This window comes from Phragmites australis, chromosome 12 (genome assembly GCF_958298935.1).
Source record: "Phragmites australis chromosome 12, lpPhrAust1.1, whole genome shotgun sequence".
NCBI lineage: Eukaryota > Viridiplantae > Streptophyta > Magnoliopsida > Poales > Poaceae > Phragmites > Phragmites australis.
The window spans coordinates 25,777,254-25,848,461 of record NC_084932.1 but is presented as its reverse complement, the minus strand read 5'-3'; the positions used below and the strand labels follow the sequence as shown (position 1 = coordinate 25,848,461).

General features: G+C 41.8%; 5 protein-coding genes and 1 pseudogene across 7 annotated transcripts; 1 reads left to right on the top strand and 5 right to left on the bottom strand.

The window, feature by feature from the left end:
- Positions 1 to 7,760: 7,760 nt before the first annotated feature.
- LOC133887525 (receptor kinase-like protein Xa21) lies at positions 7,761 to 11,556 on the bottom strand. The gene is made up of 2 exons (XM_062327509.1): positions 8,781 to 11,556; positions 7,761 to 8,546 (listed from the first exon to the last, which is right to left on the bottom strand). Exons 1-2 carry the CDS (start codon positions 11,554 to 11,556, stop codon positions 8,167 to 8,169), a joined length of 3,156 nt encoding a protein of 1,051 aa, XP_062183493.1. The 3' UTR covers positions 7,761 to 8,166.
- A 3,392-nt stretch (positions 11,557 to 14,948) lies between these two features.
- LOC133886588 (uncharacterized) lies at positions 14,949 to 21,698 on the bottom strand. 3 transcript variants are annotated; one of them, XM_062326280.1, is made up of 11 exons: positions 21,542 to 21,698; positions 20,896 to 21,080; positions 20,427 to 20,548; positions 19,983 to 20,091; positions 19,868 to 19,907; positions 17,451 to 17,540; positions 17,251 to 17,350; positions 16,991 to 17,130; positions 16,328 to 16,430; positions 15,639 to 16,147; positions 14,949 to 15,538 (listed from the first exon to the last, which is right to left on the bottom strand). In XM_062326280.1, exons 2-11 carry the CDS (start codon positions 21,035 to 21,037, stop codon positions 15,268 to 15,270), a joined length of 1,626 nt encoding a protein of 541 aa, XP_062182264.1. In that variant the 5' UTR covers positions 21,038 to 21,080; positions 21,542 to 21,698; the 3' UTR covers positions 14,949 to 15,267. The 3 variants fall into 3 exon arrangements, with proteins under 3 accessions (XP_062182264.1, XP_062182265.1, XP_062182266.1); XM_062326281.1 differs by lacking the exon at positions 21,542 to 21,698 and adding an exon at positions 21,428 to 21,513; XM_062326282.1 differs by lacking the exon at positions 21,542 to 21,698 and adding an exon at positions 21,177 to 21,405.
- A 4,069-nt stretch (positions 21,699 to 25,767) lies between these two features.
- LOC133886907 (uncharacterized) lies at positions 25,768 to 31,453 on the bottom strand. The gene is made up of 6 exons (XM_062326820.1): positions 31,136 to 31,453; positions 30,067 to 30,498; positions 28,893 to 29,032; positions 28,639 to 28,759; positions 27,753 to 27,893; positions 25,768 to 26,173 (listed from the first exon to the last, which is right to left on the bottom strand). The coding sequence occupies exons 1-6, from the start codon at positions 31,331 to 31,333 to the stop codon at positions 26,066 to 26,068; spliced, it is 1,140 nt and encodes a 379-aa protein (XP_062182804.1). The 5' UTR covers positions 31,334 to 31,453; the 3' UTR covers positions 25,768 to 26,065.
- Positions 31,454 to 32,031: 578 nt separating this feature from the next.
- On the bottom strand, positions 32,032 to 34,831 carry LOC133886446 (uncharacterized; annotated as a pseudogene).
- Positions 34,832 to 39,757: 4,926 nt separating this feature from the next.
- LOC133887124 (prefoldin subunit 2-like) lies at positions 39,758 to 43,566 on the bottom strand. The gene is made up of 2 exons (XM_062327047.1): positions 43,312 to 43,566; positions 39,758 to 40,553 (listed from the first exon to the last, which is right to left on the bottom strand). Exon 2 carries the CDS (start codon positions 40,502 to 40,504, stop codon positions 40,064 to 40,066), a length of 441 nt encoding a protein of 146 aa, XP_062183031.1. The 5' UTR covers positions 40,505 to 40,553; positions 43,312 to 43,566; the 3' UTR covers positions 39,758 to 40,063.
- An 11,584-nt stretch (positions 43,567 to 55,150) lies between these two features.
- LOC133887463 (uncharacterized) lies at positions 55,151 to 59,318 on the top strand. Its single transcript, XM_062327426.1, has 5 exons — positions 55,151 to 55,623; positions 56,272 to 56,508; positions 57,200 to 57,283; positions 57,915 to 58,044; positions 58,360 to 59,318. Exons 1-5 carry the CDS (start codon positions 55,271 to 55,273, stop codon positions 58,765 to 58,767), a joined length of 1,212 nt encoding a protein of 403 aa, XP_062183410.1. The 5' UTR covers positions 55,151 to 55,270; the 3' UTR covers positions 58,768 to 59,318.
- Positions 59,319 to 71,208: the final 11,890 nt, after the last annotated feature.

Genomic DNA, 71,208 nt, shown 5'->3' with positions numbered 1-71,208 from the left:
TTTCGCCGAGCCGACCTGCCTCCCCAAAACCTCCTCTAAAGCCAGTGACGAAGAACACCTTCCCCGAATCAAACTCCTATCGGCGCCCATGTTCACAACACCTAAAATGTAGAAAGTGTGAATAAATAAATAAACCTCTGGTCTTGACTTAAAATGGTGCTAATCACAGCTAACTTGGTTGGTGTAGCGGCGAAGAATGAGACTAGTCTATAATTATGAGGACTGAACCTTCCACTTCGTGCTACCGGGAGTTGGCTCGATTAGCTCCGGCGTCATCACCAGCTGGATCACGATGCGTTAGCAGAGCAGAGCATCTCCGGGTGCACCGAAAACCAAAGGCTAATATCGCCCCCGTTGGGAACGCTGGATCACACGGCGATCGAACCGTCTCGTGTGACGTTCCTGTCTGGCGCAAAATGTTGGGTCACGTTTGTCATTTCCATGCGAATGATACGTAGTGTTCTCGCAGAATATAAATTTTGTCGTGACAGCAGGAAAAGTGATCATGAAAGACGATTCCGTCGGACTACATCGTATGCTAGGCTGGAAATAAAACACAAGACTAGTGAACCAACTTAAGCTCGATTAGACTCGGCTTGATTCCGTGGCTAAATGAGCTGAGCTCGAGTCACCTTTCTAGCTCGGTGGTCAAAGGGAGTCAAGTCTGAGCTAGCTCAAAAACGACTTGGTCACTGCACGCTGCCTCTCTGCCTATCGGCCTGTCGCCTCTCTGCCATCAGGTCCCGCCATCCGTCATCTCTCTAGCTCTCTGCCTATCGGCCTGTCGCCTCTCTGCCATCAGGTCCCGCCATCCGTCATCTCTCTAGCTCTCCACCCTCAAGCCTCAGATCTCGCGGTCCCGCCTCCTTTCCACTCATCGCCTCACCGCCTGTCGCCACCGTGAGTGTGCATAGACGTGCGAATTTTGATCAGATTTGATTTATTGATTTTCTGATTTGAATTGCTATGAGTATGATAAACATACGTCTGGTTAGTCAGTGTTGTATGGATGTTGAAAGTTAATTGACAATAACACTATTGAATGGTATGCTAAGCTATTTCAGTTTGTAGTAGTTTTGGTGCCAAATAATCATAACACATCTTCCGAGTTACCAGTAGTTTTGACTCTTGTCCTCTAAATTAAGTTTTCTTTACATTTTTACTTTTGTCAGGTATCAGATAAGTTTTAGGTATGTTTGGTTGGATTGAGGTTTTTTGATTTTTGGTTAAAAAGTTACTTTTTTTAGCTTTTGGCAGTTAGCTTTTTGTTATTGGTTTTTAAAATAATTTTTTAGCTTCTTAGCACACCAAAAACCAAAAAAGTTCATCTCAACTAATTTCTCAGCATTTAGTTTATTTCCTAAAAAAAATGAGTTTTTCAGCTTTTCAAAAACCAACTCAACAGCTGAGCTATTTAGTTCTGCTTCTAGCTTCTGAGAAGCTGAAGCCAGAATAAGTCAAACCAAGACACAGTCTTAGACTTTTACAGAAGTGATTCTTGTTCTGATTTGAAGACTTATGTTTCCTTTTCAAACAACAGAATGTAGCATTCAATATATTTTGTTGTGTCTGACTGATCGTATCATCTTACATTTATTTGGTTGTTTTCTCTACTTGTTGCCATCCTGACTAAGGATATTGTGCTTATTAGTATGTACTAACACAAGCTTTGTGCATTTTGAGAATGCAAGAAAGTTGTGCTGACTGTGTGATGGTAGTATCATATCTGAATTAGTCTAACATATCAGCATATTAACTTAAATGAGCAGCATATGAATAACACAAAGTAGAGGACTATTATTCATCAGGTTTGTTGGATAACCTATGGTCAAAGAACCTGGCTCGCGAGCCAAGTCGAACCGGCAATGAGCCCAAACCGAGCCAGTATTTCAGCTCAGAGACCTAACCAAACCTAGCCTGACTTGGCTCACCCACATGCAAGCTCGTTCTATCCTATGCCACGCGAATCGTTGCTTGCCGTGGTGTCTCCGTATCCTATCCTGGAGGTTGCAAGCCTGCAATGGCGGCGTCGGAGCGAGGTAAGACATATACCACCATCATGGGCCTCCTCTTCGCTCGTGCATGCTCCTAGCTCTCCTCCTGTATCATTCCACAGTATCAGCACCGGTATCGTTTCGCAGTATTACAAGATCTTCCATTAATGGTTTAAGATAGACACGATATCGTTGCTAGGTTGCCTCGACCCTGGTATCAGCACCGGCATCATAATGTACTTTCGCTTCATACACAACCAAGCAGAAATATTGTAGATATATAGAGTCACAGGCAAAGTGTTATGACTACTGCTCATGTTGCCAAATGGATTCATCCCATCTGTACTCAATACAAGTCTTATATTCCTCACATCTTCTGCAAAAGGCTTCTTATATTTACTATCGATGTTTCTCCACTGCGTAGAATCAGCGTGGTCTCTCAGCATTCCATTATCCTTGCGCTCATCGGCATGCCATCGCATCAGTTCGGCATGCCTTTTGTTCACGAATAAACGCTCCAAACGGTGGACTATAGAAAAATACTACATCACCTTCACAGGACGCATTTTATTCTTTCCTTCACCATCGATATCATCACTGTCACGCTTGTACCGTTCTGCACCACAGACGAGACACGTTTGCATGTTTGCATGCTCTCCACGATACAACATGCAATAGTTTGGGCATGTATGTATTTTCTGTATTTTCAACCCCAATAGGCATACAACCTGCTTGGCCTGTTACATGTTTTCCGGCAGCATATTTTCTTTTGAAAGCAATTTCTTCAAGAACAGTAACAACTCTGCGAAGTTTGTATCAGATCACCTATTACTTGCCTTCAATTGCAACAGTGAAAGCACCGTATGCAACTTTGTGTGCTCTTTTTTTAGCTCAGGAACAACGGTATTTTAAAGTCCTCTAATACGCTGGAACTTTTGAAACTCTCTTTCATTGTTGAATTTCTCCTCCCTATCGCGCAACATCTGCTCCAGATCATCGACGTCGGCGTCGGCTAACATCTCCTCTAGATCATCATCGGCCAACGTATCTCCGGCAGGCGGTATATTGGTGCACATGTCTTCGTCTTCTTGTTCAATGTATTGCCCTTCCTGTACGATCTCAGCTTTACCGTGCTCGGTCCAACGGGTATAGCCAGACATAAGGTCTCTTGGCATCAAGTGGGAATGTATCTGCTGGGTGGTGGAGAACTGCTTCTTGTTCTCGCAATTGACGTATGAACAACACATGTATTGAGACTGTGTATTTGACTTGTGTGTTACGGCTTGTACCAAGAAACAATCCACGTCGTTCTTGTACTCTGCGCTCACACGACTCGCATCATACATCTATCTTCTGTCTATCTACAATTTTATCATTATTGTAAATCCAAATTCATAACATCTAGAACATTTGCGATTAACAATAATTAAATTACCTTGTCATCTCCTACCGGTAATTGGTCTGGGTTGGAGGAGCCGCCTTTTGTATGCTTTCGCTTTCGCTTTCGATGAGTATTTGTTGGTGCCATCCCTAGAATTTTTTTTTATTATTGAACACCTCATCTATGACTCATTAAAGAAACATAAAAAATAAATATGCTCATACATAAATATAATTATATCTTGTACATACCTAAATATCATGGTGAAATTTTTTAATTCATTAAAAATCAAAATAAATACGCTCATACCTAAAGTTTCCATATTGGGAACATGCTAATTAATTAAAATAGAAAAAATATAATTGGAGCTTTCTACATACCTAAATAGCATAGCTAATTTTTCCAATTCACTAAAAATCAACCATAAATATGCTCATACCTAAAGTTTATATACTGGAGCTTGCTAATTAATTAAAATATAAAAATATAATCAGACTTTGTTATATACCTTAATATCATGGCTAAATTTTCTAATTCATTAAAAACCAATAATAAATATGCTCATATATATAGCTAATGTAAATCAATAATAAAAACATTTTTCACCATAATTGAAGCTTTCATATCATAAATGAGGTATAATTACATCTACATTGTCTCAAAGCATCATGGCCATAGGTTCATCTCCATTATTTTAAAATCTAGAGCAATTTAGTAAATAAAATTCAAATAGAAATGGATTGGAGATGAAGTTACACACCTTGGAAGACCTAGGGAATGAGGATTCCTCAAAATTTTGAAGCCACCAAGATCTTATTGAGCAAAAATGGTCGTCATCGAGCAAGAACAGAGCTCCTCTCTGTTGTGCTCGTGCTTGCGGAAAGGGAGGACGACTTTTATATAGCCAGAACATCATTGCTGGCCCATTTAACCAGCCGGCAGTGATGTTATGCTATCACTGCCGGTCGGTAGATTAAGCCAGTAGTGATGAGGAAGCAGAGCATCACTACCGACTCAATTCATCCATCGACAGTGATGACCCTTATCACTGTCGATTAATAAGTCATGATGGCTGATTCTTCCTGCGCGGTTTATGAACTAGCAGTGATGAGCCGCCATATAAAATCAGTTCTGCAGTAGTGATACCGTGCAGATCACGCCCTTGACCCATTCCACTCTTATTTTCATCCTAGGTGGTAGTGGTAATTCTAGCAACTAGTCTATGCCAAGCTATACGCTTGTTCCCTACAAAAGCTCTACCAAAGGAGACATTGAGAAGGAATTAAATTTAATACTTATAATATTGTAGTTTTTTTTTTGAACAATGTTATAAAGCACTGGATACTGCTCGCAAAGGAGGCAATTACCGATCCATTTAAGTTGAATTTTGAAGGATAACAAACTAAGAAATAGCCCTTTGTGCTAATGAAGCCAAACAAAAATGTGAATCGTGTGGCATCTTTTTCACTTGAGATATATTTTTTTTACTTCTTAGATACTTATTTCTAAGAAGATTTTTTCACACCCTCTCTTTGTTTATAAGCTTAAAAAATCATTTACTAAGGAGATTTCTAAGAAGATTTTTTCACACCCTCTCTTTGTTTATAAGCTTAAAAAACTATTTACTAAGAAGATATATATTACGAGGTTTTGAATACTCAAACCACCTTGATCTTTAGGCTAGCATAATATAATTACATTTAGTCTGTCTATACTTCTTTTTTTCAGACATCACTCTGCTCAAGTAATATGGGCCTTTAATAGTCTAGTTTTTTGAGGATTATCTCAACCAAACGAAGCCCAACTTGGCGGTGGCCGCTTGACCACACAACCATTTAATAAGGAGACATCTATTCTGAATATCAGGTTTTGAATACTAAAACCACATTGATCTTTGGGCCAACATAGTGTATGTTTCACTTAGCCAGTCTATACTTACTTTTTTAATATCACTCCGCTCAAATAATCTAGAGCTTTAATAGTCTAGTCTTTTTAGGATTCCCTCGACCAAACGATGCCTAACTTGGTGATGGTCACTTGGCCACACAACCTCAGCCGCTTGATCACGTCTCACCAGCGATCCATGCCTGTATCTTGGGCCTAGACTGAAGGCCGAGTAGCACATGGAATTGGCTGCTTGGTTTAAGCAAGGAGGCTAGCCAGCCTACCGGATACGGATGCAAGCGGATAGCCCACTAGCTCGTATAAGAGCTCGTATGCTTTTTCATTTTTTCACCTATTAGTACAAAAGTGGATGCAAAAATATAACACCAACCTCCCGATGAAGTTCACCTTGCCGACCGGCCTACATGTCATGGCCGCCTGGTAAAGTTTCATGGGCATATTCCGCACGCAAGATCAGGCCCTCCACGCGAGAAGGACAACCGGCCTAGGTGACTTGGCCTGTTTTAGTTAGATTATACCATCCGCTTTTTAAAATCTGACCCTCTTTTTTACCATAATCTACAATCTACCTCTAACTAGCTTTTTACAGATGATTTTAGAAAAAAATAAAAATACCCATCCAAACATCATGTAATTACCCACCAATACCATTATATTCCCCGAAACGTTTTCTTTCGGCCTTCTATTCTACCATCGCCTTCGGCTTTTTCTCGATCTCCCATCGCCAAACTCCACCCTCCGGAGCCACGCTGAATTTGTCATCAATTTTAATAGGTGTCACCTTTCTGTTATTTGTGGAAGTGTTAGATAGTATCAATCTACTTGTAGCATAAATTATCAAACCAAGAGATCCAGAGTTCAAGACAGTGCATTCTAGACTTGAAGATTTGTGTTTTTCGCCGCATTTCAATAATTACATAGGTGTAATAGATGGCACACATACACCTGTTATTGTGCCTTAGTCAAAACTGGTTGCCCATGTGGGATGCCATGGATATTTCACTCAAAATATGTTAGTGGTATGTGACTTTGATATGAGGTTTACCTTTGTTGTTGTCGGGTGGCCTGGCTCAGTTCATGACATGAGGGTGTTTAATGATGTACTACGGAAATATGGTAATAAGTTTCCACACCCTCAACAAGGTATAGTTGCACATTAGCTCATTATCATCTTATTTACCACATTATCGCAACTGTTGCTCATATGACATTTTTTTCTTCATAAAAATACTATCTTATTCGGATTATCCTAATTGAGTGGGTTTTCTAGCTCCATACAAAGAGGAGAAGTATCATTTACTGGAATTTCGACAGGGTTCACGTCCTAGTGGTACAAAAGAAATATTTAACCATCTACATCTATCGCTACGTAATGTAATCGAACGATCATTTGGTGTTTTGAAGATGAAATGGAGAATATTATTGGACTTGCCAAGTTATCCTATGGTTAAGCAAACAAAAATAATTATTACATGCATGGTTCTTCACAATTTCATTCGAGACAGTGATTTGAGGGATCAAGACTTTGAGATCTGTGATCAAGATGAAAACTACATTCCAAATGTTGACCAACAATCTTCTTCTTAAGGAGGTGAAAGCAATGTATTAGGAGGCGAAGATGGAGATATGAATGCATTTTGTAATAATATTGCTAATGCTTTGTTTTCTATGAGAGGGTAGATTGACCATTCGTGTTGTAATATTTGCTATTTTAGATGATTTTTATTACTTTTGTGTTTATTTATAAGCTCAAAAAGACTTCACCAACTACGCATGCATGTTGATTTATTTTAATCCAACCACATGCATGATGATTATTGCTGGTTGCTAGATGAAGGAGAACAATAATGCCAGTGCAAGGGCATGCATGATGCCTCAACGATACAATCTCAACGTGCATGCATGACCACTTCAATGTGAAATATCGCATAGCTAATTTAATTTCAATTCGTGTCTGATCTGCATTAAAAAAAATATATTGTGCTCAAAATATACAATGTAAAAAATATTAAATAGATATAAATATACACTCAGAAAAACTAAGAATATTATGGACATTACGTAATCAAAGCAAACATCCAACCCACCTCAGAATCTAGGATGCCAAACAACCCTCAGCTTTTGAACCTTAGCTTTTTACAATCCAATTTTTTAAAATCTACAATTTAAAATCTGCTTTTCAGAATTCAAAGTTAAAATAAACAGGCCCTAACTCAATGAGGTTGGGTGTGCGCACGCCGGCTGCCGCCCCGCCATCTCCTTCATGGCGCAGGCCCTTCAAGACGACTACACTTGCCAATTGTCCACAAAAACTACAGTAATAATAGATTGGCCATAGGTGAACATGTGCAAGCTTTGCTGCCTGCTCTGTTACATAATTATCAATAATCCGACACCAGAGCGAGCCTAATGACTATTAAGCTTCAGCTCATCAGCATGCAAAGAATATATAATGATCCTTTTCGAGAATACGAAGAACAGCCGCATATGTTTGTATCAAGTTAGAAAACCAGGTTCAAAGTACATATAAGGAGAAAAACAAAGTACAGCCTTGGCAAACAGATGCCCGACTTACAAAACACGAACGAAATTCTGTCGGAGCAATCTCCTGAAACAAAAGGACAACAAAAAGGGAACAATCATACCAGAGCACCCAACTAGTAAAATTAGGCACTCAGCAATATTCTTCTGCCAGAAACTTCTCCCAGTATAATCTTTCTGAGTTGGAGCAGTTGTAACTTGCAAAACATTCCAAAGAAACAATTTTGCAGGTCAAGATGTTCAGATCACGGATCGTTCTCACACACGCTTAAGAATTCTTCAGACACCGAAGATCACAGCCACTGCATGATACAATTGGATCGTGAAAGTTCAGTTCTTCCCTCTTCATGTCTTGTTCTCCCCACGACAGATATATTCTTTGATGGCTTGCAGTTCCCTGATGATATCGCCTGTTGGCATCCTACTCGATGGCATTTCTTCAGAGCAGGACATTCCGAGTCTGAGCAGCGAAACAAGGCAATCAATCTGTCTCCTGTATGAAGAATCATTCGTACTCTGGAGCCTGTTCTCGAGGTCTGAAGACAGCCGGATGTCAACAACGTCCATCACTCCGTTGAGTAGACCCAGCTCAACGTATTCACGAAGGTTCGATCCTTGCCTGAATCCACTATCGGTAGGCCTCTTCCCGGTTATTGTTTCCAGCACTAGAATCCCGTAACTGTAAATATCTCCATTTGTAGATACCGTGTTTCCAGCGCCATACTCTGTTACATTAAGCATTCGGAAAGAAATGACAGCTTTTTATGACATGAACAGATCTAAATTCGAAATTATCTAGAATATTATACAAAATAAAACAGAAGGTTGCATCATACAAAACTACTTTATTTGGCAACTCCTCTACGAGTTTCTCTAGCAGCAGCCATAATTTCATAAAAAAAATGGGGAATAATGAAAGCGAAAAGTAAGAAAACTTACATAAAACATATTAGACTTACCTGGGGCAGCATAACCGATTGTCCCTCTAAATCCCATCGAGCTCGTTGACTGATGAAAAGATGTGCTTCCCTCAACAAGAATCTTTGCAAGTCCAAAGTCTCCCACATGGGCTGCCATATCAGCATCCAAGAGCACATTGCTTGACTTGAGATCGCAATGTACAACAGGAGCGGGGCCATGGCAATGTAGGTAATCGAGAGCATTAACGACATCGAGCAGTATGGTAACTCTCTCAAGGAGATTTAAGTACTTCTGCTCTGTTTGGTCATTTGTGTCAGGATGCAACCAGCCTTCTAAACTTCCATTAGGCATGAACTCAAACACAATTGCCTTGAAGTCATTCCCTCTGCTATCAATGCTGCAGCAGGCTGTAATTATCTTCACGAGATTTCGGTGCCGTAGGTTTCGCAGTGCTTCGCATTCGGCAGTGAAACTTTTGAGAGCCCCAGGAGTTTGTAATTTCAGTACCTTAACAGCAATAAGACTTGTACTTTGACCATCTTGGGCCCCTATATTTCCTTTGAATACAGCCCCAAATGTCCCAGAACCCAACAAATTGCTGCTCGAGAAACCATCTGTTGCTCTCACTAACTGTGGATACGTGATCAATTGGTGGCCTTGCATGGATGTTGTTGAAGGAACTTTGGTTGTGCTTTTGCGCCAAGAAAGAAATATGCAGATCAATGAAAGGATGACTATTGTTGCAGTGAGAGAAACAGCAATAGGAATCAGTGGAAATTTGTGCTTTCTCTTTCCCAATTCTGAAGAACATGGGGTCAAATGTAGATCAGGTATGCCACCACAAAGTTTGTCATTGCCTTGGATCGATATTGCACTAGCATTTGCAAAAACACCAAAGCTGGGAATTTGACCGATAAAGTTATTGAATGAAAGGTTTAGATAATAGAGCGTGCTAATGTTCCCAAAGAACTTAGGAATCTGGCCTGACAAATTGTTGCTTGAGAGATCAAGATTTTCTAAACCTTTCAGTTGACTCAGCAGAGAGGGAATTCTACCGGTTAAAATATTGTTTTGAAGATACAGATTCTGGAGAAGTTGGCATTCGCCAAGGGTCCTAGGGATTTCACCTGATAACTTGTTGGAATCTGCACGGAACTCTACAAGATTTTTTAGATTTCCAATTTCTTGTGGTATTGAACCCTCCAAGTTATTATTGGATAGCTCTAGAATACCAGAGAGCGTGGGGATGTTGAATATTTCGATTGGAATTTGGCCTGTAAAGTTATTATTTGAAAGGCCTAGTGCCAACAAGTTTGTCATGTTTCCAAGTGTGTTTGGAATCCTACCACTGAAGGCATTTGTGTCAAAGTCCAAATAATTTAGTTTTGTAAGATTTCCTATGCTCAATGGGATCGAACCACTGATTTTGTTGCTATATACAGAGAAAGCTTGCAAATTCTTAAGCCTACTGAGGGATGAGGGAAGATTTCCTGTGAAATAATTATTACTAAGATCAAGAGACTGTAAGTTGATGATATTACCTATATCTTTAGGTATGCTGCCTGAAACTTCATTGACTGAAAAGGAGAGAAATGTTAGTGAATTGGAAAGATTGGAAACTGAATCAGGAAGAACTCCTCTAAACTTGTTAGCACCCAAGTCCAACATTTGCAATTGGGAGCAATTTGTCAACGCGGATATGAAGTCCCAATCTTTCGGCTCTTTGGCTTGAAGCAAATTGTTCGAGAGCTGTAGCCAGTTGATTTGTCTTAACATTTCAACCTCTGGAGGAACAATGCCGCTTAAAAAGTTATAATTGAGTTGAACAAAAGACAGATCGGAAGCATTAGCAAGTGAACTGGGGATATAGCCATGAAACTCATTGCCATTCATTGCAATTTTCTGAAGATGGTGGAGAGTACTGAATGCATTTGGCGGTATCGTTCCACTTAGCATATTTTGTTGGACAGCAAACACTGTTAGAGAGGAAATGTTCCAAAGAGAAGTGGGGATCAACCCACTTAGGTTGTTATAGCCTAAGTTGAACACAGATAGACTGGACAACCAGCCCAGAGATGAAGGGATAGCTCCTGACAGCATGTTGTCCGCAAGGTCAAGATGCCACAGGTTGGTGAGATTACCCAAAGCTAGTGGTATCTCACCAGACAATCTGTTGTTTCTCAAAGACAGGTATTCAATCGATAGCGAATCTGCCAGTGAAACAGGGATCACTCCTGACAAACCATTTTTGTGAAGCCTCAGATCAACAAGATTTTTCAAGGCGCCTACCTCAGTTGGTATCTCACCTCGGAGTTGGTTACTGCTTAGGTCAAGCATTGTGAGATTGGTGCACCCTCCCAAGGCCACAGGAATGCTTCCATGGAGAGTATTTGTGCTCAGGTTCAGCATCCGAAGCCTGCTGAGATGACCGAGCTCAGGAGGTATATGCCCAACAAATTGGTTGTCATGAAGGTCCAGCTTCTTGAGAAATGATAGGTTGCCCAGGAACGGCGATAGGCGCCCTGAAAGGTTGAAGGAGCCCATGAGCAGCGAGATCACCCTCTCTGGTTGCCGACGGCTGCAAACAACTCCGGGCCAGCTGCAGTAGTGGCTTGAAGTGTTCCATGATGCGAGCAAGCCATCGGATGGGCTTGACAGCATGGACTTGAAGGCCAGTAGCGAGAGCTCGTCGGTCGTGGCGTTGCTGCTCCCTGGAGATACCAGAGCATGGGAGCAGAAGAACAACAATGAGAGGCAGAACACTGTTATTGCTTCTGCCATGAGGAGGCTACAAGAGCACACTTGCCTTCTCATAATGTTAATGTTTCTGCAGGAAGGGAAGTTAGAGTGCATCTATATTAGGAAGCTGTCAGTAGTGGTCATCTAGCCGCCAGTCTGGTCAATGTTCCTTTCCTATGGGCTCCACCAAAACCATTATCTTATACTCCCTCTGATTGCAAATTTAGATCGTTTTAGCCTTCTCAACTATTCTCTAAATATAAGTTATTTTTGAACTTCTATATACTTTTTTCTCTCTTGTTCCAATTTTACTCTTGTTTAATAAATACTACTACTCTCGCAAATGAATGAGTTATCTTTTACAATACAGAATAAATGAAGAGCAACAAGGTCATATGATCTACTTTCTTAATCTTTGTATATAAATCTAAAACGACTTATATTTGCAATCGGAGGGAGTAATAGCTAGCTCTAGCACCTTTTATACGCATGTTGCCATCTGGCACTTGGGAGGATAGGAATTGCCCAGCAGCCAGCACCCAGTGGGAGGATAGGGATTGCCCAGCAGCCAACCACTTGCAAAGGATGCCCACTGGGTGCTGCAATCACCACTACAACTTTGAACAATGGGATTCATTTCTTTCTTTTACTAAAGTATTCGTTGTGTGTCATCAATGGTTGGCATTAATTCCAGCTTCTACCGTCCTTATTGTTAGATCGTCAATAGTCAGTCAACTTAAATATATGCCGAGAATCGATTATTGAGAAAATGATACAAATCGATTAGTCCATCCATGCTAACATAGTAGCTAATCTGCCATATGGGTTATCAACAAAGTCGATCTCAAGCAATCCTAGTGGCTAGTTAGGTTCAGCTTAACATGATATGATTACCCTGAATTCCATGCGACCTCAAAAGCTAGTTCAAGAACACTTTGGCTTGAGTAACATTCAGCAATCAGCACCCAACATTATGTTGCCCAAAAGTTTGAACAGTCAGAACTCTGATACTCAAAAAGAAACATTTTGTGAGTAAATTTAATATAAAGGTGCATAAATCGATCGTTCTCATGAACGCATCCAAGATTCTTCACGAGGTCCTTAAGAAGAAAAGACAGGAGTCAAGTGTGCTTACCCTCGTTGGCATTTTTTCCGTCGTACAGGGACGACTTGACATTTGGAGGGATAGGGACAGCCCACCAGCCACCCACTTGCAATTTGCAGAGGATTGTCACATTTGTTACTGCAAATTGCAGCGTCGGTTTTGGAATATGGCCTTATGGGATCCATTTCTTTAGTTACTAAGCACATGGCCCTTTTTATCATCGGTCGGCACTAATCTTACTTTCGATGGACAATCGTCAGACAGCTTACAAGATTGCCATAAATCCTACAGAAGTGTTGAGGCGCAAATACCATCTTACTGCAGTAATCTTCAGAACACAAAACAGATTCCTCGGAAACCACGATCTTGGCACCGCGGCAACGAGTAGTTTACGGCAAAGTAAAATGCGGTAAAAGATGGCGGCTCACAGTACGGGTTCTCACCAGGGTTCACGTTATTGACCGAAACTTGATAACCGAGCTGCGACGATAACAGAAAAACTGTAGTAACCGCGATAACCGCTCGAATTTTGAATAAATTTTAGACAAAATTCGTTTAAAAAATTTTAAATTTTGGGGAAAAAATTCGTGAATTTAACCTCTCGGTAACTGGTCGAATTGGACCGGTTACCGAGCGATTTTCTCGATTTATCGAGTGGTTTTCTCGAATTTTTCGTATTATCGGTAACTACTCGGTTTTGTCGGTAACCGCTCGGTTTTCTCGATTTATCGAGCGGTTTTCTCGATTTTCAGTGAAGTTCAATAAAAAACTCAAAAATTATCTCAATCTTGTAAAATCAATAACTAATTCATCTGAGCTTCAAATCAAGTGAAACAAATTTTGTTAGTTTCCTTGTAACATGATCTACATGATAAAAATATTTATACTCATAAAAAAGTTCAAAATTTTCTGTGAGAAAATGTATTTGTTCAACCAAGTTAAATGCATAATTTACTCTTTTTTAATCCAAAAATCATGAAACTAATTTTTTTAGTCTTCTTACATGATCCTATGTCTTTTAAAAATACATAAACTCATCAATTAGTTATTGTAACATGTAGGATTGTGTAAATGTGTTGCGACTAGATTAATTCATAACTGACCCATCACACCTCAAAAATTAGTGAAACCACTTTTATTAGTTTATTTATACTATAATTTATGTAGGAAAAATAATAGTAGACATGAAACAGTTAATTACAGTGTTGTTTCTTAACATATTCACTTTATGCTTGTGAACTTTGTAAAAATCATAAAGAAATTAATAAACTCTAAATAAAGTGAAATCAATTTTAAAGATCCTCTTAAGATACTTTTTACATAAGAAAAATATGTGTTTGCATGTTAAGCTTTTCCTTAACATAAGTTAATAACTGAGCCGCACGCTTCAACTTTTTTCATTTTTTTCAAACATCCTCCTATAGAATATGATGCAAACGACATTATTTTTAAATTACTTTTTCACATAAGGTCTTAGAATTGTGTCTAGTTTTTTTTAAGGATTTTTTTGAAATTTTTGAAATTTTTTGAATTCAAATTCGGTTACCGTTCGGTTTCTGAAACCGAGCCGGACCGAGATGCCCGGTTATCGCGAATTTTTGTCGGTTACCGATGAATTTTTGAACCATGGTTCTCACCATCGATGGCATCTCATCTTCGCCAAGAATTGCCAGATCCAATGGCCTGTGGCCTCCTCCCTGAAGGCTCCCCCATCAGCCGCTACGAGGCAGCCCGACGGAGCTCCCACCTGCAGCTGACGGTCCTTGCAGTGGAGACGGGAGGGTTTCTTGAGGCGAAGAGGATGGGGAGAGGAATAGAGAGGCAACTGATAAAAAATAATAATCAAGTGTAGTTTTGAAATGTGCGCGGTTAAAACTTTAAACTGGACGAACTTTGAATAACTGTACATTCGTGGATATTTAGATGAAACATCTAGAAAAATAGTTGATAAATATTGTACTTGTATTAATTTTACACTGTATTACAGTGTGCAAATTGATTGCCAAAGTTGTATTTTTAAATATCATGTCAATATTAAAACGAAAGAAAAACAAAAGAAATTCGTTAACCAGATGGAGTGCTAGTATTTTCTAGCAAAGTAGTTTATTTTCCTCCGAAAAGGTCGAGGTAATTTGACTACACTACCAATTGTTAAAAACTCAAAACTTAAGTGGACAGATACAGATGACAGATATTTAGAAGTACAGTTTCATCATGAACTTGTTTGGAGAATTGGAGGCTGTAAGTTCAAACCAATGATACCAAGCACAAATGCTTCTCAAGTAACCTTTCTAGGCCAACTTAAAATTATTGGTCTGTTACCATACAGACTATTGCCCAGAATAAATCTCACAAGGACGGCTGGAAACTTATAATGCTCAACTCGGAAAAGTTCACGGAATGTCATGGTATGTAAATAATATTTGTACTTAACTAGAACCCCAAAATTGAACCCTCATGAAAAATATTACATACTGTTACAACAATACTACAATACATTTACCAAATATATTATCTACTCGCTAATGAGTAATGACAGCAAGAAACTGCCTCCTGAGTTGTGCCATTTGATACCCATGTAATTGACGAACCACCAAATTTCTGTAATTTACTACTTTCTGTTCTGTTATACACCCAAAAATTAAGAATCAACTTCAAAGGGCTCCTAAAATGAGCTCTCATCATCCTATGGTGGTAGGGGTTAAGCAGCAAAGCCACCTCTTGGTCTTTCTTGCTTGCTTCGACTCTTTGTTGTTGCGGAAACCGTTCTGATGGAAGCCATTGGTGTTTAGGGTCTCTTCTCCGTGCACCCTCGTTGTGCTCCTCAATGTCATGGACGTAGTCTTTGTTACAGTAGAAGCTATCGAATTTTCAAGAGGATCGTTGTTGATAACGTGTTCCACCCTATCGCTAGCTTTCTCATTGGACAATGAATATGCTTGCAGGATCTCTCTGCATCGAGAAAAACATAAGTTAGACCGCATATTACAAATAGGCTATTAATTGAAATATATTTGTGCTACACAGGGAGTCAATATCCCTTTATGCTGACCTGGAGTCCTGTGGTGGTATAGTAGGATGTCCATTCGGAAGATTATCTGAATTGAGAATGTTAGTTTGTGAATTTTTCGAACCAACTGTACTGTCTTCCAAAGTTGCATCATAACTGAGCAAATTTTGTAGCGTGCTGATGTTTCCGGTCTTGTTGCCTCGGAGAATTGCAATAGCGGTGTCCAATATGCCCAATGCCTGCTCTACCTCAGGACTGATAAAAGATTTATTTTCAACCTGTTGCACTTGCTCAGTTTGAAGATTATCCACGTTGAAGAATGTGTTTTGTTCGCTCTCCTCCTCGACAATCTCACTGTTTGATGTACTATTTGTAACTGCCAGACGATTCTGTACAGTGGGATTATCAGGGGGCGCTTCGGTAGCATTTTCCTCGGTTGCAGTCACTTTTGCCTTGTCGTCAGAATGCTGGTATTCACGGATCCTAACATAGAGTGGTGCTCTCAAAGCTTTCTTGTAGTCCTCATCACAACTGGCCACAGTGCTAACGGCCTGCATGATAATCCGATAAATTGCTCAACAGTACATATTGCTGTTTTCAGAATTTCATTATTAACATAAACTATCGTGCAGTATCTCCCTGATGTACCCACTCCACAGTGTGGTGACTGTGGTCCAAAGAAATCCATGTACGAAAAATAGTTGAAATTGCAGATTGTCATCCCCACTAACCTTCTGATACAGCTTATGCCCGCTGCCAATTAGCTGTCTTGATATGAAGTTGATCAACCATGGTGGAACAAAGTCTAGCTTAATATCCATATTAGCTATTGCCCTGAATGAAGGATTGAATTTAAAAGAAATTAGTGGCAGTATATTTGTTAAAGCTGAGAAATTTAAAAATAGTATAAAAGGATTTGGTTAAAAAATAGAGTAGCAGTCTATTTCTTAAATCTGAAAAATTTGGTGAATAACAGCTTGTTGTCTAAATAGGAATCAAGACAAAATCAAGGATAATACTGTTCAAGCAACAATCAAGGTGAAAATCGCATTGCTGAGAAAAATAAGTTGATGAAATAAAAAAATATTGCATTTAGGTACTAATACTTCACTCAAACTACTGTAATGAACGGATTCTAAAACAAACCTTATCCGTACTACATGCATAAAGTAATAATGATAACATGAAAGTAACAAAGGACTCGATGGAACTCCCCTGTTCTCTAAAAGAAAATCATCCACAATAAAACTCTTTTGAAAGAGTCGCTGAATATTTTGATCCAAGAACCACTGATTGGCTACAAGAACGGTGGGCGCAATTTCAAAGGCCTAGGGCGTGGTCGAATATGAATCATGGTGCTCTATATCAATGCAAAATAGCATCAAATGCTTCACCTGAAAAAGCTTTTATCCTTTGTAATCCTTTGCAAGACAAAGCCTCCAAATACATCTATCCGAACCGTGTCACCAGCTTCAGGAATTCCATCCCTACTAAATCCATGTGTACGTATATTTATACTATCCAAATCTGATATCTGCAAACAAGAGTCAATAAGCAGAAAATAAACAAACTAGGACACATACTATCAAGGCTGTAGAGGGAGGTTCCCAACAAAGAATCTAAACTGGAAAATAAATAAAGTAAGCATACGCACAGTTTTCATGATTACAATGACGACATCTTCTTTAAGATACTCCAATTCAAAGTAGTGTAGAAGAGCCTCTCTCTCAGAAACCGGCCATGGAACCTTCACACTTTCTTCCAAATAGTGAATAAACAAATTAGCTACAACAACTATAAAAGGGAAAGTAGAACTAAAAACTATAAAAAAAAAAAAAAGAGTTCTCAGCCAACCTGACCAAAGAAATCTCTTCACCAATCCGAACCTTTTTCAAGCAGCCTGACTGATCAATTTTAAAAGTTGGAAAGTTGTATTGTGGAAACCTGGAAAACCCAATCTCGTCAGTATATGAAATTTATTCATTTTACTATGTTTTTTGTTTTCTTTGGTCCTGGTTGACATCAAATTTGAAGTATAGCACTGGCAGCAACATGTTTTCATTCATTTAAAAAAATGGAGATGCCCCAGCAATTAAGGAAGTAGTAGCTAATAAGCCATAGTATTAGCCCCAAGGTTTTTTCAAACTTCGTCCGTAGTAAGGATGGTAGTGGGCCGGGTCGAGTCAGGACCCCGCGGGTTTCAGACCCGGCGGGGCCGGGTTCGGGTGTAAAAACCGCCCCACGGGGCCATCGGGTTAGGGGCCCGACCCAAGTCGGGTTTGGGTCCGGGTTTATTTTTGCACCCACGGGTGCCCTGTGGGCCCCGAAATTTAGGCCCATTCCCATTATGGCCTTACTCCGCGTCTCCTGTCACACGGCCCACACGTCTCCCGTCACCCCTCACACTGTCACGCCACAGGCCACATCCCATTCGCTTGTACCTTCCGATTCCAGCGCCGCCGCTCGCGGACGGCCACAAAGTGGAGCTACTTCGCTTGTACCTCATCGTGCGCACGGTGGGTTCCCCGCCGTCACAACCATCGCATCCTAGGCGACCACGCGCGGCCTTGTGGTTCTGGACGGCAGGCCACGATGGCGTGCTACTGTTGCAGCTCGAGCTCGGCAAGGCGCGCCGATCCGCCTCCTAGCCGCGCGTCTCCTGGCCGTGCTGCTTCGCCTCCCGGTCGCGTCTCTTGGCCGCGCGCCTCTTGGTACGAGATGGTGCCCTCACATGGCGTGGAGGGCTCCTCCGATGAGTCCGTGCACTCGACATTCACCTCCAGCTACATCCACACCTCCCTCCTCAGGCACGTATCGCATCGTTTCTTGGTTGCCTTGTTACTCTTACCAATAGGATTGAGCACGCGGCACTTTGATTCTCTGGGGGCATTGGTTGTTTTGGTGACATCTTCCCTAATTTGATTTGGGTCAGGTTCTGTTTCGCTGTAGAGAGAGAGGGACGGGGCTGCTTCATCGTAGAGAGAGAGGGACGGGACTGACGTCGACGGGGATGGAGCTGCTTCGTCGGGGAGAGAGGAATGGGGCTGGCGGGGACGGGGACGGAGCTGCTTCGCCGGAGAGAGAGAGAGAGAGAGATGGGGTTGACTGCGACGGGGATGAGGACGGGGCTACTTCACGTGAGGTTGGGGTCTAGGGGAAGACGAGTTGCCGCTGGGGCCCAGGAGCTGCGCGAGGTCAGGGACAGATCTAGGCGGAGCAGGTTTCGGGTCTCCATCGGGGCCGGGACGGGGGTGGTTTTACACCCGGTAAGAATTTCGGGACCGGGTCTGGTTTGATGTCTCGGGTTTCGGGTCGGGTGCGTTCTCGCTCCACCCAGCCCCACCCAACCCGTTGCCACCCTTAGTCCATAGAGTGTTACTCCAATCCTTACTTGGTCGGTGAAAAATGTTAGGAATAGCAACTTGTATTACCTGGAGGCTCTAAGCCAGTATATATACATGTACATGCGACAATACACAAAGAACCCCTTATACTCTAAGGATATTACACAGGGTAATATATAACTATCTAACAAAAAAGAACTTTACGTTGTCTTTATCGGATTACTACAGAGGGACACTGCATAGGTGCAATGGTGCAACATCAGGTAGTTACTAAGGGTGGGTATTTGTAGGCCATGTGGCCGCTATAAGCAAAAGAGAGTAACATGTGAGTGCACTTCTCAATTAAGCACTACCATGCTTCGGCCCTGTTTATTTGGGCTTCTGTTGGCTTCTGAGAAAGCCCAAACAAACAACCTACTTTTGATGACTTCTAGTTGTAGTTTCTGAAAAGCAAAAGCAATATTTACTACTACATAAGCCTGAGAAGCTAGAAACAAGTCTAAACGTGCTTGTACTAGAAGCAAACTTTTGGAGAAACCACAGCTTGTAGAAACCCAAACAAACAAAACCTTATAATGATTCTCATGCCATAAATAACAAGTTGGCTATAACCAGGAACACACATCAGCAGTAAATAAGTTAAGAGCCCTTGAGATGACAAATCTATTTGTCCAGACTTACAACATATAAATGGTTTACTTCCTAAATGGCATAGTTATAAAGAAAACTATGTTGCCATGGTATCTCAATTAGATAAACACATTTGTGCCAATCCTACAAGTTGAAATTGAAGCTAGGCCAAGCAGGTTCTAATGCTATCCTCACAAATATTTGAGAATATCATGTGTAGTTTTCAAGAATGTGAAATTTGAACTAAAGAAGAACAACACTTGAAGTTGTCTTCAATGAAGAAAACATTTCACTCACCATTTTTTATATAGACCTGCTTCCCATGACACACATGTGCCTGTACAAAAACAGTGTGCATAAGTGAATATGTGAGGCTATAGTATTTTACTTGTTGATGGTTAGAATTACTTACAAACATCAATAGGTCCGTCAGCAAAGCCTTCAGCAAGAAGAGTGTGAAATGGGGTCCCCTCTGGGCCCTCACGATACATGACTCGTAATTGGCTTGTATCTTGCTTAACCTACAAAAAAGACAGTAGCTACAGATTATTGCAGCAATTTGCAAGAATTTACTTTGAAGCTTAAGAGAACAATTAATCCATCTCCAAAAGAGAAGGACTAGAGAACAACCATGTTTGAAGAACAATATTATCTAGCAGGCAGAAATTTAAAACAAAAGTGAAATGTTGCACTCTGGAAATCGGTGATAGCATAGCATACAAGAAGAAATCTGTGAGCCAGTCCCACTATAATGCAAAAAGAGGGATCCGTAACTTTCTATTCTACACTTCTAATCACAAAACGTGCAGAGCATTATCTTTTTTAAACACATTAACAACTTTGCTTCAATGCATACCTTCCACTCCTTCTGCGGCGTCCCGTGAACCTTCGAAGATCGTCCATCTCCCGAAGTAGTTAGCATTTCAAGAAATTCCGAGACTTCTTTGGTCCGTGCTTCAGCAATAAGGTCAATATCACCTAAAAATGGGCATTCAAAAGCATAAATCAAAAAGCACAGGACAGCATTTACATACATAGGCCAGCAAAAATGCCCCAATTAAGTCTTCAAGGTACCTCCTACAAAACCTTCTCTAGTATGATGACAGAAAAGCTCACAAGTTCAAAAAAGGATGGGCACATACAGATCATGAAACGACATAATCAAAGCGCCATCATAAGGTGAATATTTGCGACCAAAACCATAAAAGCTCACATTAAGCGCAGGTATTAAAACTAAGTACATTCATCACTAGCACATTAACAAGCAAATATTTACTCCAAAGATCGGATTGACCATAAGCAAAGAAAGTAAAATGAACCCAGACCTTCATCGGAGCCGGGCAGAGACGACGCCAGAATCTGCTTCTTCACCAGCGCCCTGAGCGAGGCCTCGTCCGCGAGGTCGGGCAGCGCCAGCGTCCGGTCCAGCCGGTCACGCAGCTCCAGAACCCTCTTCCTATTCTCCATGGCCGGCGGCCGCTGCCAAGAGCCTCCTCCACGCTCCACCCACCTAGCGCACCCGAAGCTACAAAGATGAGAATTTGTCCAAAGAAAGCCCCTAAATTATCCGAACAAAAATCGATCCAAAGATAGGAAGCACGCGAACCCAGCGATTCTTCCCCGCTTTCTCCCCACAAAAGAAAGATACCGAATTTTACGGTCCCGGATAAGAGAACCTAAGCTGCTTTATGCTTATGCTCCTCCGGATGAGAAAGGCGAGAAGAAAGGCTGCTGCAAAAGTGGCTCCAAGGCACTCGAATTTATCCCGCGAGAATCTACCCCCTTTTGCTCCATGGGAGATGGGACGGACGCCAGAGGAAACCAAGGAAAATCCAATCCATCCAAGCAGAAACAAACCAGGGGCGCAGTGCAGACGCGGAACAGAACAGCGGAACGCCCACCAAGAACGGGAATTCCGGCAGAAAAGATGGCACGAACACTGCGAGAACCAATCGGGACGTCGGGGCTCACCGCTCGTGCTGGAGGTGGCGGAGCCGGGGAAGGGGCGAGGAATCTGGCGGCAGCGACCGTCGACGAGGCGGAGGAGGAAGGGATGGGAAGCAGAGACGGAGAAGGAGAAGTAGACGACGGAGGAAGAGGAGGACCAGGTGGACTGCTAGTTTGTTGATGGTGCTCACGCGGGGCCTACATGCTACCGTGAGAAAGTCTTAATTTGCTTCTATTCTACGGAAATACTCTTACTAGATTTTATTCATACCATCTATTTTATAATCTAATAATTAAATTAAAAATAAGAATAAGAATGAATTTGTATCATAAAAGAATTGGATCTTATAGAATTTACTCCTGTAGAACTGATAAGACCCCATACATATCATCAATTCGGTGATTCAATAGTTATAAAAAAAAGAGAGAAAATAGATACCTGTCTTTAAAAAAATCTTTTGTAAGATTAAATCTTACAAAATTTGCTTTACTGTTCTACTAGCAAACTGCAGAAGATGACCGAGACCGAAAGTAAAGCGTGGCAGGGCAGACCGGCAGACGATCGGAAGGAGATATCGGGAGGTGGCCGTTGGCACTGAGTTAACTCTCAGTGGACCCAGAGGTTAGCAACAATATCATCTTATGCAATTAAGTTGGAGAAATTATAGTTACGTTAGAGAAATCGTTTTCATCTAGGTAGCAGGTAGGTTGGTGCCATACTGCTATACCTACCGAGAATAATAAGTGGTGTGACACCAGACAGCTGAGCTTCACCGGATTTTAGACACGCGGCGTGTTAACGGAGAAAAACATGCTTGACTAGGTGTCCTAAGTGGACTTGGATCGTCTGTAGTGAGGTGGCAACTACATAGAGTGAGCAGCTCTCTTCAGTAATACCAAATCTGGACCGTTCGATTTAGACAGTAACCATCAAGACGAACTGCGACAGTAAAGTGCTGCAGTATATACACACAACGTAGCACCAGCGATTACTGTATCAAACAGTGTTATGTCAAAGATATGTAGCGAGAGGCACAGATTATTGTTCGCTCGCTTTAGTTGGCTCCGTCACTGTAATTGACCTAGATTCGTACTAAGGATCTATTTGATAGAGTTTTTAGAGCAGTTTTCTGACTGAAACAGTAGAGCTTTGTTAAACAGTAGCTTTTAGTTCTCTGAGTAGAATCCGTGGGATTGATTTTCTGAAATGAACTAGAAGTTGATGAGCTGAAAAAAATAGTTTTTTCTGATCCACTTCCCGTACAAAATCACTTCTTCCGTATAGTTTATTTAAAAACCACTTTCAGCCACAAAATCACTTTTCCAGAGAATCACTTTTAAAAAAACTGAATTAGAGAGAACTCTACCCAATAAACTCTAAGTAGCCTATCTTAGTGGCATAGGTGAGATCGGGTTCGGGCGTGTTGTACTGCTTTAGCGAGTTTAGGATCACGCTCTAGGCGACATATCTTCACGGTGTAAACAGATCGGTTATAAATAAGATCATCTCCAACAAAAACTCTAAAAATCCACACCCTATAACACTATTACATTATTCTCTAATACTATTACAATATCCCCTATTTTTTTTATTTCTAACAGACATCATATTTTCTACCTTTTATTACTCTTCTCCTCCCCCGGACCCACATACATACTCAGTGCACAGTGATGAGGCATGCTATAGTAGGTAGCAATTTTGTCGGCTACTCCATCCCGACGGTAGTACTGTAGCAGCAGAAAAGTTGATTTAGAACGGAATACGGTGTGAAGGGAGAAGCATTTTACTATAGCAGGAAGAAAAAGTAAAGATACTATCTATGTATGCTATCTATGTTAGACTATCATTAACCATATTCCCTTCATTTCGTTCCCTTTTCTATTCACTTCTCCGTTCCCATTCCCTTTATTTTCTCTCATCTCCAACAGCTTCCCTTCGAGAGGAATCGCGAAAGGAACGGAGAGAGAATCCCGTCCTGAAGGGAATGACCCTGGGAATCCTGTCGTGAAGAAAACCGTAAAGGGAAACCGTTGGGAGCGCTGAAGGGAACGAAAATCCCTTCACAACAGGAATCTGCTCATGAAGAGATTTCCTTGGGCTTGGTCTTAGAGTTGGTCTAAGGGAGAAAAAAAGGTGCCATCCGTTTAGGTGATGAATTTTATCGGTATAGCAACAACCATGTTTTACCTTGTTGTCATACTTCGCCGGACCATCTCATCAGAAAAATGAGATGGCCACCATTAGTGTATGGTACTTTTGCCTCAGCTTGTCTGCGATGCGACGAGCAGGCACGCAAGTTGTGGAAGATTGTTCAGAATGGAAAATGCTACTGCTGACAGATAGATAGAGATAGTACTCCATTGGTTATGGGTGCGATTGGTTCAAATTACCCGTATAAACTGTATATATAGGTTGAGCGGATATAAGAGTATTTATTTGGTTGTATTTGTCTGAATATGTTGAGTTAAATTTTTATTTAGTTGACTGAATCTGAGATCGTATGAATGGATGTAAAAGCTGAGACTATGATTAGTTGTTAACATAGAAATAATTTTATGACACTGATAAATAGATTCGTCTATATAAATGGTACAGACTGTTGCATCCATCCGACCAAACTATGGAGGAAAGCTCGAATTAAACTTCTCTCCTGAGCTAGACTGTAGGTGTATAATTACACCTACTCATACAGACTAGAATGATATATAACAAGGTCTATTGATATAGACAACCAATCATATTCTATATAAACTACTTGTTTATATACTCCATGCCAGGTCCTTCTCAAGTAGTAGTACCCATGTTTGGAATCAAGGAAGCTGTGAACCGACCCATGTTTCTCATTCCTTGTAAATTCTCATACTCCATGCCAGGTCCTTCTCAAGTAGTAGTACCCATTTTTGGAATCGAGGAAGGAAGCTGTGAACCGACCCGTGCTCGCTTCACCCTGCAGCTTCTCCGGCCGGGCACGCTGGATCTGGCCGGCCTGACGTGACAGCGACGCAGGCCAGGGACGGGCTGCTCCGGCCGGGACCAGCACCGCACGCGCACGGCGTTCAATTCCCCCACCGAATCGGTCGATGCTGCTCTGATGTGTGCCATTCTGTGTGCCCCACACGGCCACACGTGAGCTGAGAGCATAAGGAAAAGTTGCAGAGCTTGTTGGTCTATCCGAGGAGTAGCTTAAGGGCCGAAAGAATGCGTCCTCGGTATGTATAAAATTTAAGTTGTTCATGCTATTTAGAGGTTGTTTAAGAGTTTAGTTTCGAGATTTGTATAGGATTTGAAATTTATGAAATAAAATAATATAGTTTAAACTTCTATTTTTAGTTTAAAATAAGAATAATGTGGCTCAATCAAATATTATCAATTATCCATAACTTCAGCTTCAAAAATTTCTAAGGTTAGAGATGACTAGTTTTAAAAATTCTTAAAGATTAAGTTATACCAAATAAGTCGTTAACTCATGATGGATGGAGATAGGGTTCGTACCGTAGGGGATCCACGCCGGCGACCATGCTCGCTCCCATCGAAATAGAAAATGATTGTGGCGACAACAAGAGTCGATTAATCAATCGTAAGTGGTACCATCGAAACAGGTCTAGCCATATAATATGTGTTCAAGCTTTGAATCTAATTAAAATTAACTGTACTAGGCTCGCAACAGTATTAATATTAGCTACATGTATGTGCCAACACACGGACCCAGTATTTACTTTCATGAGTTTTTCAAGAAATAATGTAAGGCAAGACCTTTTAATATGATCTCTTTAGTGGCGATAGGAATTGGTATTTATCCAAACAAAATCAAGGCTCCCCCCCCCCCCCCCCCCCGATTTGAAGCTTTAAGCCACCATTTTAAGAAGTAGCAACCCTACCTCGGGTCCTGCAAGCGTCACCGGCCTTGCCAGTCAAAAAATGCAGATGGCCGGCCATATGGACCAACGCGGCAGCCATCAATGCCCGGCCGGCCGTCGCAGCCGCCGCCGTCGGTACGACCTGTTCCTCGTCGTCCTGTCAGTTCCGAGCTCCGAAGCATGGTGGACTAGGATGTGGTCGTTGCATCGGCAGTAGGTTTGAGCTGGTGGATTTGGATTTTGGGCAGAGGCGTTTGACTCCCAGTGCGGGCCAAATTAATTTGGCGGCAGCATCTGACTGACTTCTGAAAGGGTTTTCAAGGATGGAGGACCAAAAAGAAAGATATTTCGTACACACCAAAAAAAAAGAATAATTGGTTCTCTAAACAGCCTGAACGAAAAATGGTCACTTCTCAAATTAAGAATTCCAGGCTTTGAGTTTAACCTTCATGTTTCAACAAGGCCAACAAAGCATAACATGGCGAAAAAGCATGCATCCCATGTAGATGCCAGAGCTTTGCACCAAATCTATTCAACTGATCACAGTAGCTCTCCACGTTCAAAAATAGTCCTTTAGAAAAAGTTCAGAAAAATAAGCTGCCAAAAATAGATTTTACATCGTTGGTGAGCCTGTGTGAACCATAAGCATGGTCAGCAGCTAGATCGGCCGCTCTTTCGGTTGCCCTGAAATCAGGCATTTACCGCTATATCTTCCGCTCTTTCTGATGAGGTCAGCTGCCTTAGGTTGAACTTCGCGAGCTCTTTGTATCTTTCAACGACTCCAATCAGGCATATGGTCTGCTCATAATTCAAACAGGATAGTCCATAAAAAATTGAACCATGACCAGCTCCAATAAAATTCATTCCGGCATGTAGGTATGGATAGATGAACCATGCAGAACAGAATAATAAGGTAAGAAAGAAAGTACTATTGGCATGAGTCATGAGTGCATGATGCTCTCGGTATCTTATCCAGATAACTGCAAGTACATAATCGGTGCAGCTAATACATGGATCATGCACATTTGGACAATGCAATGACAGGACATTTCGGACACAACAAGTTAGTAAATTTGGATCATTTTGGCGTGAATTATTCAGTGCATGATGCTCCTCGTGTCTTCCGCCAGAACAGAGAAAGTACATGATTGCTGCAGCTGATACATGCCGCATGGGGTCATCAAGGACTTGGAAAATGGGATGATAAGATATTTAAGACAATGACAGGAAGTCCATGTGTTCACTCACGTTATACAAGCAACATCCATAGGCAACAGGCATGTTAGCTACTTCAGAGTAAAAGGGTGGAAAGCATAAGAATTGTAAACCAAGCTTTTAGGTTTATAGGACGTAATTAGGGTGATGAAAAGAAATCGACCTAAACTATGATCTATAATTCAAAATTTGGTCATTGCGTCTAGTGATCAAGCTACCATGTTTACTTGCTATAGGCGTGTCCCCACATCAAGGAGCAGCGTATGGTCATTTCTAAATGACAAACTAGAGCACCCTGCCATCCTCAATTTTTCAAGTAAGAGTGGTTACACATTACATCAGTGTCAATTCTGCAGCAACCATAAAGAGAAAAGGGACAGAAGTTATAAGAATAGTTCCCCTGTCTATTGGGCATTGCAAATACTACAGGAGTTGTTGCCACATGCACAACGGTTTCTGTACTACTAATTAAATCAGATCAAGGTGGGTGCATTAAATGGGATCGAGGTGGGTGCTCTTCTGCTCTCAGTGGGACCAACATTAGTCACCACTACAGATAAGTAAGATGTGACCGAGCAACTAATTCAAAAGTTTAGTAAGGTTGGTATTATAGCATTAGCCTGTTAAACAATAAGTACATGAAAATCATGGTCAGATTTTTCAAATCTGAATCAAAATGGTTGGAGCTGGCATGCCCCTATAACTCAGTCTAAAAGCACTTTGTGTCCTTATTAACTTATCTGGATAGAGTAGAATTGGCCAGTAGGGTCTGCACACCACCATGTGCAGCTAAAAACAAGGGGACTAGAAGAAATACATGTGGAGTTTGTACCCCCAAATATTCTAATGGAATTAATTACTTCCAAGAAATATTTCTAAATCTCTGGGATAAAACCTAAGGTGCACAAATTTTTAGCAGTGTCTGATCACAAATTTTGTTTGGAACTAGGAAAAATTGAAATGATTGGTAATAGAAGGACTAATATTGTATGCTATACACAGACAAAGGGTAATATTTCAAAATTCAAAAGTTAATGAGGTATACTAATAAAACCAGAAGTAAAATTAGCAACTGTTCAACATATACATATCGCCGTATCTTCTAGCACTAGAACAAGGCATAATGTACCATTCCAACTGTATAACAAATGAAAACATTTACCTTTGCAATCTGGACAATGATAGTCTTGTCTGGCTTGTTCAGGTCAACTTTGTGAGGCTGAGGTACAGATTTCGCTACTGCATTTATGATTTTCATTCTATCGATTCCGGTGTTTGATCTAGCTTCATATAACACAGCAAACTGCAAGATTAAGAGATCCACATAAGAATTCTGGGTAGCGAACAACAAAGACTCATGTTTGCGTTCTTTTGTGTTGTATAAAATAATGTCCAAAACATTATACTACACTGGTGTCTGTTATTAAAACTGCCTGCATTGACTTGCTTAGGAAGTATGGATTATGGGCGTTATAGTCTGTCATGCACTTTCTTGGCTGAAGAAAGCACAGTGAAATATTGCTGGAACATTTAGATGGATGATGAATGGCATTTATGAACTTATTTACACAACTAGAGCCACAATTTTCTAAGAGCAGCATTCACACAGCATAATGAACACCGCTTTTGGTTCGTTGATGAAAGAACAGATCTGATCATGGGTTAAACTGTTTCAATGAAGTCCAAATCCATCTTAACCTACCCATAACCTCTACCATTCCCTTTATAAATAAATTGAACAGAACACTTGATACTAGTACTGTACATGAGCATAAATCGTAGCTAGTTTACTCTAAAATGGTTAGACATTGTAGGTTGAAAAGCATTATATGACTAATAATACAAGGTGAAATTTGGCCTTACTATTCATATGATGAATTGCAAAAGACTTAAAAACTAAATACTGTAAAGACTCTGACAATCAGTTACTGCAGAAAAATTCTCATTAAGTAGTCTTGCTGCTATGTCATATGTTCTTTCACCAGACCATCCCTGCCAAGCCAAAGGATCACATGGAGTATGATGCAGAAAACAGCTTAGCAACTTGCCTTATGCCCCGAAGGGCATTCTTTTGGGAAGTACTTTTCAACAAGGGGACCAATTGCTCTTGTTATTTCCTCCTCTGATGCATAACATGCCACCTCAGCAGGCAAAAACCTCAGAATAAATCTAGCGTGCATTCAAAATGGACTACTATAAGGAAGAGAACAATTGAATAATTCATATCATCAAAGAAATAACATCTTAAAATGAGACTTAGGGGCACAGGGGAAGATAGATAGCAATAGCACCAAATCTGAACCTCGACATATGTTTACGAGTTGAAGCAGCGGATGACATCATGTTTTGTACGATCTCAGCTGGACCAGGGTCTCCAGCTCTTTTGTGCATTTGAATGAAAATACAAGCATTGCAACCTGAATCAAGGCTTGCAAAGAGCCTCTGTTCAATGTAGAATGATTTTGATCATACAGTATACAAACCATAGTAGATAAAAAATAATGGATGTTAGGATCAGTCCGTTTATGTTGGTTTTTGCATATTAAAGGGTTTCCTCTAGAACGATTTCCAATAGAACTGAAAAAAACAATAGGTAAGACTCTGGATAAGCCTCAGCTCCAAGTTCATGCAAATCGTTGCTAAAATAAGTGAGGTATCATACAAATCTCACCCATCAAATTAGTCTGATTTCTTATATGATTTCTGCCCACAATTTTTTTTTGCTTAAATGAAGTTATGTATAAGTTCCCAGTGATATTGTAGCAAGAAAGGAACAAGTAATAATGAATGAACAATAAAATAAAATAGGACCGCCGAACCTAGTTAGTGGCTGAAACCTTTTATCTAAAACATGAAAAATCCTAAATTTATTATATGAGCAAAAGCATGGTACATTATTTTGTACATATAAGGAGAGCACTTATTTCAATATTCTAGGGAGCAGTGGTAAACGTATTTAAAATTTCCTTATAAAACAAACGGATCTCCCATCCATTAGATTTATTCATTGGGAAGTTGAGGCAAATCATGATTTACCACGTCAGCATTTGTAGAGCGTTTGTACAAAAGTTTTAGTACATATACCTTTTCCCTATTCTAGGGTTCATTAACGTTTTCAATCTGCAGCAAAAAGTCAAAAATTTGTGTGATGAGGGGGAAAGTATGTGTCGGAGTGCAGAAATTCATAGTATGGCTAAGTCCCCATGGATGCTCCTTTTATCCACCATCCAATAAAACTGCTTCGGAGCTATGAATCCAGTGCTACTTATAAAACTTTTACAAAAAACAAATTGCACGAACAAGTCCTCAACTATTAGAGTATTTCTTGCTTTAGTCCTTCTGAAAATACTTGAAATATAGTTCTCCTAGTGCACAATTTTCAGATTACTGTTTTGTACAGATATTATTACTCCATACAGATATGAGCACTGTACTATATATATAAAACTGTAATTATATCCAGAAAGCAAACTGACCTTTTTCCTGTCCCCTAGTTCTTTCAAGTCCTCATCAATTAAATCATCAATGTTTTTGTCATTGGACTCTTTTGGTTTATCAGCAGACTCCTTTGGTTTATCAGTGGACTCTTTTTGTTCTGTCTGTTCAGAAACTGGAGAATCTTCTACACGCGGCTTCTTTGGTTTTGATTCATTGGCATTGTCTACTTGTTCCTCGTTGTCCTTGGTGACAATTCCAGAGGTACCAAGCTCCTCTTGTTGCTGCTCAGATGGTGTGGTTTCCCCTTTCTCCGTGGCATTCCCATTATTGGCTTCCTCACCAGAATGGTCTTCATCCTCATCATCTGAGGAATCAGAGTCCTCAAACTTTATCTTTTTGTTCAGTGGTTTGTCAGGAATGTTTTTGGACATCTCACCCGATCCTTTCCCATCCACTAGGTCTTCATAGAACTGCAAGTCCAACAATGGAGCATATAGCATAATGAGGAAATGCAGTCCTGCCCAAAAGCACATTAGCGAGGGTCCAAAAACCATATAAAGCAACTAACAAAGTAGCCTCAGTTTCACTGTAGCAACAAATGTACAGTAACAGAGCATAAACGGCAGCAATGACATCGCATTGCATAACTCACAACTGCTGTATGAACTAAGCATAACCCTCTTTTGTGAAAGCATGCTCATCACACCCTGCACATTCTATAACCATGAATATTCGATGCAGTCAACATACAAGCCAAAATGCAGAGGGCTGAGGGCCTGAGGCTATCGATTTCCAAAATCGTTCACTTTTCTCATTTCAGAACAATTACACTGAACACGGAATACCACTGCAATTTGTAACTTGAAGCAAAACGCACGCCCATAACATCGCCTAATCACAAGCAATTTAATTAAGCACCGGCCCAGACTCGTCCGCCGAGAGACCACCAGCGAGTCCGCGGCTAGCCGGCAAGCCACAACGCCCTCAACCAGACCAGGGCTGGCGTGGGCAATGCGACAAACACCTAGAGTACGTCGCCTGCGCCGGCCCTAAGACAAGAGGGCAGACAACTACATAAGGGGCAGCGAAGTTTCGGGAGTGGCTTACGGAGTCGAGGAGGGAGATGGCCTCTCGGGTGGCCTGGCGCTCGCGGCCGCGGTCGCAGGTGATGAAGAAGCCCTGCACGCCGGGGCGCAACGGATACGCGCCCTTCCGTACCGGCTTCCCGTGGGGGAGAAACTTGCGCTTCCTCACACCCTTGGCGCCGCCGCTCGGGTTCGGCTTGCCCTCACCGCCTGGGGCCATCTCGTGCTTCGGGGTTTTCTCTAGGGTTTCTTCAGGTCCGCGAGACCGCGAGTGTTTTGCGTTGAGCCGGACGCCGAGATCGGCCGGGCACCGGATCAGCGTGCGCAAAGTTTTTTTTTATTTTTGGAAAATTAGCGAGAAGTTATTAAATTTCCAAAATTTCAGTGCAATTTAAGGGGGTTTAGGTTTCTTTAATACTAGTTGCATGCTTGTGCATTATAACCGGAATGGATATAAAATAACATTGCAAGTATTAATCCAGCTGGTACTTAGATATAAAAAATAACAAGAAATTGCTAGCCAACGAGATAAAGAAAGTCAGAGTGGTCACATCAGACGTGCAATGATATCAGAGTAATGTCGAAGCTTATGGTTGAGTATTTCTTGCACAAACAGATTCCAAATAAAGGAACAGATTGTTTATTAAAAAATAAATGAAAGAACACACGTGCGCAAAATAGTGAATGCTTCGACCAAAGTAGCACTACTATTTTGATAGCTCACATACTCTCATTATCAAATAAAAATAATACTCCAAGCTAATATTACAAACAACCATCATTCCAGCATAGATACCCTCGGAGCTAACTAAACCCAAAAAAAAAACTCAATGCAATATCCATTATGCTCTAATGGTCAGTCTATTGATTTTTGATGCAAATATACCCATTATTCTGCCAGGCTATTGAAATCCATCACTACTCCCCTTTGCAGCTTGTCATCCTCCTCGCATTTCTGCAAAACAGACAAAAAAATCCAACCAAAAGCACATTCAACAGCTATGTTTAGAAAATTCATAGCTCAGTTTCCCATTGTGGTTATCAATATAGTACGAAATCTTTAAACAAATATACAATAGTATTAGCAACAGTTGACGAGGAAATAGTAATATAATAATTAAATAGTCCTTATATAAAATCGTAAGCACTGCAGGCAGAAAAACTTTTGTTATGATAGATCTACAATAAAAGCAAAGTATTTTTTTGTCTCAATTCATCATTCACCGCCATTTATATACTGCATCATATTGATGGTCTACATGAGGCTTAAGCAAAATACTCGAAGTTCTATACATCTTACACTTCGAAAAATAAAACTGTATAACAAAACAGGAAGCAAGAACAACAGTTAAGATAGTAAACTGGTGTTTGCAATGATGTCTTTATCCTGCAAAAAAAATATCTATTGTCTAAAGAAAAAAAGTTAGTGTAATTTGTAATTGTAGTTCAGAATGTGAGGATGAACTTAAAAAAAAAGTGTGTAGTGATAAGCCATTCATAATTAATTTCCTAAAAAAACTAAGTGATTATAAGGAAATAATTCTATGGAAAAACTCCAATATCAAAACAATAACATGAACTTTGGAACTTCCAATATCAAATTCCATAATATATTTCATAACTTCTGATCATATACATAACAATTCAATTAAATTACTTAAATGAATCGAACTTCATGAACAAATATGTATACTTATCATGCTGGGTGGCGCGAACCAGTTTGTGTATAGTTTTGTAAATTATTTTGATCATTATTAGTTGGAAGCTGAACAACCAATGACTAACTTTCCCCAAATTGACGCGTTTGAAAACGGTTCTTGGAGATATTTGATGATGTTATTGCACATCTCTTTGGACTTTTCTAGATTGGTCGCATGCCCGGCATTCTTTACAACTACTTAATCTAGAATTCTCCTCAAGATGCCTATAGAGTATTGCAATACAATTTAGCAATAGATAATGTGCTTGGTACATGAACCTGTCATTCTGGACCAGAGAGTCAGAAGGGAAGCACCAAACTGACCTCTCCAACCTATGCGACATGCCACCAGCTCCATCGGGAAAACTTGATCCTGCCCCCCCCCCCCTCCAAAATGATCAGTGTTGGCTGCATACTTGAGCCAAGAACACCATCAATGATTGAGCAATCATATTGTTAATAAAGTTCCCCACTTGTTTGCCGGTATTTAACTTAATTACAAGGTTTTCGGAGCTGCCTGTGATGAGAAACTACCTGGCTTATCTTTGGAAGATCTGATAGCTTCCTATCATTGATCAGAGCATGCAAAAGCTCGGCCTTCTCCTGAATACGATCTGAGCCCATCACCTGATGCGGTCATCAAGATGGAATCGTAACTATGCAATTAAGCAAAGTCAAAAGAAAAATAAAATTAACAAAGGGATTAACAAGAGAGGAGGTAGCTAACGTTGATGTAGTTCTTGCGGAAGCCGGAGGGCATGATGGGTGGTGGCCGAATGAAGGAGAACTTCACGAGCCGCCACACGTCCTCTGGCAGCCTCCTCGACGCGGGTGATGAGGAACAGGCGAGTGGCAAGGTCTACGTCCTCGATGCACACGCCTATGAACACGCTCCACGGACTCCATGTACATGGCCGCCATCTGGTACCCCACGAAGTGGTCGTAGCTAACGCTAACCACGACGAACCTCCGCATGCCCAAACTATCCATGGGCGCCTTGATAGTCCTGGCCTAGAAGACCTTAGAGCGGTCGGGGACTGTCGACGAGGAGGCGCCAAAGAAGAGGAATTTGAAACGAGAGAGGATGGAACAGGGGGCCTGAATCGCTCACCTCGGCAGGCATCAACGGAGAGGGTGACGACCTCGACGGTGGCGATGGAGGAATTCCCAGTGGCGTAGGTGGAGAGGAGCGCACCGAGGCTAGCGGCATCAATAGGGAAGCCAAGGAGGAGTGGGTTAGCGGAGCAGGTGGTAGAGGCAGCCCTCCCCGCCCCCGCTGCCTGAGGGGGAGCTCGCCCAGCCACCTTGGATCTGGCGCTGCACTGCGTGTGACCGTGGCTCGAGCTCGTCCCGATGTGGATCTGGCGCCGCACAACGAGTGGGTTGGGAGTGAGGATGCCGGTGCATTAGGGTGAATGTGTTGGTGGCGACTGGTGAGTAAGGAGGAGGAGGAGGACGTGAGCAATGCGGGAGAATCAGGAGCAACACGCACAGATGGGGAATGAAGGGGCATTTCTGACGCAGAAGGGGAGCGGACAACGCACGATGCGCAATCTGATGAAGAATCCGGGCAGGCGGAGGAAGATGTGTGTGTGGGGGGGGGAGAAAGAGCAGGATGAAGAGCAGGGTGAGCAGACGATGGTGCGGGAGGACGAAGGAGTGAGGTGGACGAACGAATTCATTGGAGACTTTTTAAGTAGTAGAGATTACAATTTTGTACGAATATTTCCAAAATAGTACCAAAAATGAGGAAATTTTAAAAATAATACATATTCACCCTACTGTATGGCGAAATCTTGTTTTCGTCGTACCGTACGACGAAAATTGCTAACGTGGCACCGGCAGCAGTACAGGGGTGCATGGCTGCAGTTACGAGGCAGTTTTCGCCGTACGGTTTGGCGAAAATTAGTTTTCGCCAAACAGTACGGTAAATACTGTATTTTTGCCGTCCTGTTCGGCAAAAAATGCGGATATAACCACGGCCAGGATGCCGCACCGTCTCATTTCAATCTGCGTCATCTTGGTTGCGACCGCGTAGAGAGGAGCACGCGAGCGGAGAGGAGAAGAGAGAAGAGAAAAGAGGAAGAAGAGAGGAGGAAGAAGGGAGGAGGTAGGAGAAGGAGGAGGAGGAAGAAGAAGAAGAAGCGTTGAGGTAATTTTTTTTCTTTTTATTATGTTTTTAGATGTATGTCTATCGATCTATTTGCATTTAGATTGATTTAGAGACTAGCAAAATAATGTGGCGTTTGTAAATATTTATTTTAGTAGAATTTGTGTATCAATTATTGTAGTATTAGGTTAAGAAAATAGAATTTATGTACGTGCAAAAAGTAAATATCGGTACTCTAGTTAATATGATATATGTAAGATTATATTGTAGGATTGTATTATTATGCGTTACACTAAGGTACGGTATTTATTGAATTATTTGTAACTTAGAACTAGTGGTTTGCAACAGAAAGCAATAAAATAAATTGAGTATCCAAAAAGCAATGCAGCACCGAAGTATTTGTTTTAAAATTTTAAAATTCAATGAACATTATATGTTTGAAAAATCGCAAGATTCCTAATATCAAATGGTATTAATTAGTAAGTTGTTGCGAATTAATTATATTAAATTTGTTGGTGCTAGTAATATATTTATTTAATAATGATATCCTCGACATAGATTTAGAACAGTAATATGGATTATAATTTAGGCACGAAGACTATAATACTTTTCATTATAGGACAAGCAACGTTGGGTCAGCATGTGCATTGCGTTTGTCAATTTTAAGGTAGTCGTAATGTATGAATGTAATTGATTTTTGTTTATAATTGATATATTTTTTAGTGACAGTTATGTCAAACTCTATAAAGCTTAGAATATTCTATGGAAATGGTCAAATCCGTAACAGTCCAGCAGGTGTTGATTTGAGCAGTTTTTCATTTACCATTCTTGAGCACCCAAACCCTGAGGGTGCAAGGATGAAGAAGATGAAAATGTGGTTCACCCAATATTTTCAGCTTGACCCTCAGATTTATTCTGTTACGGTGCAATACATGTGGACTCGTACGTTAAATCCAGTCTGTTGGGAGTTAAAGCCGGTGCACCGGACGACAAGTGGTTCAAATGGTTGGGGTGGTGCAAACGGTATCAGGCTGAGTTCAATATCCTGGTGCAACCATGTCCAAGAGAAGCAGATGATAGTAGCAGTGCAGCACCTCCACCGGAAGAAGAGGATATACGCGGGCATGCTGTGTCGACGGAGGAAGTTGAACAAATGGAGACAACTGAGGCAGAGGTTGTTGTGCATAGGCGGGCGACAGTGGTTGAGGAGGGTTAGGCTAATACAGGGGAGAAAATTGAAGAAATCATTGTGGAGCTCGCGAATGTGGACCGTAATGCAATTCATGAGGAAGAAGCTTTATTGAAATCTATAAATGTAGATGAAGATGATGGTGATAATGAGGATGATGAAGACGATGACTACTCTAATACTGTCATCCTGGATGAATGTAACTTGCCTGACAAAGCGAGGATGCAAGTTATGGAGAACCATGACTCCCCTTGGGAGTATGGTACACCTAAATCAGGTGTTCCCCAATCGATCTAAAATGAAGGATGCAGTGGCACGGTGGGCAGTGACATCACACATAAAGGTATTTGTTGTTGTCTCAAGCCCAGAAAAGTACAGTGTCAAGTGCAGAACATCTGGATGCAGCTTTTATGTTCATGCATACAAGTCGAAGCATTCGACCCACTGGGTAGCCTCAAGAGTGGTTCAGCATAATTGTATGCTGGAAAATGTTGGTTGAAAGCACCGCAACCTCGTTGCTTTTATGATTAATAATTGTCATTTGTTTAGCTTTCCATTTCATTAGTTTAGACCACTAGTTTACGGAGTAGTTTAGTTACTCTGATGATACTACCTTACGATGCTACTACTTTATTCTGGTAGCGTATTCTACTGTGTTAGTGTGATGGATTTTACCACTGCATATGTAACTTACATATATCCTTCATGATGCATATTTATACCAAGTGTTACGTATTCTCGAAACAACAATGCACATAGGGTACTAACATTAATGACAACACAACTCGGGGATACAATTTATTCAATTACGAACAACACGGTATAGATCAAATACGAAATCAAGTCTTCGGTCGACTGCTACAACACATCCTAATTACTCTCAGTTGTTCCTCCGACCTGCCATGCGAGGTGGGATATAACGTCTTCTGACGTTGTTGCATCTCTCTTGGCTCAATTGTTCCTTTAGTTCCTCGATAACTCCGTGCAGGTGACGGATGTACTCTTGAATGTGTGGATCTATCAGTGGGTCAATCTAGTACTGAAATCCACAATCATCTGTTTGGAAAAAAATGAAATATGAGATAAGTAAATGGTTTTGAGAAAATAAGAAATAATGTGAGTACTATTTCTTCGTACTCTGAAATGTGCACAATGAAAGGAGCGACGGTCTGTGTCACCGAATGCTCATAAACCTGGACAATAGCATCATCGCCATGTCTACATGGCGGCCAAAACGAGTAAGGAAGAGCATTATGGTTTCTGTAGAAATCTCTGCCATGGACATATAAATGGGGATGTGGAGGTAGTGGATTGATGGGGCCATCAAGAGGATGAGGATACGCCATTGTCTCGACGCGGGTCGCGGTCACGAGATGTTTGAGTTCAAAATCGATTGTGTTCTATTTACATACAACAAGTCCCGATGGTGTATGGGCCAAATACATGCATGTAATTTGGAGAAAATCCATGCATTGGATGCACTACTTTAGCGACTCTGTCAATTCAGCACTGTGCGGTCACATCACTCTGAAAAGGGTGCAACGATAGGTTACACCATTCTGAAATGGTGACAGCGTGGCGTCACCTCAACACACAGCAGCATTGATGAGCTCACCAGCATACGAGTAGGGTACGAGACGGTGTATATTCCGTTAGGTGCTGTAGCCACAAACAGGCAACAAATGCTTACGATGGTCCTTGATTTGATGTACTTTACTTTCTTCAATAAATGCTTACCAATCTACCAAGACGTTATTTCTAAGGACAATGATTTCATTGGATTCCCTGCCTTGCTTGCTGAGGCAACAATAACTACTAGCCCAATTTTTGCAGAATGAAATGACCACACCAAGCAAGAGCTAACAAAGAGAATATATGCCACGCATCAGTGCCACAACCTTTTCAGGTTTCACAGGACATCCTATGCTCCACCTCCGCCAAATCTTTGCACTCAATCCATGCACTAGCCCCCATCCATTATAAATGACCCCTCTATCATCCATGGATAGACCACTCCTTCCTCAGCCCCTCAACTGAAATGTCTTTCTCAGCTCCACCAAGTACATCCAAGAAACATTAGAGGATTTTCATCCCTCAGGGAGTCGAACCACCGATGTGCTTCTGTGACGACCCTTGTAGGCTTCGCGAGTCATGGGACATATCCTACACCTATGACCTACGATTCTTCATGTGTGCCAACTACGAGTATGACAAGTCTCGACATGGGCCATACGAGTACCCACCGGTATAGCGATATAGATCACTCATGTGGGACTTTACATACAATTTTATGCAATCTCTTACTAATCTCTCCTCTTGTTTCTTTTGTCCAGTCCCCTCCACCTTTCTGTGACTTCAGGCAATGGTTCGACATGGAGCAAAATGAGAACCAGAAGTGGTGGGTGGACATGGAGATGCGGTGGAGGAGGGAAGCTTACCAATGCTGAGAGTACGAGCGATATCAGGATGAACTACGGATGAAGCGTCAGGAGGACGAGCGCATCAGGAACGCCGCGAAGGAGCTTACCGCGGCTCAAGCAAGTGAAGCAAAGCAGAGAGGGAAAGAAAGCAGGAGAGGACCTATCGCGCTAAAGGGGCGGGACCCGATACCCAAAGAAAGGGCAAATATCCTATGTGCACTCAGTAGGGAGCATCTATTGTACCCTGGCCTATTTCCATTCCCTAAGGCATGTTTAGTTTAACAGCGGCACGTTGTTAGGTTACTCTTTAGGCGTACCGTATATGCTAATATTTGTTGTCGGCACCTCTTTATAGTTAGAGTATATTCGCACTACGACGAAAAACTCCATGTTATATGTAATATTCATCAGGTTATGTAACATCTGTATCGGGTTCTATGCAACTTATGCTTTACAATTACTACTGTAGCCTACCATGTAATATCTATTAACTACCTTCTATTATTGGACAAGCGATTCTACGATTTATTTTACATCTTTCCATTCTATTTCAAAAATAGGTTCAATCGCGAAAAAAGGCGATACAATATTTCATCAACAGAACAAAAATTTGACGCAGGAGATAGGGTTCACAAGCCCACGCATGAGGGAGGGTCCACGCTGCGGGATTTTTCAACCTCCTGTTTTATGACATTTATTTTTCGTTGTACGGTTTGGCGGCAACTAATTTTCACCAAATCGTATGATGAAAACTATCTCATAACTATAGCCATGCACCTCAGTGCTACCACCGACGCCACGTCACCAATTTTCACTATACCGTACGGCCAAAATTGCATTTTCGCCATAGGATACGACGAAAACAAGATTTTGCCATACGGTAGGATAAATAGGTATTATTTTTAAATTTTTCTCGTTTGAGATACTATTTCTGTAATATCTGTAAAAAATGTAATATTAAAAAAATCTCCTAATTTATCCAATTTGAAGTAAATTCATAAAGTTCGAAAGCAGTCAAATGAGACTACGTTTGTTTTCGTAAGAATCTAGAAATTTTGTAGTACAAATCAGCTTGCTTTGTCGATCTTAAAACTCAGTTTTTATATCGCCATCGTTTATTTTTGCTTTTACTTTTAAAGCTAAAATCTATAATCAAAATAAAAAATAAACATGGCCTAAACTCGTTGCTTGGATTTCAAATTCACAGCAGTGTTTCAGGACCCAGATGAAAATAAAGGATTCTAACCAAGTGAATCTGAATCGCGCCACCAACATACAGAAAAAAAATTCTGGAGCACGAATAACAACTGAAGAACAATGAAGGATACAGCAATTGTGATTCAACATGGAGCGTAAAAAACATCTAGCGATCGAACGAGGTTCTCATCTAGCATAACTTACGGTTTTACACAGAATCGCTGGTCCGGCATGTGCACAGCACTCAACAAACAGATACTGGTAGCAGTGGCATCCAGCAAAAGAGTAATCTGGCTTTCCATGAACGAGGGTGTGCAAGTCGCTGTCGATACGTTTTACTGGCCAGCAGGACCAACAAGAACTCCCTGCGCAGTCCCTTCCTTCTTGCTGCCTTCTTCCTCGGCATCATTGTCAGCCTTCCTGATCCTGATCTTGTACTTGAGCTCGAACTCGGTGATCTCCTTCTTCTTCCTCTCCAGCGCCTCATGCATGCGAGCGATGACCTCTTCAAGGCCCTCCTTGTTGCGCTTCACTGCGGGCAGGACCTCTCTGATGGTCCTTTCGACCAGGACGCCACCAATCATTCTGTAGCAGCGCCTTGAGGGGTCCAGCGGCTCGATTGCACCAATCACAAGAGAGTGCTCACTCACCTCCATCTCCAGCTCTGTGATCTTGGTGTAGAGTTGGTTCATTTCGGTACGCTTGTTAGCGTAAGTATTGGCAATTACTTGCTCGTTTATGGCTTCTTTGCCATCATCACCTGCTTTGCTTGCCATTTTCCTTGCGATGCAGCTAACCCCAGAAGGATATCACAAATGGTTAAACCTGCAGATAGAAATGATGCAGCTCAAAGTTTGTCAGCATCATTCAAAGGCGTACATGAACAATCGCTGTAGCATATGAAGAGCACCCAATTTACACAATTAAACTCCAAAGGCAAAAACATTGATGTAGCATAAAAATTCCTGAGGGCAGTAAATACAAACACAATGCTGTACATCTAAAAAGAACATTGCCCAAACATAAACATTACCAAGAGAGCAGAAAATAATTGGGCCAGCAGCTATCAGGATAAGAAAGCAAAAGAAGTAAAGGGTGAGCTAGCATAATCTTCTAAGAAATATAGCACACCGGGTGAAATGCAATAATATAAGGCAATAATAAGTTTTCTATAACTTCTATATACTATGCTGCCAAAATTAAGGTTGATCGGTTCCTAAGGAAACAAACGACCTGGCACACCAGGTTAAAGGCAACAACAAGCTACTTTAGATGATCCCATCAATTGGGATGACTTCTGCTTGTTCCAACTAATTTGAGTAATCATGCGTACACACATCATGATACCAGTATTTGTATCATATTGCTCAGGTTATATTCAGATGCACACTATGAAATGAAATATAATTTTTTTCTTAGTAACCAAATATACTAACACCCTTGGTCAAGACTCAAGGAAAAACAATACATCTTCCAAACCATTAACCCCGAAGCTAAATGTATGGGTGCTGTCCATACAATTTTCCTTATTTACCAATGCATATACAAGCTATCCATGTTCTTGGTAACTATAATAAATAAGTTCTTGCAAAAGAGAGACTGTGTATTAGGCGTCCACCCAAAAGTCCTGTTCTCATGTATATGATGCTCGAACAACCAATGAAAAGATAGTTCACAGAAATCTACAATTTATGAGGCTAGCCAGTCCTGATTGAGTTCAAAAAGTTCACGAATAGATAACCAATATCTACACAAACTTAAATAGCAGCAATATACTTTTGCCCTGAAACCAGGCACCTCACCAGTGACCATTCTCCATTACTAGCACTGCATAACTAGACACATGACAATCTGGAACAAGAGCAAAACTTCCTACGAACCAGACAACTGTTGTGTAATCTCAGAATAGGTGTGTGGACGCCAAACTCCAATAGGTGTTCAGTAAGAAAGCAATATATGCCCCAAAATTTCTAGCATACATAAGATGCATTAACCTTTGCCTGTTGCTTGATGGAAAAACTACACAAGAAATGTGATGTACATCCCGAGTTATCCTATGTGCTCGTTGGACAAGGCATTCCTTTGCATATGGTGAATGAAAAAATCTCTGGCCCGTCAGAGCTCTAGATTTCTGGACAGCTAGGAGCTAGAACTACCAACAACAGCTAAAGGAAGAAATTCCAACTGATAATCCATTGCCACTGCCCTGGAAGATACCCATCCTAACGCAGGATCAGGGTCAGTTGAACCCCCAAAAAGATTGGAAAAAATACACTGCTATACTACAACACGAAGAAAACAAATCCGCAACAAACTGGCTGGCTAGCTGGCTGGATGAATATATTGGAGTATCTATCGCAGCTAGTGGCGGATCCAGGATCAAATTTGAGCTAGGTCGGATCCAGGACCAATGATCTTTTTGCACATCTACGATGACTTGACCAATGGAATTGGTCAACAATGGGGCATGGAGAAATTTCAGTATTTGCCACCCAGTTCGCGTGCCTCTCTGGAATTGCCATCCAATTCGTGTGACTTTCAGAATATAACACCGGGCACGTGAATTTTTTCAGAATATGACATCCGCGCCAACACCTTTGGCGCGGAGGTGCTCTCTCCACCGGACCAGACCATTATACCCCTGTGTACTGTGTAATACCCGCGCCAATGACGTTGGCGCGGACCCTCCCGCGCCAAACTGCTTGGCGCGGAACCTCTATGTGTTCGAGAATGCTGTGAAGAACTTGTTCCTACAGAGAATGTTCCGCGCCAAGCAGTTTGGCGCGGGAGGGTCCGCGCCAACGTCATTGGCGCGGGTATTACACAGTACACAGGGGTATAATGGTCTGGCCCGGTGGAGAGAGCACCTCCGCGCCAAAGGTGTTGGCGCGGATGTCATATTCTGAAAAAATTCGCGTTTCCGGTGTTATATTCTGAAAGTCACACGAATTGGATGGCAATTCCAGAGAGGCACGCGAATTGGGTGGCAAATACTGAAATTTCTCAATGGCATGGGCAGGCATAAAATTTAAGAAAGATGATACTGAGGGGATATGCATGTTTGCAGTGACATATCCAGGATCTAAGGAGTTTGCAATGACAGATAAGGATTTATCCTAAAAGTGTCACTCTTTCAGGCTGTTCAGCTGTCATATTGTGAGAAGAGCGCGCAATGGATTTTGAATGCTTTTCAGTTCCTTCCGGACATACTTTAGATATTGGATTTCCAGCTTCAAGCATGTGAAGCAGCCAAAACGACGACACAATCAAAGCAGATACAGAAACTAAACTAATCATAACAGATGTCAAAGGTGAACAGACTAATACGGCAAACCAAACTTATTATCTTTCGGATTCAGTTCTGCTGAAGATTGTTTCCATCAAACAAATACGCTGGTTTCAATCAGAAAAGCACCCAACATCTCCGAGCAGATCTGTCAAAACAAACTAAGCAAAAGAACCACTAAATCGTCTATACACACAAGTCGGTGAATCACGAAGCAACTCAAGTCGTTCTAAACTTCTAATCCTCCAGATATCAAACAAGATGCAGAGAATAGGGATCGATCGACAAGTCGCATACCTTGAACTCGACGCCCAGAACGCGGCGCCTCTCCACGCCGACTCGCCCAGAACGCGGCGCGCTTCTCCGGCGGCGGGTGGCCCCAGTCCGCCACGCTCTCGGAGACCACAGGGATGGACACGATGCGCCGCTGGCCTGGACTCGAGGCGCGTCCGCGGTCCGCCGCGTGCTTGCTTGCCTGCCGGCCCGCCGCCGTTAGGGTTAGAGAGAGCGGTCGAGCGCCGTCCTGGTCGAGCGGATGGAGTCGGGTGCGATTTCTCTTTCCTTCGTGGGCTTTAGGGACCGGACGCGGGCGGCCAGTGCGGACCGGACGGCCGGCCCAACAAATAATGCAGGCAACAGGCCTATAATTGTGCGGCCTGGGCAGCCGGCCCAACAAATGCCTTCTTCTCGGAGAGAGCCAGACCAAGAAATCCAACAAGGGGCGGACGGTTCCACCTCGGGCACCTCGTGCAGCCGGCCGAGCTCGCCTTAGTGGTGCATCCGCCTCTGATTGCAGCATGAAAGATCTCAGTTTGGTTGCTTACAGTTGCAAAAAATAAATAACTTGCAGAATAAAAGTCACTCTTGCAATCCAAGCAAGCTAGGGCTTCCTTACCGGGAAATGTAGAACCCATTCAAGCCCAGATGGATCCCCACTCCAGTAGAGAGTCCTGAGTAAAAGGAGGAGAGACTCAAGTGAATCATTACTTCATGGTGGGTGGGGCAACTCGCCTCGGCAAAAGGCGGCATGGAAGGAGTTGGGCGTGTCGAGCGTCCAATGGGGGAACAGAACCATTGAAGAGGAAGGAATAAGGATTCATTAGTGGCATCGGGGACGACAACAAGGAGGTGGTATGGAGGTAGTGCATGGGTGAAAGGACAATGATGTCGTATAAAGGGGTGAATAAACGTTTTTACAAAAATTCGTCCTCTTTTACCGTTGATCTAAACTTGCAACGGAATATAAACTAACAGGTTTTTCACAAGTGAAAAACTTAAATATGTTAGACTCAACTAGTGCACAGTCACTCTAAATAAGTGTGAAAATTATAATGCTAAGGTGACAAAAATTACTCTAATCTGGCGAGAGATACGTAATAAAACTTAAATTGAAAAATGCTGAAAACATTGTTCACACACCTGAAATTACTGTTCATCCGGAGTATCCGAACTGAGCCCGAAACTGAATATAAAGGATGGGTAGAGAGTTCTAGCTCAAACCAAGTGATGTCGTGTGTTCCTGGAGATGATTTCAAGTAGATCTACGGAGAACCTACACTCAAATACACACAACCAAGTAGATCGAGCAATATGCACAAAGATTGAGTAAGAACTCAAAAGTAGAGGAACAAAAAGGAGACACAAAATTTGTTTCAAGAAGTTCGGATTCACCACTGTGAATCCTACATCTCCGTTGAGGAAGCTCCAACGAGACAGATCTCTTTCAACCGTTTTCCTCGATCCACTAGCTTTATCTCTTCCCTTTGGCTCACCACACGCGCGAGAGATCACCGGGCAACACCTAGCCGGCTAGGAGGCTTCACCTCCAAGAGTAACAAACGCAATCGAACTTCTTGCCGATGAACTCGAGTGCTCAAGATTAGATTTAGCTCACTTGCACTCAATCTTCCAATTTCACAACCTAACTCACTTTTCTTCTCAAATCTCTCACTAAAATGGAGTGGGGAGGAGTTATTTTGGCTCTAAAATGTGTTTCTTTTGTGCCCTTGCAGCTGCCCCAAAGATGGGGGTGAGGGGATATAAATAGCCCACTTCAAAAAACTAGCCGTTACTTAACTTTTTTGTCTTACCCGGAGTCTCCGGAGTACACCAGAGTATCCGGGTCAACTGGAACAGCCCAAACCGAAAGCTTCTGGCGGAGACTCTCCCGGAGTCTCCGGCCAGCCTGGAGTATCCAGACTTCACCGGAGTATCCAGGTTCAGCACAGCTGACCTCTGAAAAACAGCGATAACTTTTGATCCCGGAGTCGGATTTCGACGATTTTGGACTCTATGGAAAGCTTATTCAAAGGGCTACACATCACAACTGAATTCATGACCTAAAACATATAGGATCAAATTTGGAACACTCCGAAATCTAATTCGGACACTTCCACACTTTTCGCTCCGGATTTTCAAAAAAGAACTCTCACTTGGGTTTGGTTAGAAACTCTTGAGCACTGAGACATGACAATTAGCTCACGTTGCATCCCTCTTAATAGTGTGGCATACCTATACTCAAATTCAAAGATAAAACTCGTTTGAACCACTTTGAGCATATGGAAACTTTCAAGTACCGCTTCTTTCTTTCAAATCTTGAGGGTTACCAACTTCTACATATTCTTCACTTGATTCTTCATATGACTGATGTGAATCATCCATAGCTTCTCATGGCCTCACATGGTCCATCGGCGCAAAGTTTTCACTCGCTCTTCACCACCGCCTTGGTCCTTCGGCGCCAAGCTATTTGCTTGTCCTTCACCACGGATGGTCCATCACAGCCGAGTCTTGCTTGCCCTTCACCGTCTTGCCATATAAAACCACTTTGTATTCGACATCTTCAAGGACTTCATTTTATCAAATATGGAGTCCAATCTTGTTCTTCACTCTTGGCATATATGATTTCAATTCAACTTATGCCTTCTTATGGATCCTAACCCCAACTCACTCTTAAGCACAAAGCACATGGGTTAGTCCATAAAACCTAAATGACAATATTTATACCTTAAGTTACTTGATCTCCACAAGTAACTTATTAGCCTTCATGCATATTGTCAATCTTCATATAGAATCTAACCCGACTCATTCTTAAACACATAGCAAACGGATTAGTCCATAAAACTCTATTAACAAGTCATACCTTTAGTTACTTGATCTCCACAAGTAACTCAGGCTTCAAACTTATTGCTAATCTTATTGAGCTTCTTCTTCTTCTTATGAGCATCACTAAAATCTCAATGATTTTTGATGTAATTCTTTGAACTCATGGCATTTCTCAAAGAATCTGTGCTTCATCATTTATGCATCTCCTATGGAATAACCTAATAGCAATTCTCAATATGATTGTTAGTCCATAGGCATTGTCATCATTTATCCGAGCATCACCTAGAGCTCATTCATCTCGATGTATTTTCAACCTCCCTATTTACCTAAAGCTCATGCATATCTCTCATTCATGCATCACCTATGGAACAACCTGCAAACTCAACATCATTGTTAGTCCATAGGTATTGTCATTAATTATCAAAATCACACATAAGAGCTAGATGCACTTTCAATGGGTGAGGCCGAAGGTAGCAGGCGGTGACAGGGGAGGGAGAGGGGCGATGATTAGGATTTAGAGGTTGGTGGTGGGCTCTGGGCCACTCTAAGCGTAGCACGTTCTCTATATAAGAGGTCCCCAATTGGGCTGGGGAGGGCATTTTTGACATTTTCTAATTTTTTTCGCAAACAAGAGTTCGGATTTCGTTGATTTTTTACAAAGCTCGATGTAATGTATGACCCAATAAAGAAATAAACATTATTCTACACCCACTAGACAAAAGTAATGTGAGTATCCTTGTATAGATGGTGGGAACTCCTACATGTAGTAGGAGCTACTTGGAGCACCACATCATTGCTCACTGAAATCGTCTCCGATGCAATTGAAGGTAAATATGTTTCAAGCATGAAGACGAAATGTCCCACGTTCTAGATACCCCTCACTTTCTTCCTCATCAATAGCAACACCCTCACCCTCACCATCTCGCTATGCCACAATTCTACATCATCTGCACCTTCCTGTTACAGGTTGCAACACCTCGACCATCGTAGCATTGTCCTCTCTCTCCACGCCACCTCCTCATGTTGTCTAGCGCCCTTGAACCCTAACTCGCTAGCAACATGCATGGCGGGATAGTGTGCGATGTGACGTATATAATTCCCAATAGTTAACTAGACCTTAGCAATTTTGCTCCACATGGGCTACCAAGTAGGTCATAGCCTCAGAATAAAAGTAGGCTTGGCTTCAAAATGTATTTTTATAATAGTAAATTGACAAGTGAGTTCAACTCCAAATTTAAGAACAATAGACATTATTTTTCGACCTGAGTGAGTCAAGCCATTTCATAGACCCTTTGGCCCGGGATACCACATCGGCCTTCTAACGATGGGATTCACAACCTAGACTCTATGGAGCTACCATTATTAGACCTTAATCCCCTTCTAAATGCCAGTCTTAGGATCGAACACGAATCATTAGAGCGGAAGCATGATTGGTTACCTAAGTATGATGACGCCATCTTAGATTGGTGGCGAGGTAATGTATTGGCGTAGGTGTGCATGGTGATGGAAAGTTGACACTGTGCAGACCCTCGATGAAGTTAGCTCGGTGTAGACTTGTGGGCGCGGTGGCGGCGGTCTTTACCACGTTTCTACGCCCTTAGGATTGTACTAGAGTTTCAGTGGATGGGGTAGGCAACCTCGCGAGGTCAATCTTTGAGATGTTTGCTCCCCCTCATCTTTAAAGGCACATCATAAGTTGGAACCGCAACCAATCTGTTGGTTGTACTTCTGATCAAAGCACATAGTTAGGCTCAATCCCTTAGGACTCAGTCCTTTTAAGGTAGGTATGTGATTTAGTGATTAATGATAACATAGTTAATAGGTAAAACATGTTTGTCAAGAATATATTTTAGTATGTCTCACGGATACAATATATGAAGAAGCCACCAAAGCGGAACTCAAGAAAGTTTGAATTGGACGAATTCAGAAAAAATTGTTAACATCGGATGTTCCGGTGATAAAAAGTTATACACACCCGCGTGTTTTTGGCTCATAAGAGAAAATTGAAGAACATATTGGATGGTCTGGCGTTGAGGTGATAAACACTCCAGAGCATTTTCTAGGAGTTGTATTTCGGTGCAGAAGAGTTTTGAACACCAGGTGGTCCAGCGATAAAAAGGAGTATACATCGGAGGCTTCACCGGAGCATTTTCTAGAAGATGATGCAACGGCTGGTCTGGTGTGGTTGTACACACCGGATGGTCCGATAATCAGAGTATCTATACGTCGAGCAAATGGATAGTGAGAAGTGGCTTGGTTAGCTCAAGTATACACATCGGATAGTCCGGTGATGGAGTTAAAGATTACACCGAAACATTCAGTGTTCACAAATGATTTTGAGTGATGTTCCAACGGCTAGTTGCTACTGGTGTACACGCTAGATGATCCGGTGTTTGTATTGCTGTTGACACCGGATCATCCGGTATTCATAGTTTGTTTGAGCCGTTGGAGCAATGGCTAGTTCACGGGTTGAGGCTATAAATACCCCCACTCGGTCATTTGAGTGTGCTAGAAAGTAGGGAAAATCATAGACACTTAAGAAGATATCTAAGCCACAAAAATGCTAAAAGTGATCATCCAAGGCAATTAGCACAAGATTAGGGAGTGATTAATGCTATTAGGCCTAAAGAGAGTTGTTGCTATGTGTTGCTGCCTAGAGAGGGGATCAATGAGTGATTCTACATTGTACCAAGTGGTATGCCGGTATATTAGAGTATTGGTGACTCGCCAGCACCGTGAGCCTTGGTGGCTCATGCTTGTTGACCCTCTGACTTGGTGTGGAGCAGTGGCAAGACACTTATACGGGGACGTGGAGACCCTTGCCTTGGTGGCTCAAACTTTGAACTGAAGACAACGATAAGTGATTGGAAGATAGGTTTACGGCGAGGCTTTGCCTTGGTGGCTTGGTGGCTCAACTTACTTGAGGCCTAGGTGCCTCAAGGGTCATGACCGGGTGGCGACCAGGAGCAATAGCCTAGGTGGTTGGTCCAATATGAATAGGGATGGCGTTTATACCATCGATACTATGAGATAAAAATTCGGTGCTGAGTTTGTTCTCTCTACACTCTTTATATTTCCGCATTTACATACTTGCCATCTACCTTTGTGTGTTTACCTTCCTAAAGTAGTTTGCTAGGTTTAGCTATATGTTGCAAACTATTTTGAGCGGTAGAGTTGACATACTAGATAAATTTAGAACATATTTAGATAAAAATTGATATCTTGTGAAGTATTTTGAAGCCGATTAGTTTTAGGTGTTCTAATTCACCCCCTCTTAGGATGTCACCGATCCCAATAAAGTTGAGATAATATCCAACATTATCCCCCTTAATCGTAAGGCTGACATCATGAGCCAACTCTCAATGAAATAGCATAATAAGGCAAAGTATTACATTGGCTAATGAAATGTCACTGAAACCCAAATACCTATATCATACTACTTCATCTCGAAATGGATTTCGTTACGCGTAATGGGAGTTGGTTTGTTTCATGGTCCTCTTATCTAGAATCATAGTCTTTTCAATAACTCCATGCTAACAATATAATCACAAAAAATATAGGGTGGTAAGCCTTTAGTGAGCGGATGCACAAGTATTGACTTAATGCTTATATGCTTGACACTTATTGTTTGATCATGGATTCTATCTTTCACAACATGATATTTAATGTCGATGTGTTTGGTAGTATCACTTGACTTGTTATTACTCGTATAGAAAACTGAGTATAATATAAGTGGTTTTATAATGCTGTCTTAAATTCTTAATTCCAGGATAACATAAGTTCTTTAGCCATAAAGATTGTCTGGTAGCCTCATAACATGCTACAGACTCAGCTTATATCGTTGACGATGTCGTAAGTGTCTATTTGAAACTTTTCCATGAGATAGCTCATCTGGTGAGGGTGAGGATATAAACTGTCGTGGATTTCTTAGTATCCACACATCTCACAAACATATTTTAAACACGAGGTAGTGCTTAGTGCCTTGTAAATAGCTAATGACTTTCTTAATGGCTTTCCAGAGATTCAGTCCTGGATTTGATTGATATCTGCCAAGCATCCTGATTACGAAGACTAAATTAGGACGTGTACATAAGAAACTGACTTGATTTCATCAGTATCATAATGGTTTCTCGGATATTGCATATTAAAATGTCCCAAACTTATTGTCCTGAATAGTAGGAGCAGAAAGTAAAGTACTTATGCATATCGTATTTCTTCAGCACTTTGTCTATGTATGCCGTTGGACCTATCTCGATGAACATCAATACAAAGAACATAAAATCTTCACCGAGATCATTCTTGTGACTAAAATGGTGAAATTTCCCCTTTAAAACTTTATTTAAATGCAATTTAGCTTTATTATTATCAACCCCTTCTCTTTGAGCGTTGCTTTGAACCTTTCGATATTTTCTTTTAGAGTCACGCTTTGTTTTGTAGAACTATTTACAACCTATTTGTTTTGGCTTTGTTGGTAGTTTATACTAAGTCCAATCCATCATTATTGTTCATAAACTTTAATTGATCCTTCATTGCTTTAAGCCACTCACGTGAACGTTCTTTATACGGGTTGGGATCTTCTAAGACTGCTGAGACTCATCGTTAGGTGCTTCATTAGGAATTTCAGAAACCTCAACAGTTCCTCATCAATTTATGCAATAATCAGAATAAGAGAAGTTTAAAGGGTGGAGAAACACTTCCTTAACGAGGCGCTCTATTCTCCCACTCAAAACGTGGCTTAAAAGACAATGCCACAATTTCGAATGAGTTTCATTATTCACATCACAAACATTTACGGATATCAAGAATTCATTCAGAGAAAGCAAGACAAATAATTTCTGAATATAACTTAATGATATAACTATTGTCTCTGTAATTACATTAATAAGCATAATCATCCAATGAAGAAACTAAAGTAAGATTCATCATGATGGAAGGAACATAAAAACATTATTAATGGAGCTTATTCTTAAAGCCCTTTGGAATTTTTTTTTGCTAGGGCTGCTAATGTTATGCACATAATCTTTATTTTGGTACTCAGTCTCTCCTCTTCTTTGGAAACACATCGCGATCAAGTCATTCATGATCCACTTCTTCTTCTGAGTGTTGTAATTGATCTTAAAAGGAGAAAGCTCAGGAGGGAGATATGTCATAATGAAATGGACAAGGGAACCCTCAGAGATCTCAATCTCCATGACCTAGAGCTTGACAGCCATGTTTGTCATCATCATAATATGTTCTCTAATGCTGCTAGACTTATCATACTTAGTGCTTAAGAGTCTTTGAATGAGCGTACTGGCATAAACATTGGAGGTTCCTTTGAATTGATCTTTCACAGACGTCAAATATGTCTTAGCAGTATCTGAGTTAGGGATTGCTCCCCTTATCGCAACAGAGATGGACTTCTTCATTACCATCAGAGACAAACGGTTTGACTGCTCCAATTGTATCACAATTTTTCTTAAGTTCATCATAATTCTCCACACAAACGGCCGAATCAGTGAAAGTGTCAACCCTAAGTTGCATAATGAAACTCCAGAACACAAAGGACAACCATTACTTTTGCTTTTCAACTGGGAAAGTTGTTCCTCATGAGCTGCTTTATGTTGTCAATTATGGTGGTAGCAGAGGAAGTGTTAAGAGCTGAAGGAAAAAATTATGCCAGATTAGAACATTATCATGAAGTAATGTTTGCACAAAAATAACCCTACGTTGATCCCATTACAATCATGCAAAACTCAATTCCAATCTGTATCATCTTTGGGCAAAAGACATAAAAGAATTTAATAAATACATAAATGATACATAATTACAAACAACGTTGACCAAAAAGTAATTATGGATCATCTTAAAATTTATCGTAAAATTTTATCAATGTTGGCCAAAAAGTAATTATGAATCATCTTAAAATTAATCATAAAATTTAGCGCATGATCGCAAACAACGTTGGCCAGTATGCAACTACGGCCAAAAATAACATAAAAAATTCCCTGGATAAATTTTCCTGTTGGTTCCAATTTATACAGAGAAATATTCATAAAATTTGGTACAGAAAATGTCATTATTTGGACCACATTAGTCAATTAAACTAGTGCATAATAGAAAAGCATTGAGTTCATGGGAAAAATCACTTCAGAGAAAAAACTTTGGAAATCCATGACCGTTAAGAGAAACAGTATCTAAAAAACATGATTAATCTTAACGTTTTTACATTAAATATTATTTATTCTGGGCCATAATTATTAATTAATCCATGCATAAAAGAAAAAATATAGGAAAATCACTAAAAAAACCTCTTTAAATAATGAAGCCAAAAAACAGTTATAAAACCGGCCCTACCCGAACACGCAGCCCAAAGACAGGCCGGCCTAATTTTTTTTTTGCGTGCACGATGTTGGCCCAACTCGGCCTGGAGGCATGATGTCATCCCAAAATGGCGTGCTCCCGTCTCCCACTTGCACACTGGCCCAAGCAACACAGGGAGATGATCTGAACCATCCAAAAGCATCCGATGGATCATCGTTCTTTTTGCTGGAACAAAACTTGCGACGCCATTGGGTGCCCTAACTCTAGTGTCCTTTTCCTTCCTCTCCTCTGAAATCCCGTATCTGCATACATGAGAGAGAGCGAAAGGCGGCGTCCGAGGCAAATCCGGTGACACATTGCTGCCGGCGAGAAAAAAAGGGGTGGGAGGGAGAGATCCGAAGAGACAAGAAGATGTGCTATTGTGGGGGTGCTCGCCGGCGCGAGCGCGCGACAGAGTTCGCGCGCCGTGTCACCTTCTATCTCCCACTCACACACCGGCCCAAGCAATGCAGGGAGATGATCTCCGCTGTCTAAAAGCATGCGATAGCTCACTGTTCTTTTCGCCGGAACAAAACCCGTGGTGGCATCAGGTGCCCTAACCCTAGCGTCATTTTCCTTTCTCTTCTCCGAAATCCCGCAATCGCATACATGAGAGATAGTGAAAGGCGGCGTTCGAGGCAAATTCGGCAACGAATTACCGCCAGCGAGAAAAGAAAAGGTGTGGGAGAGAGATATCTGAAGAGGCAAGAAGAGGTGCTACTGTGGGGGTGCTCACCGACCCGAGCGCGTGACAGAGGTCACACACTGTGTCGCCGAGCAGCTTCTTGGTGGCGCCTGAGGAGACAATTGCGCGCGGCATGAAGATGAGGCTCCAACACATGTGCATGAGGAGCAACAAAAATGCGAGGGCGTCAGACGTGAGGGATCCGCGCGCGACGGATGAGCTAAGGAGGGAGACGCATCACCGGAGAAGGAAAGGAGCTCCGGTGGCAATAGGTGCAAAACCATAAGCCCCCCCTTGTCAAGCTTAACTTAGGGTTCCCGATTGGGGATTTGCTTCTAGGGTTAGGGATTTGGGGCAAAAAAGGGGAATGTGGTTTCGGGATTAGGGAATTTCCCGTTATAGTTTCGGGTAGTCTCTTGATTTGGCCTTAGGATTTTGGATTTGGAGAATTTCAAGTAAAACTTTCGGTTCTATCAGAAAAAATATATCGTTCCTCCTCCTTTTTGATGCTACCCGAGCTTAATTTATCCCTATCTGAGCCCCCCTGAGCCACACAAACACACATATGTGCAATAAAAACACTTAATTCAAGTCTGATTCCCCTAAAACATGAACATGTGTGTGCTCTAATTGTGTTCAACCGAAACTAATTCATATTGATTAGGGCTAAAAAGGGTCGGATCAAACTCGTAGGTGATAAAACATAAGCATATGCACATGAGCATGACATAAACAACATTGATCCAAGCCTAATTTGAACTTAAAACACATAATTGATCATCAATATTCTTAAACTGAGCAAAATGTTGGCGTAGGCGTGTGTGGTGATGGAGAGTTGACGCCGTGCAAACTGTCGGTGAAGTCAACTCGGTGTAGACACGTGGGCGCGGCGACAACGATCTTCACCACGCTTCTGCACCTCTTAGTATCGTCTTAGAGTTTCAATGGATGGGGTAGACAACCTCACGAGATCAATCTTTGAGATGCCGGCTCCCTCTCATATTTATAGGCACAATACTAGATGGGATCATAACCAATCCATTGGTTGTGCTTTCGATCAGTGCTGTAGGTGGGCCAGCCCATTAGGACTCGATCTTCAATTGAGTTACATGAGAAAAGCCGAAATCAATATTCAACAACCATCTCAAGTAACTGGCCTTAGAATGCTAGTTTGTTTGGTTTTTTTAAGAAAGACAAGTACTTTTAAAATGTATGTTAGTGTTGTGATGTGACAGTTTTATATGAATTCACGTGGTTTCAACAAATTTAAAAAGAAAATATAATGTTATTTTGTACACAAAAAATGAATTGATCAACATTTTGTAAATCCCGATGCTTGAAGTGGTATGTATTCCAATCCATCAAACATCCCAATTTCCCCAACCATGAATTCAAACATTTGAATCCTGCAGCTCTGTAGCCCTTCCACATTCGCGAGACTTTTGGTCACTGGCATCAACAATTTCCCAAAATACACGTCGCTGCCTACTCAGCTACGGCCAGCTAGGCGACCTCCACCGTTCATACTCGCACGAAAAAAAAACTCAACCCTTCCTCACCGTCCCCACCTGTCAGTTTCCGTACCCAGAAAACAGGCGCGTGCTTGCTCTACCCGAATTCCCGCCAGCACGTACGCCGTCGGTGCCGCCTGCATGCGGGCCCATACGGCGCACGTCCCACATGTCAGTGAAGGCACGCTTGACGTGGGGCCCGCATGGCAGAGTGGGCGTGGGTGGGTGGGACCCGCTCTCCACTATGGCCCGTCCCGTCGTCGCGTAGCCCGATGCTCCACGGGCGCCGCGACGCGCGCACGGAGATCCGGTTCGGCGTGTGTATGCTACCCTACCTAACTGACGTGTGGCCCTCACCTCCGAGCTGGCAGATACTGGGCCTACCAATCAGTGAAACGTGAGTACGTGGAGTAGCAAGAGGCGGTGACATTACCGCGCGGTGAGCCCGCCGTTAAACCCACCGTGCAGCACCACCAATCTGACCGTTGCGCCTCGCGGCTTTCCCTCCCCTTCCTTCCTATTCGTCGCTGCTCCCCCTTCCCAGAACCCTGCCGCCTCGGTGAAACCCCGCCTTCACCGCCGCCGCAAGAACCCACGGCGAGGACCTCCGACGACCATGGCCACCTCCGTGCCGGTGGAGCCATCGCTGGCGCTGCCGAAGCATCGCGGCCGGCCGCGGAAGAATCCTGTGGCGGCGGCGGTTGAGGCGCCGAATAGTCCGGTGTCTCCGCTGGCGGTAGCGGCGGAGGCGGAAGGGTACGAGCGGGAGAGGGACGCGAGGATCCGGGAGAACATGGAGCGGATGCAGAAGCTGGGCATCCTCGGCCTCGCGCAGAACCTCAGCCAGTCCGTCGCCGCCTCGGGTGAGGGTGGCAGCGGGCGGTGGCGGCGGAAGCCCGTGGAGCCGGGGTCCGTCGGCGCGCCCAGGGCGAAGCCCGTCTCTCCGTCTCCCGCGCGCCGGTCCCTCAGGTTCGGAGTGTCGTCTTCTTGGCTGATGTACCTCTTGTTTGGTTTCTTGAAATTACAGATTCTTGCGCGGACTACTCAGGTCAGGCTGTGTCTCTTGAAGGTTGAGTGATTTGTGTGTGTGTGTGTGTGGGGGGGGGGGGGGGGCGGCTGCAAAATCCGTTCTTTTTTTTTTTGCTGCTTATGAGTTCTTGCGTGCACCTGCATCTGTGGCTCAAGTAATCTTTTGTAGATTAGTTCCCATGGTGGTTCATTTCTTGCCGTATCGAAATGAAATGGCATTACTTGCAGTTCTTGTTCATGTAATTTTGGTAGTAATCTTTCCTCATTTACTCCTTAACTCCATACATTTTAGTATCAAATCTGTAGTATTTTCAGCGTACTCTCTCCGTTGATCTTGTGCTTTGAATGTTCAATGTATACGATTGAACATGGTTATTCTTTCTTTTTTCCACTAGAACCCTGTGAGTAACATGCATGATATTCGAATACTCAAGTTCTAAGTCACTATCGGCTTTCCGTGAGGTGTTTCAACATTCACGGTTATATTTCTTGGCTTCTCGAAAATGCGTTGATTTCTGGACTGTATATCTTGGGGCTTTCGTGAGAAAAAATAATAGAAACCTTCTTTGGAACTGTTGTTTTATTTAGGTTGAAGAGCCTGGAACCAGTTAGCTATTCTGAAATTCGCACACAAAAGGAGAAGGATTCTGAAGGTGCTAAATCTGCGTTCATGGAGGAAGGATCCAAGGAAGAAGTCTATACTGAAGAGCATGAGAAGCTTTTAGGCACATGCCACACTGCATGGACTCTCTTTGTGGATGGCTATGGCAAAGACGGTAAGCGCATCTATGATCAAGTGAGGGGCCAAACCTGTCATCAGTGCCGGTAAGTTGTGGAAGAACTATTTGGGAGTGCTGTAGCTTCGATACAGGTTCCTTTGTTATGTCACGCTTATGTGTTGTATTGTTGATTTTTGTTGAAGGCTCAAAAAGTTTGTGATATTCATTAGAGAAAAGAGAAAACAAGAAAATTGCAAGGTTAAGCATAAATAAGAATGTACATTCCTTTTGTATAAGAACCTGTTTATCATGCTAAGTTTCAGACAACAGAAAAACTACACCTTTTGAATTAGAATTACTGTGTCAGTTTTGGTGACATGGTGGAAAGGGTCTTAACACATTTTTTAAACTACGGTTATGAACTCCTGCTAGGAACAAAGTAAAATATTTTTAGCCACCTCCTTCCTAACCCGATTTTGTTTGTGTATACTAGCTAAATCAATGCTCGCATTTTAGTCTGGCTAGAGTCCAACTAAAATATTTTTTCAAAGTTGATGTCGTCAATTTTGGTTGATGGCAAGTTATTGTTATTCTTGTTCAGAGTTTTTCATGATCCATGATTTTTGTTGTTGTGACTCCTGATGCATTTTACTCAACATAAGATTTGAAAATTTCCCCCTTGAGGATGCCAGATGTACAGTGTAGTAGAATATTTGCTGTTCCAAAAAAAAGAGCATATTTACCGTTCATCATTTTTGTTCAACTTTGGCATAATAGTGTGATACTTCCATGTACAGACAGAAAACTCTTGGTCATCATACAAGCTGCTGTAAATGCCAGATTGTCCAAGGACAGTTCTGTGGAGATTGTTTGTACATGAGGTGAGTTTGTTTAAGAAATTTCTCAATTGAATGTTGGCTGGTTGGTTTTGTTACTATAGAAAAAGAAACATAGTATGATGCATTGATTTTCTGTGAACATGGATTCCTTTTTTCCCATCTTTGTTACCTTTTTTCTTCAACATGTGTACATTAATGGACTGGAGGCATAATTCCTTCTCTGCTATTGTTGTTGTTGATATTTAAGGATAGCATTGTTTAATGTAATTCTGACTTGCAACAGAATTCTATACTTTTAATATTCTGTACATGCACCTTTTACAAAACAGAACGTTTCCAATTTACAGTTTGCGAATCAAAATTGATGTACTGATATTTGAGTTTGAAACTTTTGAAAGCTTGTGGCCCGCAAACGTGTGGGGGATTGGGCTTTTGATATCGAATCCTATGAAATAAAAATTGCCTAGTCTTCAGTTTTTCTGATATTGAGTTGTGAGAAAATTTCAGCTATGGGTCGTTACCATTGACAAATATTAAGTTTCCCTAATTTTTGGTAGAAATGTTAAAATAGACTACATGTATCTAACTTGCGCTCTGTTTTCTTTTCTCCCCTGTGACTCTGCACTTCACATTTAGTTATCACTTTTGGATTGGCATTTTGTAATCAATGCAGGTATGGTGAGAATGTGCTAGAAGCTAAGAAGAATCCAAACTGGATATGTCCAGTTTGCCGTGGCATTTGTAATTGCAGTATATGCAGAACTAAGAAAGGATGGTATCCAACTGGTTGTGCGTATAGGAAGGTATATATACTAACAAACACACCTTTTTACAATTGGAAAACACAAACTACCATTTGAAGCAAAAGTAATTTGAAATCCATATATTCATTGTAGTTTGTTTGTACGTTTTTTGTTGTGTTGCTATCTTTTTTTTTGGGTTCATGTGGTCCTTGCTTGGGACTAAATGCTTTCTTCTTGTTATTGCAGTTAGTTTATAGCGGTACAAAACTAGGAAAATAGCTAAATAATGGACTGAATTTTCATGTAGTTATTATGCCTATATCAATTTGTTATTGATCCAACTGTTCTGAGCAAGCAGACGTTTCCTTCATGCAGGTGGTCAGCCTTGGGTACAAATCTGTGGCACACTATCTAATCGCAACAAAGCGATCATCAGCTAACTCAGAGGATTCAAGCTCAGCTGACTCCTCAGACAAACTGCCATCTACCAAATCAGAAACCTCATGCATTTCTGAACATGATGATGCTCCTGTTGCCAAGAAGGAAATAGAGAATGCAGAAACGAGCAGCGAAGTTAAGCAGAAGAAGAAGAATTCTGATGGCCACAACAAGGACGATAGCAAAAGTGAGTCTGTGGTGACATCTGATTCTCAGGATGCTCAGGCCAATAGGGATGCTGGGTGTGCCACTCCATCTAAGCCAGCGCCAAGGAAGAGGAAGTATGTTGAACGAAGCCCTGGCTGTGTTGCAAGCATGCTGCGGTCCCGGTCCAAGAAGCCATGAACACTTGATCTTATGAGCATGACCTTTCTTTTGCTGCCTGACTTGCTGTGTCATTTCCTTTTGTGACGACGAACAGACTTGTTAGCCTTGTGTAGCAGTTCATGGTGCATTCTGCGTTCGTTCGTCCTTCAGCAGCAGTAGGTTGATTGTGGTGGCAGTATTTTGTAAAGCTGTATTACAGCTTCAAACTATATTCACTGCCAAGTGATGAAATGGGACGTGTTGTGGCATCTAGTGTGTAGCAGTAAATGGTGCATTCTGCGTTCGGTCGTCCTTTAGCAGCAGTAGGTTAATTGTGGTGGCTTGCAAAGCTGTAATACAGCTTCAAACCTACTGCCAAGTGATGCATTGGGACGTGTTTGTGGCATCTAGTGTCAGTAGGTGATATTGGTTCTAGGTTAACTCTGATGTTAGGTGAATGTTCTATTAATCGGAATAGCCTTCAGCTTAATGTTTAATTCGTGCCGTGTGAGTGTAAATATTCAGGTGATATGCATGTCAGGTGGTGACCAGGCAGGCAAGGTGCATGTTTAGAAATCTCTTTGGATTCTTCTGGTCGAGGCATGTCATTCCTGAAGCTCCACTGTAGATTAACACGAACGCAGGCATGCCTGTATTTATCGATTGTATTTCTTTTGCTTAGTTTTTTTCTTTCTTTCGGATACCATTCCTTTTCTTTAATTTTTTTCCCTGAGGGGATCATTCCACATCCTATGGAGCAAAAGTGAAAAGGAGTTTTTGCAAATTTGCTAATGGTTTTTTATTTTTTGCAAGAATGTCACTCGAATGACAGTTATGGTAGTATTTTTGCAATTTTTTTATGGCAAATTTACAATAACGGTTTAAAACGGTGGTAAATTTACAATTGTCCCAAGTGAAAAAAAAAGAATTCCTTAGGGATGGCGACGACGGTGTAGATGCGGTAGGAGCTGGAGTCCACCTCTGCCCCCACCTCCTTCCTTACCATCATGTTGTCCACCCTCGCACCGACACCGCAGCCGAATCCAATCCTCGCAGCAGGTTCACCTCGGCTCACGGGCACCCCCATCCCTCCCGATCGCCGAGTGTAGCGGAGTCGCCTGTGCTTCTTAGGGGGATCCTGTTCATAGCTAGTAATGGTATGTTTTATTAGAAGCATGGAATGATCATTCAGATTATAATTTTTTACCTTGCATGCAAGTAGTGATAATTTTATTTCTTTTCTGTATCGGCTATGTGCATCTTAATCATGCAGAGATCGAAAGTATACTCTCTTGAAATGTATCTTCTCAATGGGAAGGGTTAATAAAAGCTTATTTATTGAAAAAGTAGTGATCGTTTTAGAACAACACAGTGCATCCTTGAATGCAATCCATCATATTGACAAAGAATAAATGTGGTTGGAATTAAACCTGGAATTGATATAGCCTTCATTTTGTGGCTTCACCACGAGTACAAAAGTACAAAGTACAAACTGACAGTGTACACATATAACAGGAATTGAACAACGTTCAAGACGTCTCACTTCAAAGGAAACAACATACACAACCAAAGCTAGAGATTCAGGTCTTTCAATTGACAAATAGATGGTGGAATATGTCCTTTTTTTTAAATGAACGAGAATTGCCTGTTATATTGACAAGAAGAAATGTACAATACAAAGGGAAAGGAGGAAAAGAGGGTAGCCTGACACTATCTGAGGTGGAGATTCAGATATCCTAGCTTTTGGGTTTCTAGATTTGATGGCAGAGGTCCCGATAAGAGTCCTCAGAGGTGTCAAATTAGACGAGGACTGTCGCCAATCGAGGTATTGTACCAGTTAGCTGGTTTGAATTCAAGCTGAGGTTTTATTGAAGTTTGCTGGCAATGTGCCTTTGATTCCGTTCGAAACGTCCAATCTCCAAGCCTTTGAGAAGGTAGTAACAAACCAGTCTGGACTCCTATGTCTGCACCCACGTGGAAAATAGTGGACCCTTTTAAGTACACGGAAGCACAACAAGAACACAAAGCCAAACACAAGATCAACTATGTCAAAACCCAATATTTTTCAACGAGATTTAGTCATTTACCTATATCATCAGTGTATGATTACAAACGCTTCTCTCCAACATGAATTAACAGTACACCGGCATCATGGACACCACCGCTCATGACCTGCGCCCAATATGCGCACCTGGTCACTGTAGCCTCTTGCCCTACCCTCTATGTCATTCTCTGCTTACAACGGTTATACCTAATAATTTATAGGCCTAAAAATACAAGTTCGATATAAACCCTATCCCTAACCACTTCATACAACTCAAGTCCAATACGTAACCTATCCATACACATATTCGACATGCATTCTAACAAATTCCATATTTGCAAATATGCCACCACCTTGAAGCCGTTAGGTGCGAACCTCCGTGTACATAGACTTGAGTCGTCCAACTCCGCTGCTCATTTTGAACAACCTGACAAGGATGTCTCACCGTCAGGACTGAATACCGTAAAGTTTGCAACTCCCTCCTCCCCGACTTCACCCTTCAATTTGTATTGATGAGCTCCCGTATTCTCGCCTATCATCACAGTTTTGCCATCCTGCATCACCTTCAAGGTCTTCTTATCTGGCATCGCCTGATACAATCAATCTTCTTTATGCAAAATTTCAAGCAAGATCAGATTCCTCCTAAATCCCGACACATGCCGCACACCCTCGAGTAGTACCTCCTATTCATCATACATCTTCAACATGATATTGCCAACTCCTATGACACGATACCCCGTGTCATCTTCCAAGTGAGCAAGGCCAAGATCACTCTCAGTTTATAAAGAGAACCACTCTATTTTAGATGTTGTATGATATGACTTACATAATCTAACAGCAATGCTTCACCATAAGACTTTTCACTCGATAGTACGAGAATACCACTATCACTCTCCGGGCCATCTTTCTTGAAAACCATAATATTTGCCACGCCCTTCTTCAGTTTCGGATAATCTTTCCTCACATGTCCCCAATCTTTACATTTATAGCACTGTGGCCTCTTCTTCCTTTTCTTATCAGTCTCCCTACTTCAATCACCCTTGACCAGCAAAGCATCTCCTGATGAGCCCTATGAGGAACCGTCCAAATAATATTCTAATTAATTACCAGGAGGATCATTATTCATAATCATAACTTCGATGATTAACCAGAATATCATCCCGATAGTTCCGACACGTGTTTTGTGCCCAAGATCGGAACACATGCCTTCCTAACATGTACATCATAACAAAGCTTAAGAAAGAGCGAGTAATTAACATTATATTACAAGTTCTTAAGCATGCAACAAGTTATCACAATTTATAGCAAAAGAGAGCTAGGAGGAGACTAAAACCTGCTCAACTCCTAACCAATAAAAGAACTAAGCAGCGGAAGACTAAGAACTATACAACAAAGGGATATGGAGCCACATGCCCTTAGGCTCCATACCAGAACATTGAGTTCGGAGTAGAGTGTGCTACTCCTGCCCGCCACCCTGATCGGTAGGCACAAAGTAGCCAAACACCGCCCCCTCCTCGCCGATCTGTGAACTTGCATCAACTTAAGGGCAGCACACTGAGTACGAAGGTACTCGCAAGTCTTACACAATATGGGTATATAATATCCCAACTCCAAGGATTATGCATTGAGCTGTTAGCAAGAATAGGCCACAAGATTAAGTAAAACATATGCGGTAAGCAACCTAGACATATGTGTGAGCAACTAACTTAACCAACATATATGAAATTACCCTGCAACTACCAACTGATCAAATAAAACTGAAACCACACTAGTATCAATGTATAACAAGTACCAACTCGATCACCTCCCACATATTCGAACCACACACCACATATCCAAACCATACAACCGAACCAACCATGAGAACTCTACGACCGGGTGCAAATGAAACAATAGCATGCTCATGACCGAGATACTCCTGAACCCACACGACTCGGGGACCATACGGCTTGTGCCACCCGCTAAAGTGCACACAAGGGGGTACCCGTGTCAACCTTTTCCAACCAGCCCCAACCGTGTGCGACATGCATCGCTCGGCGCGGCGGTACTAGAACTACTCCTGGAGCAAACTAGTACCATTTACAAGCCCGCCCGCTCACACCGTCGATGTTCAGGCCCCACAAAGCCACAACTGCGAAGGTATTCGGCTCGCCTTACCATTAGATCAGCATGTGGTGAGTAAGATAAGTGCTAAAGCCAACTACCCGACGATCGGCCTTAAACGATGCAAGCGGCCCACAGTGTCCGGGTTCCCTTCCCGAACTACCTCAGACTTTCCTTGAGGGCAGATGACACCCCTAACACCACCCACATCTCGTCTCATACTCACCACTTGACCAACCAACACCAACAATCCAACACAGTAACCATTGTGAAAGTAATTTAACCTATAGCTCGCGAACGATGGGATGTTCCACCGCTCGACTTCTACCGAGGACATATGCATTGCTAAGCATCTCGCATCACTTTTAAGTTAGACCCTAACATGAATAAACCCATGCTACAAGGATATAGACCAACAATAATTCAAGGTAGAGACAATGTGATCAACATAGGTTCTACCCATAAAAGCCCGACATCGACTTCCTATACATGCAAACCTATACATAAGCATAATTTATCAATATTTATACTTCATTCAAGTCAACCGACAGGGTTCAATATGATAGATGCTTGCCTTGCTGTTCAGGTGGCTGTCCAAAATTTCCCTCGCCGTCCTCGAACACCGACTCGACGTTTTCTAAAAAGAATAACGTGTGCAATGCCATGACTATGGATGAAATGCAACAATGCATGCTATATGATGCGCAAAATATGTTAAAAGTGTAAACATGCAAGCTAGAACAAAATTGGGACTCAAACCAATTTAAAAAGTTGCTGAAAGTGCGGAACCTCCGGATAAATCTCTGGAACCTCCGGACATATGCGGACTATCCGCAAAAATATGCGGAACATCCGGAAATTGCGCAACTTAGACAAACTCCAGACTATCCGGACTTTTCTCCGGATACTCCGGACATGTGCGAACCCTCTAGACTTTTGTCCGGACACTCTGGACCTAGGCTGAAAATGTGTTTTCAATGATTCGTCGATCGATTCAACTTGAACACTAGACACACTCTATGTAAATATGGTCATAGACTATATAAGGGGTTTAGATTCAATTAATTACGAAATGTTAAAGATTGAAACCATTTCAATGACTTATTAAACCTCAGCGCGTATTTCATTAATCAACGGAATTCAAATACTCATCTCATGGCTCATAGTATTTTTAATGTGTAGAGGATGTTAATACAAGGCTAACAAAAGTAGTTTTATAATTTTAGGATATGACAACAACTAACCGTGACCTAAACAAGCCGAAACACATTTAATTAACTCACTAATTCTCAAAAATATTTTCTGGAGTTCCAACATTTTTAACACGTAGTTCACACTCATACGAAGCTAACGCAACTGGTCTGACATCGTTTGGAGTTCGGATGAATTAATTATGAATTTTACAAGCCTCAACGCGGGTGATGAATAGTAACTACAGACCCTCCGCACTTTTATATGGAACCTCTGCACTTTTGCGGACTATCCGCATTTTTTTTGCAGAGGTTCCGGATTACGGAACCTCCAAATAATTTTTCAGAGGTTCCGGACTTTCTAGAACTACTCCTATTTGAGGGGAAACTTTGCCAAATCGATTTGTGATTTTTTTTTCACTCCAAAGAGAGATATGTTTGGGAGAGTTTAGAGAGTCTATAGCTTAACTAACCACCTAGAAACTCAATTCCTAAATCAAATCTTTATTGGTAGAGTGAAGCTCAGGGATCCTATAGAAGAACGCATATGCTCAACTAAATCCTCATTTTGGTCTAAAATCTCAAAAACTCATGAACTTTACTAAAACTCGAAATCGATCAACCAAATCACGAATTCTTGCCATGAAAAGTCTAAGAGACTTACTCAAGATACTTGTGGAGTTGGGTGACCGTCGGGAAGTGGAGGAAATGCCCGAGAAACGAAGAATTCCGGTGTTCTTCTCGTTTTAACCCTAAACACCAAAATGAGCCAAGAACGACTCAAATCCTTCAGAAATTCGAAAATGAATTGGATGGATGAGTAGCTTATGAGCTCTAGAATGCAATGGTACCACATGCTTACCTCCAATCCTTCTCTAGAGCTCGAATTTGAGGAGAAAAGGAGAGAAAGCTTGAGAGGGGAGTGAGAGGGAGGCAGCAGCAGCAGCTGCACGGGTGGGAGTGAAAGGACAATAATGTCGCCTAGAGGGGGCGGGGGGTGAATAGGCATTTTTACAAAAATTCAACCTTTTTACCGTTGACCTAAACTTGCAGCGGAATATAAACTAACGGGTTTTTTACAAGTGAAAAACCTAAATATGCTAGGCTCAACTTGTGCACAATCACTCTAAATAAATGTGGGAATTACAATCCTAAGTTGACAAGAATTACTCTAATCTAGCGAGAGATTTGCAATAAAATTTAAATTGAAAAAGGCTGAAAATACTGTTCATATACCTGAAATTACTGTTTACCGAATACTCCGGGTTGTACAGGTCCGGAATCTCCGGTAAAGTCCGGATTCTCCGGATTCTGTACAGAACTAAGCCCAAAACTGAATATAAAGGATGGGTAGAGAGTTCTAGCTCAAACCAAGTGATGTCGTGTGTTCCCGGAGATGATTCCAAGTAGATACACGGAGAACCTACACTCAAATACACACAAACAAGTAGATCGACCAATATGCACAAAGATTTGAGCAAGAATTCAAAAGTAGAGGAACAAAGAGGAGACAAAATTTGTTTCCCGAAGTTCGGATTCACCACCGTGAATCATACGTCTCCGTTGAGGAAGCTCCAACGAGCCGAGTCTCTTTCAACCGCTTTCCTCGATCCACTAGCTTTATCTCTTCCCTTTCAGAGGCGAGATCGACCTTCACAAACTTTCTCGCGGCTCACCACACGTGCGGGAGCTCACCGGGCAACACCTAGCCGGCTAGGAGGTTTCACCTACAAGAGTAACAAACGCTTCGAGAACTTCTTGTCAAGAACTCAAGTGCTCAAGATTGGATTTTAGCTCACATGCACTCAATCTTCCAATCTCACAACCCAACTCTCTTTTCTTCTCAAATCATATTAGAATGGAGTGAGAGGGAGTTCTTTTGGCTCTAGAGGATGTTCTTTTCGTGCCCTTGCAGCAGCCCCAAAGGATGGGATGAGTGGAGGTATAAATAGCCCACTCCAAAGAACTAGCCATTACTGTTCTGACACACCTACCCCGGAGTATCCGGTGAACACCGGAGTATCCGGTCTCAATTCCAAAAACAGTGTCAGAACGGTCACAGAACGTGTCAGAACTAGCCGTTATGCTCTTTTATGGACTTTACCGGAGTATCCGGCCTACACCGGAGTCTCCGGTCGGCACTTACCACAGAAAACAGCCCCGGAGACTTCCCGGAGTCTCCGGCCACTTCAGGTACTGGAGTATCCGGACTTCACCGGAGTCTCCGGCCTTTCCAGGTACCGGAGAATCCGGCCTACACCGGAGTCTCCGAGTACAGCACAGCTGACTTCCGAAAAACGGCGATAACTTTTGATCCCGGAGTCCGATTTCGACGATTTTGGACTCTATGGAAAGCTTATTCAGAGGGCTACACATCCCAACTGAATTCATGACCTAAACACATAGGATAAAACTAGGAACACTCTAAAACCTATTTTGGACACTTCCACATTTTTCGCTCCGGACTCTTCATAAGAAACTCTCACTTTGGGTTTGGTTGGAAACTCTTGAGCACTGAGACACAACAATTAGCTCACGTTGCATCCCTCTTAATAGTGCAGCATACCTAGACTCAATTTCAAAGATAAAATGCATTTGAACCAATTTCAGCCTTTGAAAACTTTCAAGTACCGCTTCTTACTTTCAAACCTTTGAGGGTTGTCAACTTCCATAAAATCTTCACTCTATCTATTCTTGATTCCTCATGTGATTTATGCGAATAACTCATAGCTTCCATGGCCTTGCACGGTCCATTGGCGCAAAGCTTCACTCACTCTTCACCATCGCCTTGGTCCTTCGGCGCCAAGCCATTTGCTTGCCCTTCACCGCCGGATGGTTCATCGCAGCCGAGTTTTGCTTGCCCTTCACCGTCTTGCCATAGAAAACTATTTTGTATTCGACATCTTCAAGGAATTCATTTTATCAAATATGGAGTCTACTCTTGTTCTTCACTCTTAGCATATATGATTTCAATTCAACTTATGACTTCTTGTAGATCCTAACCCCAGCTCACTCTCAGGCACAAAGCACATGGGTTAGTCCATAAAACATAAATGACAACATTTATACCTTAAGTTACTTGATCTCCACAAGTAACTTATTAGCCTTCATGCATATTATCAATCTTCATATAGAACATAACCCCACTCATTCTTAAACACATAGCACACGGGTTAGTCCATAAAACTCTATTGACAAGCATACCTTTAGTTACTTGATCTCTACAAGTAATTTAGCCTTCAAGCTTATTACTAATCTTATTGAGCTTCTTCTTCTTCTTATGAGCATTACTAAAATCTCAATGACTTTTGATGCAATTCTTTGAACTCATGACATTTCTCAAAGAATCCATACTTCATTATTTATGCATCTCCTATGGAATAACCTAATAGCAATTCTTAATATGATTGTTAGTCCATAGGTATTTTCATCACTTACCCGAGCATCACCTAGAGCTCATTCATCTTGATACATTTTCAATCTTCCCATTTACCTAGAGCTCATGCATATCTCTCATCCATGCATCACCTATGGAACAACCTATTAACAAACTCAACACCATTGTTAGTCTATAGGTATTGTCATTAATTACCAAAACCGCACATAGGGGCTAGATACACTTTCAGGGAGGCATGGGGAGTGAGGGAGGAGAGAGAGGGAGCATGTGGGGCTACCCATTTGGGTGGTTGGGAAGGTGGGGCTCACGGGTGAGAGAAAAAACCTATTTAACTGCTAATTCTATTCTTTTTTCTCCCGAATTTTTTTCTCTCATCCAATTGACTTTTAACGAAGTGCATTAGTGTTCCGAATTACAATTACGCAAAATTAAACATAATGTTTAAGAAGCATGATTATGCTTAATTACGTGATTAAGAATTTGGGTCGTGACAAACCCTCACCTGCATTGTTTTTCCTCCTTTGATCATGAGCAAACAACGCCGTAATGATATTATCCACTTTAACTGCCTCTTTGTCATACATCAAAGTAGTGACCAAGTGCTTATAAGATCTTGGCAAAGAACACAAAAGAATAATCTCTTGTCTTCATCATCAATTTTCATCTCCACCTTCACAAGGTTACCTACAACTTAATTGAAGACATTTACGTGCTCAGTAAGATCCAACCCCTCCTGCATCTTTAGGTTGTATAGTTTCTGCTTTAGCTACAGCTTCTGGGTCAATATTTTGGACATAAATTGATCAGCCAATTTATCCCAAATCTTCTTAGGTGACGTCTCATCCATGACATGGTACATGATCTGATTAGAGAGAAACAACTTGATTGTCACCGCTACTTGTGCTCACATCTCCTCACACAGGTCATCATCTATCGTGGCCTGCTTTGACTCTTGTAGAGCCTTGTAGATACCCTGCTGTGATAGTAGGTCCTTAACTCTCGCCTACTATAACTCGAAATTGCTAGTCCTGTTAAACCCCATCACCTCGAATTTGGACACCATCAACACCATTTACTTGTTGCTGCAGATCATCGAATCCCTTCGCTCACGTGTGTTGAGCGTGCCACCGCACACTCATCCCACGCCCCGCCTAGATGCACCGCTGTGCACACACTGAACCGCATGCACGCCACCTCGTGCATCACCTATGGACTATCTGTCACTCTCGAGCCCCATCGACAACCACGTCTCCGCATTTCGACCGAAGTAGTAGCGTTGGATGAGCAAGATCTCCAACCTGATCTTTCTTATTGCGAGCATTTGATTTGCATCCTTGATGAAGCCGAGGGAAAGACCCAACATCGTTCAATCAAGTTTCTCAAAGTTCAATGGAGCAATCACTCTGAAGAGGAGACGACATGGGAACATGAAGATCGACTTCATGTTGAATTTTGTGAGCTTTTCTCAAGCATGTGAGTGTTATCTTAGTTCTTTTCCTCGCATCATCTTTGATGTTATCCACCAATTCCTTTATCGCTTGACTCATCGACTGTTGACTTTACCATGCTCTCCTTTAAGCTCACCCGAATCTCAGGACAAGATTCTTTTAATAGGGGAGGTTTGTCACATCCCAAAAATGCATATACATGTCACTGAGCATCATAAGCATCATTTTTATTATGAGCATTGTGTATTTTGATTAAGATGAATTTTGGTGCATTTTTCAATATTTTTGGGAATCTAATCGATGCCGTAAAAATGTGCTAGGAGATATGTGAGTAACCAAGTTAGGAGAATTTTAGTTTAATCTCCACCTGGGCTTTGAGAGTGAATTAAATTCAAATGGGTTCATCTTGAATTATAGTTGCTATGCAAAAATTCTTAATTTTTTTTGGAGCACTAGAACACCATTTATGGATTTAAGAAGAAAAGGAAAAGGGAATTGTTGAAAATAAAAAGGAGGCACTTCCTTGTGGGCCCACGTGAGCTGGCCCCCTCCTTCTCTTTTCATTCAGCTGCAGTGGCTCTCTCTCACCCCCTCACTCACTCTAACCCTCACTCTCTCCCTCTCTCTAAAAAAAACACTAAAGGGGAGAACACCCCTCTCTTCCCTCTCCACCCAAAATCTCTCTAAAGGAGTTGGAATTGAGGTATGCATGCTACACCATTGCGTTCCTTAGCCTTTGAGCTTTCCATCCATCTGAGTATTTGGTGCATGCACGGAGGATTGACGCCGTTCTTGATCTCTTTTTCTCACTTGGATGAAGCATCAAGGAGTTGTGTCACTTCTTTTTCTTCCTCGAGCTTCTTCCTCTCTTGTGCTCAACCCGGCAATCACCACCCCAACAAAGATGTGGGGTAAGTTCCCTAGAAGCCCATGGTGGTGTTGCATGCGGTGGATTGGGGGTATGGTTGAGCTACATTGTTGTGCTCACGAAGCTCCACCGCGTTCTTGATGCAAAAGAGAAAATAGGAGGAAAATGGTTTAGAGTGAGAACTTGTGTTTAGCTCGTAGGGATGGTCAATGAAGCTTAGAATCCATGCTTTAGTGCAAACACATACACTTGGTGAAATGGTTTCGACATGCAAGTTGAATCGGCTGGAGGATCGATGCAAGCTCAACCATGTCAGTTGGGTTAGAAGTTCTGACCTTTGGATCGGAAATTCCAATTAAATAAAATTGCCAGCCCGAGAACCCTATAATTGCGAAAAATCAGAAATTGTGACCGCCATCAGAAATTCTGATCCTAATATCAGAAATTCTGATTAAATAAAATCACCAACCCGAGAACCCCATAGTTGCAAAAATCAAAAATTCCAATCACCATCAGAAATTATGATCCTAAGATCGGAAATTCCGATTAAATAAAATCAACCAACCCGAGGACCCCATGGTTGCAAAAATCAGAAATTCCAACCTAATACCAGAAATTACGACCACCGTCGGAAGTTATGACCCTAACATCAGAAATTCCAATTAGATAAAACTAGCAACCCAAGAACCCAATGTTTCGATTTTTTTGGAAGGTTCAACTGATCGGAAAATTCTGATATTCCTATCAGAAATCCCCATATTTTATTTTGGAACTTCCGATATTACCAAGATGCTCTTATTTTAGGGACTTCCTTTATCTCGCGTGTTAATGCATTCATATCTTATTGTACTACATCTTTACTCATGCATACATCATGGCATTCATCATATTAATTTCGATGCATCATCTTTCTTTTAGCGATAGATGAAATGGAGAGCAACGCGGGCGTGATCGAGGTTGATCCGGGCTTTGTTGCTGTTGATTGTGAAGCTAAGCACCAAGACAAGCATCTATGCATACTTCACCATTACTTTGGATCATGTGTGTTTAATTTTGATAAGGTACTGCTATATGTATGTCATGCATGTTTATCGAGTCAATGCCGGGTTTTATGGGTAGATCCTATTTTTTGCATTGCCTATACCTTGATATTGTTATCTCTTGATCCATTATTGTAACCCGGGGTGTTACCATGTACTTGTCCAACTTAAAATTAACGTGACATGCTTACAATTCTAGGTCACCGGTAGAAGTCAAGTGGCGGTTCATCCATTGTTCGCAAGCTTTTTGGGTTTAACAATGTTTCATCAAAATAAATATGTTGGGATGATGAGATATGAGGATGAGACGAGATTTAGGCGGGCATTAGGGATGGCTCCGGAATGGAGTCTCGAAGGTCATAGGCCCGCCTAGGTCATTTAAGCATTGAT

What these genes read in the sequence shown, in the direction of transcription:
- LOC133887525 (XM_062327509.1), bottom strand. Translation starts at nt 11,556, where the DNA reads ATGAGAAGGCAAGTGTGCTCTTGTAGCCTCCTCATGGCAGAAGCAATA. An exon ending in AATCGGTTATGCTGCCCCAG is followed by an intron (nt 8,547 to 8,780) that starts GTAAGTCTAATA and finishes TTAATGTAACAG; the next exon opens with AGTATGGCGCTGGAAACACG.
- LOC133886588 (XM_062326280.1), bottom strand. Translation starts at nt 21,037, where the DNA reads ATGGAGAATAGGAAGAGGGTTCTGGAGCTGCGTGACCGGCTGGACCGG. An exon ending in GAAGAGATTTCTTTGGTCAG is followed by an intron (nt 17,351 to 17,450) that starts GTTGGCTGAGAA and finishes TTTGGAAGAAAG; the next exon opens with TGTGAAGGTTCCATGGCCGG. An exon ending in TCATTGTAATCATGAAAACT is followed by an intron (nt 17,131 to 17,250) that starts GTGCGTATGCTT and finishes TCTTGTTTGCAG; the next exon opens with ATATCAGATTTGGATAGTAT.
- LOC133886907 (XM_062326820.1), bottom strand. Translation starts at nt 31,333, where the DNA reads ATGGCCCCAGGCGGTGAGGGCAAGCCGAACCCGAGCGGCGGCGCCAAG. An exon ending in ACTCGTAAACATATGTCGAG is followed by an intron (nt 28,760 to 28,892) that starts GTTCAGATTTGG and finishes AATGCACGCTAG; the next exon opens with ATTTATTCTGAGGTTTTTGC. An exon ending in TCATTGTCCAGATTGCAAAG is followed by an intron (nt 26,174 to 27,752) that starts GTAAATGTTTTC and finishes AATTATGAGCAG; the next exon opens with ACCATATGCCTGATTGGAGT.
- LOC133887124 (XM_062327047.1), bottom strand. Translation starts at nt 40,504, where the DNA reads ATGGCAAGCAAAGCAGGTGATGATGGCAAAGAAGCCATAAACGAGCAA.
- LOC133887463 (XM_062327426.1), top strand. Translation starts at nt 55,271, where the DNA reads ATGGCCACCTCCGTGCCGGTGGAGCCATCGCTGGCGCTGCCGAAGCAT. An exon ending in GGAGATTGTTTGTACATGAG is followed by an intron (nt 57,284 to 57,914) that starts GTGAGTTTGTTT and finishes TAATCAATGCAG; the next exon opens with GTATGGTGAGAATGTGCTAG. An exon ending in CTGGTTGTGCGTATAGGAAG is followed by an intron (nt 58,045 to 58,359) that starts GTATATATACTA and finishes TCCTTCATGCAG; the next exon opens with GTGGTCAGCCTTGGGTACAA.